Source organism: Triturus cristatus, chromosome 10 (genome assembly GCF_964204655.1).
Source record: "Triturus cristatus chromosome 10, aTriCri1.1, whole genome shotgun sequence".
Taxonomy (NCBI): domain Eukaryota; kingdom Metazoa; phylum Chordata; class Amphibia; order Caudata; family Salamandridae; genus Triturus; species Triturus cristatus.
The window spans coordinates 190,369,558-190,441,646 of NC_140593.1; positions in this window are offsets into that span (position 1 = coordinate 190,369,558).

Here is a 72,089-nt window from a genome sequence, read left to right on the forward strand (position 1 = left end):
GGGTAGAGTGGAGTAGATTGGGGTGGAGTAGATTGGGGTGGATGGGAGTGGGGTAGATTGGGGTGGGGTAAATTGGGGAGGGGTAGATTGGAGTAGGGCACTTTGGGATGTAGTGGGGAAGATTGGAGTGAGGTGGTGTGGGTTTGATTTGGGTAGAGTGGAGTGTTGTAGAGTAGATTAGACTGGGGTAACTGGGTGGATTGGACTGTGGTAGATTGGAGAGGAGGAGATTGTGGTAGATTAGAGTGGGGTAGATTGTGGTAGATTGGAGTGCAGTAGATTGTGGTAGATTGGAGCGGGTAGATTGTGGGGGAGTGTGGCAGATTGAAGTGGAGTAGGGTAGAGTTGGATATTTTTTCAGTGGAGTTTGGATTCGAGTGGGGTAATTGAGAATGGAGTGGGGTAAATTGGACTGGGGTATATTGGAGTGGAGTAGTCAGTGCAGTCAGGTATTTGGAGTGAAGTGGGTTGGATTGGGGTAGAGTTGAATGTGATGGATTGGGATAGATTGGAGTGGACTGGAGTATTGTGAGGGAGACTGAGGTAGATTGGAGCAGAATAGGGTAGATTGGAGTGGATTGTAGGGAAACCCTTCGGGGTAGCTTTGCCCCCTACAAATTCAATTTAATAGTAATTATTAATAATTGCAGTAGATTTGGGTTAAGTGGGGTAGATTGAGTGGGTTGGAGGTAATTGGGTTGAATTGAGTGGAGTGGGGTAGATTTGAGTGGAGTGTGGGTTAGGTTGTAGTGGAGTAGATTGGGGTAGATTGGAGTGGAGTGGGGTAGATTGGGCTAGAGTGAGGTAGATTTAGGTGGGGTGATACATTTTGTTTTTGGCTTAGATTGGAGTGGAGTGGGATAGAGTGGGTTGAGTGGAGTGGTGTACACTGGAGTGGAGTAGATTGTAGCAAAATGGAGTGGGGTAGGGTACAATGGGGTACATTGGAGTGGAGTGGGATAGATTAGAGCAGAGAGGAGAAGATTGGAGTGGGGTACAGCAGAGAGGGGTAAGTTGCATGAAGGGGAGTCAGGTAAAGTGGAGAGGGTAAGTGTTGTGGAGTGGAGGGGCCTAGAGTGGAGTGCCATGTTGTGGCATGGAGAGAGTGGCATAGATTGGAGTTGCGTGAAGTCGAGTAGTGTGCGTGTCATAGAGTGTTAGAAATGGGGGTCTCTAGTTGGCAGTGGAAGGTACCTTTGTCCAAATAGGGGCCCTTGTTTCTATAGTCAGGCTAAGGTGCTACACTTTTAAAATAACCCCTGCCTGCCCCCTTGGTAGCTTGGCACAAGCAGACAGTCTTATCTCAGAGGCAGTGTGTAAAGCATTTGTGAACACATACAGTAGTACAGAGAAAACACTACAAATGGACACCACACTAGTTTAGAAAAATAAGTAATCTTTATCTAAACCAAAACAAGACCAAACAACAAAATTTCACATTGGGCTCGGGGTCAAACAGACCCACAAAGAACAGTACCTTGGAAATGATGAAAATAAAGACGTCGCACGGCGTCGGGCAGGGGATGCTTTGTCGGGCGGCGTCTGTTCCTTACGACCCCAGGGGAGGTGAAGACTCTGTTCCATACGGCACTGCAGGGGACGTGAGACGTCTGTTCCTTACTGTGTCGGGGAGGTGACATCACTGCAGCAGCGAGGTGTCTGGTCCTTACGACAGTGCTGTGTCGATAGATTCGGGAGTCACCCATGTCGAGTATCGGCTCTGCGTTGATGAAGCACCGGCGTCGGAGTAGATGTGGAGTGGCGTCAGCTGGCATCGGGCCTTCCCCACAAGTCAGGGCGTCGTGCTCTTCACAAGCGGTACCCATGGCTTTAATGCAGGTTACGGCATCGCTCGCCGGCGTCGGTGTTGCAATTCCCTTCTGTGGCAGCTGAAACAACAGTTCCAGATGCAGAGAGACAGAAGAAATGAAGTTTTTGTGTCCCTGAGACTTCAGAACAGGAGGCAAGCTCAGTTTCAAGTCCTTGGAGATCTTCTTCCTCAAGTAGATGACAAAGCAGACAGCAAAGTCCTTTTTCAAGTAGCCACAGCAGGCCAACCCCAGACAGAAAACAGCACAAGGGCAGTACTCTTCGTCAGCTTCTCTTCTCTTTAGCAAAAGGATTCTCTTGATTCCCAGAAGTGATCTAAAAGTCTGGGGTCTGGACCCCACCTTTCATACACACAAATCCTTTGTTCTCTGCAGGCAGAGAGTGTCTGTACCCAGCCAAAACTAGTTCTGTCCTCACTGTTGCAGATTCCTGGCAGGAGCTGGAGACAGCATTGTTGAAGGCAGACCAGGCCCATTCAGGTGAAAAGGAAATCTCCTCCCCCTACTTTAAATGCATCCCAGGTATATTCAGCCCAGCCCTGACTCATCAGACGTCTGGAGTCAGAGACCCTCTCCAGCCCCTGTCATCCAAAAGCTAGCCATGCAATACACAAACCTAGCAGAGGCACACTGGATGGTTAGGCAAGAAAATACCTACTTTCTAAAAGTGGTATTTTCAAACACAGAATAAAAAAGTCACCCTCATTAAAAGATGCACTTTAACATTCTGAGTTCATGCATACTAAACTTTATTTTTCCACCTTGTTCCTTGGGCCAGTTATGTTTATAAGATGTGATAAACAAACTCCCCATTCTTTCCTATGGTAACAGGTAGCCTTGCAATAGTGAAAAACGAAATTGGCAGTAATGTACTATCAGGACATGCCACACACACCAGGGAATGTCCTACCTTTTACATACATTGCACCAGGCCCAGAGGGGTACCTTGTGCCTACATTAGGGGTTGCTAACATGCAGAAAAGGGAAGGTTTAGGGACTGGCAAGTGTGTGCACTTGCCAAGTCGACATGGCAGTTCCAGACTGCACACAGGGTCTGCAATGGCAAGCCAGAGTTATATTTTACAGGCTGCTTCTGTGGGTGGCACAATCAGTGCTGCAGCCCACTAGCAGCATTTGATTCACATGCCCTGGGCACACACAGTGCACTATACTAGGGTCTGACAAGTAAATCAAATATGCCAATCATGGAATCACTAATCCATAACAACAATTTCCAATGGGAGCACTTGCACTTTGGCACTGAACAGCAGTGGCAAAGTGCCCAAAGCATCTAGACCAGCAAAACGGAGTTCAACATGCAGCAAAAACATAGGAGGCAAAGGCAAAAAATGGAAGTGAGACCCATGTCAATTGTGCCATGTCTAAGACGTGTCCCCTCCAGCTGAAATGTGAGGAGAACTACCCACCCTCTTATGAGTTCTCTTCACTAAGGCAGAAAAATTTGGACAGACCATCAACATTGGCGTGTTCTGTACCAGGGTGGTATTCTACTGTGAAGTCCATCCCCTGTAGGAAAATGGACCACCTCAACAGCTTTGGATTCTCACCCCTCATCTGCATCAACCATCTGAAGGGCCTGTGGTCTGTCTGAACCCAGAAGTGAGTCCCAAACAAGTATGGTCTCAGCTTCTTCAGTGCCCAGACCACAGCAAATGCCTAACGCTCAATCGCACTCCACCTCTGGTACCGTGGGAGTGACCTCCTACTAATGAAGGCTACAGGTTGATCTAGGCCCTCCTCATTCAGCTGTGAGAGCAACGCTCCCACACCATGCTCTGAAGCATCTGTGTGCACATTGAATTCCCTTGAGAAGTTGGGCGCCTGAAGCACGGGCAGATTTCAGGGCATCAAAAGCCTTCTGGCAAGCGTCAGTCCAGTTCACCTTCCTGGGATGCTTCCTGGAAGTCAGCTCTGGGCAACAATGGAGCCGTAACCCTTGACTAATCTCCTGTCATACCTGGTGAGCCCTAAAAAGGCTCTCACTTCTGTCCGGGTCTTGGGGGTTCCCAAGCCAGGATGGTATCACTCTTGGGATGTATGGGCGCCACCTGGCCGCTACCCACCTGGTGTTCCAAGTACACCACGGAACCCTGCCCGATCTGGCACTTACTCGCCTTGATCTTGAGGCCTGCCCTCTGTAGAGCCTTCAACACTTCCCAGAGGTGGTGCAGATGTTCTCCCCAAGTGGGACTGAACACCGCGATGTCATCCAGGTAGGCGGCACTGAAATCTTCCAGTCCAGTCAACACCTGGTTGACCAACCTCTGAAAGGTGGCAGGGGATTCTTCAACCCAAAGGGCATCACCCGGAATTGGTCGTGCCCCTCTGTTGTTGAGAATGCTGACCTCTCCTTTGTCCATCAGTTAAGGCAATCTGCCAGTACCCAGATGTTAAATCAATCGTTCTGAGGTACCGGGCAGCTCCCAACCGATTGACAAACTCATCATCTCTGGGGATGGGGTGCGCGTCAGTCCTGGTGACTCAATTGAGCCCTCGTTAGTCCACACAGAACCGGAGTTCTGGTGTGGCACCGGGTGTGGCAGCCTTTGGGACCAAGACCACCGGGCTGACCCAAGGGCTGTTTGAGGGCTCAATCACCCCTAGCTCTAACATCTTGGAGAGCTCCTCCTTGATGCAAGCCTTGACTCTGTCAGTCACTCTGTAAATTTTGTGATTCACAGGAGGACTGTCCGCTGTGTCAACATCATGGACACACCACTGAGTGAAACCAGGGGTCAGGGAGAACAGAGCAGCAAACTGTCCCAACAGTTGGCGACACTCACTCTGCTGTTCAGGAGCCAGGGCGGGGGAGAGTGATGCACCATCCACTGACCCATCGTGCATCTTTGCAGACAGGAGGTCAGGAAGAGGCTCAGTCTCCTCTTCCATTCCAGCATCTGTTGCTAGGAGCATGTCCACTTTGGACCTCTCCAAGTGGGGCTTCAGGCGGTTCACATGCAAGACTCACAAAGGGTTCCTAGGAGACTGCAAGTCCACCAAGTAGATGACGTTACTCTAGGGCTCCACCACCTCAAATGGTCCGGTCCACTTATCCTGGAGCGCACAAGGCTCCACTTGGGCCATGACCCACACTTTTTGTCCAGGCTGAAACTCGATCAGAATGGCGTTCTGATCATACCACTGTTTCATCTCCTCCTGGCTGGCTTCCAGATTCACCTGAGTGAGTTGTCTGAAGCGCTTAGTTTGGTTTCTGAAGGCCAGCATGTAGCTATATACATCCTGGGGAGGTTTACTGGGAGCTTTCTCCCAGTCTTCTTTCACCTGACTCAGAGGTCCTCTTACAGGATGGCCGTACAGCAGTTCAAAGGGACTGAACCCTAAGAACGTCTGGGGTACCTCTCTGTAAGCAAACAAAAGGCAAGGTAAGAGGACGTCCCACTTATGCCTCATGGATTCACCAAGACCCATAATCATGCCCTTCAGGGTCCGGTTGAATCTCTCAACCAGCCAATTAGCTTGAGGGTGGTAAGCAGTGGTGAACTTGTATGTAACACTGCACTCCAGCTACAGGGACTTCATATACTTTGATATGAATTTAGTACCCTGGTCGGACACCACCTCTCTGGGGAACCCCACGCAGGAGAAAATCCCCATCAACGCACGATTCACCACGGGGGCTGTCACAGTCCGGAGAGGGATGGCTTCCGTGTACCGGGTGGCATGGTCCTCCAAGACCAGGAGGAACCTGTTGCTCATGGCTGTCTTGGGATCCAGAGGACCCACAATGTCAATACCCACCCTCTCAAAGGGGGTGCTGACCACAGGGAAAGGTTGGAGAGGAGCCTTGCACTTCCTCGCACTCTTGCCATTTGCCTGGCAAGTCTGACAAGTGCTACAGTGAGTGTCAGTACTCTTCCACATTTGGGGCCAGTAAAAGTGGGTGACAAGCCTTTCAAAGGTCTTGTCTTGCCCCAAAGGCACGTCATGAGCCAGACCCAGTAGGAAGGCTGTGAAGCGCTGGGGTACCACCAGCACATGGGCTGACTCAGGCTCAGCAACCTTAGGCTCTCTATACAGGAGACCATTCTCCCAGTATATCCAATGTGATCCAGACTGATCACCTACTGTCTGGTTTGCAGCTTGCTGCCTCAAGCCAACAAGAGAAGGGCACTTCTGCTGCTCCTCGCAGAATTCTTCCCTGGAGGGGCATTCTTCCTGCTGCCAATGGGTCAGCTCAGGCAGGTACCCCAGTTCCGCCACTTGTTCCTATGTAGGCTCCAGAGCATCCCCCTCAAAGTCTGCCTCCTCCTGGACTGTGGGAACTTCGGGAGGCGGTTTCCTGCGCCCCCTGCCTCTTCTCTTTCTGGCATGCACCTGGGCCACTCTTTCAGGCTTCAGGTCCTCTTGAATGCCCTTACCAGCTGCCATAGACCGAGTTGTCACACACGCCCACTCAGGCAGACCCAACATCTCTAAATGAGACGGTCACTGAGTGGAGGGTTTCGTTTAAATTGAGGAAGAGATGGCGCTCAAGCGTGTGCGACGTGGGTGTCCCTAAATAATGGGAAAGTACGGTGCTAACAGGTTAGGGGAAACAAACCCAAAGAAACAACCCCTGCAGATGTGTGGGTCGAGACCCACACCAAACTAGAAGTGAGGTCCTGTGCACATGTGTTAGGATAATAGTCTAGGTGTGCCCGATAGGCAAAGGAACAGATATCTAATATTTCTTGGTTTCAAAATTATGAAGGTCAACATCCAGTGTATTGAAAGCAAAGATTTCTTTCTATTTGTTAATTCAGACCAATACAGAGTGAAAAACAAATCAGCCGACACGTGTTTCGTCACAACGTGTCAAAGTTGTGACTCTTCAGGGCTGGTTGTAATATGAGGCAATTCGGTAGGCGTGGAGCCGGGTCGCGGCACGGGTATTTAGCAAAAGGGCGGAAGGATGGGTGGAATCCTCCCAACACACAACAAGTGGGCGGGGAACCTGAGCCGGACGGGTACGTTTTGGCTGCAAACGGACTGTGTGAACGGGATCCCCACACTATGGCCATTGATGATCACCCACTGCCTGTACTTTTTAGTGTTATCAGGCACATGAGCTCTTGGGACCATCTCACTGTCTCCTAGAGAGACATGGGACATCTCTGTGGGACCCCGCCTACCTTGAGCACCCGACTCCTCCTCCAGGGCTGCTATAGCTATCTGCCGGGGCGGTGCACTAGTGGGTGCGGTGTTAACATTCTTGGGACACTTAGGATCCCATTGGAAGTGGCACACCTGACCACAACCAAAACATGTCTTGGGACCCCTTTGAATAGGTTTATCTGTCTGGACCCAGGGTTTCTTCTCAGTGGAAGGCTGGGAACCCTTACTTTGGTTGCCTTGGGGATTACTATGGGGTCCTTTCTGGAACTCATTCTGTTTACCCTTGTCCCACTCACTCTTCTGCTGGGGACCCTGTCCACCTTTGGTGGAGTTTCCCACATAACCTCTGTGGACCAGGGTACTGACCCAGTGATCCGTCTCCACAGCAAGCTTCCTGGGATCAGTCAGCTTACTGTCAATCAAATGCTGACGTAGTTCTGAAAAACAACTACTAGAGAAGTGCTCCCATGCAATCAAATCATAGAGCCCCTGCAAGTCATTCACCTGGCCACCCTTCACCCATCCATCCAATGCTCTGCAAAAGTAGGATACATACTCAACCCAAGTGCTTGACTCCAGCTTCTTACAGTTCCTAAACCTTTGTCTGTATAGCTCTGGGGTCAACCCATACCTCATTACTAAGGCTTCCTTTATGGGGCATAAGACATCTGATCCTCCTTGGGCAATCTAGCAATCCGTCCCTCCCCTTCTGGATAAAGCAGCCCCACAATCCCGCTCCCCAATCTCTCTCAGGGATTCAGTAGGACTTCATTGCTACTTCATAAGCTTTGAACCACTGACCAATGTCTTCCTGCTTTGTGAAATCCTTAATAACATATTTGGGAATGTATACCTTTCCTTCCCCAGGCACTGATGGTGTGCTGCCACCCGAGGGACTGATCTCTGAACTCTTTGCTTTCAGATCCAATTCCCTCAACCCTCTTGAATGCTCTAAGAGCATCTTTTTCTCCTCCAGGGCTAATTTCTCTCTCCAAAATGCCAACTCCTTATCCTCCTTCTCCAGCTTGAGCTTTGTGAGCTCCAACTCATGCATCCTGTTTTTCTCCCTGTCCTCCAGCTCTCCTGGAGGCAGGGCCCTTTGAGACACACTGCTGCCTTTCCTAGGAGGCTCCCACCTCAAGTAAGGCCCAGTAGCCCACCCTGCTGTTCTTCTAAATTCTCCCCCTCCACCATAGGCTCCTTGGTCTGCCCACTGGCATTCCTTGCTTCCAACCAGGCCCTCAGTGTCTTTTGGAACTCCTCCTTTCTGGTGAGGCCTCTCACGGAGATTTTAAATTTTTTGCAGATGGTTTTAAGCTGTGGCACAGTGTAGGTATCAAACCTCTCCTCTTCAAATTCCAAATCTATAAAAACAATGGATGCTGGTTTACTCATGATAAGAATTGGCAGTTCTTCAGATCCAAGAAAGAAAAAGTCCCAGGAAAAACTCTACCAAATGTATGTGATTGGGTAATGGTCTGCACTATGCCAGTAGTGTACACCTATCACTGTATGTAAGTCACAAATGCAAGTCCAGATCCTCACCGCTGACCACCAATGTTAGAAATGGGGGTCTCTAGTTGGCAGAGGTAGGTTTGTCCAAATAGGGGCCCTTGCTTCTAGTCAAGGTAAGGGGGATACACTTCTAAAATAACCCCTGCTCACCCCCTTGGTAGCTTGGCACGAGCAGACAGGCTTATCTCAGAGGCAGCGTGTAAAGCATTTGTGAACACATTCAGTAAATGGTCGTCAAAGGAAATGGCGGCCCTAATTTATTCAACAAGAGCAGTTTTTGAAGTCTGGGGCATAACATTAACGCATCCAAAAAGCCCAAAATACCAATATCCACTACTACAAAAAACTAAAGCGCTGCAAATAACAGGAAATGAAACAGGACCAAAATCGTTCCTGAGGGGGACAAGACACGCCACCCCCAAAGCTCAACATCCAAATCAGGAAAAAAGCAGGAATACAACAAACCTAACCCCCCCACGACCAAAACAACAGATAGAAGAACACCAGGCTTGGTCATGGGTTCCCCAATTCCTAAGTCAACAACGATCCTGACGACGCTTCTCTGTCCAAGCAGCCACTGGATGGAACGCCCTACCACGCTCCCTCAGACTTGAACCCAACTATTTGGCATTTCGCAAAAAGTTGAAAACACACCTATTCCCTAATTAATCGTCCCTCCTCCGTTCCGTCCCCTCAACTGGATCATAACTTCTATAGCGCGGGGATGCCCTTGGGTCACCAGGCGCTTTATAAATCGCCATTAAATTAAATTAAAATTAAATTAAACGCAAAGGTTCCAAAAGGAAACAGTACACCGAGGCATTCCCAAGTTCACTAAAGGGAAACAACATAAGAATCTTTTCATGGAACACCCATGGTTTCAGAGAAAAGGCACAAGACCAGGAGAACTTAACCTTCTTCAAAAGATTCGATATAATTTTACTACAGGAAACATGGAATCTGACACCCAAATCCATCATTGGCTATGAAAAACATCACGTCTTAGCAGAAAATACGTCCAAATACGGGCATCCAAGGTGGGGGGGTTGTCAATATATGTTACGGTAAAATTGGACTGGCAATCGGAAGAACTAGACACGGGAGAAAACTGGCTGCAAGTCTTGAAACTGGAAGGCAAAAGCGCCATATACAAAAAGCCCTGGTAGCTTTAATTTTAAATATATACATTCACCCGGACAAAAATCACAAGAAGGACAGATTGTCTTGCTTGATAAACCTGCTAAAGGCATTGTAAATCACCCATCAAAACTGCAAGTTGATAATTTCAGGTGATTTTAACACCAACCTAATAAAGATCGACTCAAACAACAAAAAGCATCAAAACGAGCCAGTGGCCAACGATCTAATACAAAATCTGGAAACTTTGGGTTTGACCATCATGAACGGAAACCCTAAGGGGGACAAACTGGCTAGAATCACATTTCTGTGTGGGAAAAAACAATCGATCATAGACTATACCATAGTCAGCAAGGAACTTTTCCATTTAGTCAATTTATTTTCCATCCATCCCCGCCCGGAAAGTGACCACCTCCCACAAGAATTGGCAATAAATGCCGAACTGTCTCAAAAAAGGAACACAGCAGCTTTAACTGAAATGCCAGTTACACTTAATCTAAGAAAATTAAAGTGGTGCGGGACAAACATCAACTTAATCATGGAAACCGTGCAAAAATATGTTAGCAACATTTGGCCGCAAAGCACCCAATCGTTGGTACAAAATTGGGAGAATCTGGGAGAATCTAGGAAAGTTTTTATTAATAAAATTTCCAGTAAATCCCAGCACACCAAAGGATACAAAGAACAAATAATGAAACATGGTACAACATACAGTAGTGCAATCAGAAAAGGAAAATAGCTAGGGAGGTAAGAACCAAGGCACTAGTTGCAAAAACAGCAATAACTACAGATAATAGTAAAGTCATAGAAATGAGAAAGAAAAACAAAGATAATTGTAGGGAGGCAAAAAAGGTGTATATCGAAACCCTCTGGCTGAAACTACTAAGTGCTAGAAAATTGCCAAATAGCAGTGAGTTTTGGGGGATAATAAACAATTTAACAAAGGGAACACGATTGCAAAAAAATGCAGGAATAAGTGAGGCAGCATGGTCACGGCATATTCATAAATTGTATAACTACACAGAAAACGACAAGAACAAAAAGGTGGAAATTGACTCGGAATTACAGCAGGATGAAAAGCACAGTGTAAACAACATATGCCCCTCTATCCAGGGACATGTACAACCGGTAGCTGACCAACAAGAACTGAACTTCCACGGTTCAAATATTCTAACCAACACAAAACAAATAACAGTAATCATAAAAAACCTGAAAACTGAAGGAGCAGCAGGGCCAAACGGCCTCCCAAATGCCCTTTTTAAACAAGATCCCGATTTTTGGGCCAACTATCTCACTCCGCTCTTCAATCATCTATACAGCTACAACAAAATCCCAAACTCTTGGAGAGGGAACATATTCCACCCAATTTATAAAAATGGAAGCAGAACTGAGCCTGGTAACTACAGGCTCATTGTCCTGATCGATGTTGAGGCAACACTTTATGCATCCTGTATCCTTTCACAATTACAAGCATGGATGGAGGAAAGGAGTGTAATTCTGAAATTTAGGCTTGGAATGGGCACAAGTACGAACCTGGCAGCACTGAAAATCCTAACAGAAAAAGCCATAAGAAAACAATCTGGCCTTTTTGCATGCTGCATCGACTTAAAATCTGCTTTCGACAGAGTCCCACGAGATCGACTCTGGAGAAATCTGAACGCATGGGGCCTGCCGCAAAAACTAATCGACACCATAGTAGCCCTACATAGTGATACCTGGGCTAGGGTGAAGCTTGGAGATGGTAGCAGAGTGTCAACCAAGATGAGCACATATAGTGGCCTGAAACAGGGATGTGTTTTGTCTCCGAGTTTATTCAACCTGTATCTTGCAGAGTTACACATCCATTTGCCTAAAGAAAATGGGCATCCACTCAAATTGGCAAATGAGCCAATACAGTACCTGCAATACGCAGATGACATAGTGGTCATGAGCCAAACTCCGATTGGGTTGTAAAGTGTCATTAATAACCTAATACACTACTTTGATTTGCAAGGGCTGTAGACAAACAAAAAGAAAACAAATTATGCAAAGGTTGGTCGCACACTGCTCGTCACACCACAAGTTGCCCCAAAGGACTGTGATAAATGTAGTGGCGACGGCGGGTATGCCTATGCCACGATGTATAAAGAACAGTATGTGTTGCGTTAGCCATCCCTGGACACGTGTTTCGAGGTAGTTGCCTCTCGTCAGCAGGGAGCAGGTCAGTGTAAAGGGGTGCCGTGTGGACTGCCAAAATGTAATTAAAACAGGTCAAGTACCTCTCATGGCGCGCAGGTGCAGATCCAAGGCCCGTCAGCCCGTTGGCTCAAGGGAGCCGTAATAAATTATGCAAAGGTTGGTCGCACACTGCTCGTCACACCAGCAAGTTGCCCCAAAGGACTGTGGTAAATGTAGTGGTGACGGCCGGTACACCTATGCCACGATGTATAAAGAACAGTATGTGTTGCGTTAGCCATCCCTGGACATGTGTTTCGAGGTAGTTGCATCTCGTCAGCAGGGAGCAGGTCAGTGTAAAGGGGTGCCGTGTGGACTGCCAAAATGTAATTAAAACAGGTCAAGTACCTCTCATGGCGCGCAGGTGCAGATCCAAGGCTCGTCAGCCCGTTGGCTCAAGGGAGCCGTAATAAATTATGCAAAGGTTGGTCGCACACTGCTCGTCACACCAGCAAGTTGCCCCAAAGGACTGTGGTAAATAAAGTGGCGACGGCGGGTACGCCTATGCCACGATGTATAAAGAACAGTATGTGTTGCATTAGCCATCCCTGGACACGTGTTTCGAGGTAGTTGCCTCTCGTCAGCAGGGAGCAGGTCAGTGTAAAGGGGTGCCGTGTGGACTACCAAAATGTAATTAAAACAGGTCAAGTACCTCTCATGGCGCGCAGGTGCAGATCCAAGGCTCATCAGTCCATTGGCTCAAGGGAGCCGTAATAAATTATGCAAAGGTTGGTCGCACACTGCTCATCACACCAGCAAGTTGCCCCAAAGGACTGTGGTAAATGTAGTGGCGACGGCGGGTACGCCTATGCCAAAATGTATAAAGAACAGTATGTGTTGCGTTAGCCATCTCTGGACACGTGTTTCGAGGTAGTGGCCTCTCGTCAGCAGGGAGCAGGTCAGTGTAAAGGATTGCCGTGTGGACTGCCAAAATGTAATTAAAACAGGTCAAGTACCTCTCATGGCGCGCAGGTGCAGATCCAAGGCTCGTCAGCCCGTTGGCTCAAGGGAGTCATAATAAATTATGCAAAGGTTGGTCGCACATTGCTCATCACACCAGCAAGTTGCCCCAAAGGACTGTGGTAAATGTAGTGGCGACGGCGGGTACGCCTATGCCACGATGTATAAAGAACAGTATGTGTTGCGTTAGCCATCCCTGGACACGTGTTTCGAGGTAGTTGCCTCTCGTCAGCTGGGAGCAGGTCAGTGTAAAGGGGTGCCGTGTGGACTGCCAAAATGTAATTAAAACAGGTCAAGTACCTCTCATGGCGCGCAGGTGCAGATCCAAGGCTCGTCAGCCCGTTGGCTCAAGGGAGCCGTAATAAATTTTGCAAAGGTTGGTCGCACACTGCTAGTCACACCAGCAAGTTGCCCCAAAGGACTGTGGTAAATGTAGTGGCGACGGCGGGTACGCCTATGCCACGATGTATAAAGAACAGTATGTGTTGCGTTAGCCATCCCTGGACACGTGTTTCGAGGTAGTTGCCTCTCGTCAGCAGGGAGCAGGTCAGTGTAAAGGGGTGCCGTGTGGACTGCCAAAATGTAATTCAAACAGGTCAAGTACCTCTCATGGCGCGCAGGTGCAGATCCAAGGCCCGTCAGCCCGTTGGCTCAAGGGAGCCGTAATAAATTATGCAAAGGTTGGTCGCACACTGCTCGTCACACCAGCAAGTTGCCCCAAAGGACTGTGGTAAACGTAGTGGTGACAGCCGGTACACCTATGCCACGATGTATAAAGAACAGTATGTGTTGCGTTAGCCATCCCTGGACATGTGTTTCGAGGTAGTTGCCTCTCGTCAGCAGGGAGCAGGTCAGTGTAAAGGGGTGCCGTGTGGACTGCCAAAATGTAATTAAAACAGGTCAAGTACCTCTCATGGCGCGCAGGTGCAGATCCAAGGCTCGTCAGCCCGTTGGCTCAAGGGAGCCGTAATAAATTATGCAAAGGTTGGTCGCACACTGCTCGTCACACCAGCAAGTTGCCCCAAAGGACTGTGGTAAATAAAGTGGCGACGGCGGGTACGCCTATGCCACGATGTATAAAGATCAGTATGTGTTGCATTAGCCATCCCTGGACACGTGTTTCGAGGTAGTTGCCTCTCGTCAGCAGGGAGCAGGTCAGTGTAAAGGGGTGCCGTGTGGACTACCAAAATGTAATTAAAACAGGTCAAGTACCTCTCATGGCGCGCAGGTGCAGATCCAAGGCTCATCAGTCCATTGGCTCAAGGGAGCCGTAATAAATTATGCAAAGGTTGGTCGCACACTGCTCATCACACCAGCAAGTTGCCCCAAAGGACTGTGGTAAATGTAGTGGCGACGGCGGGTACGCCTATGCCAAAATGTATAAAGAACAGTATGTGTTGCGTTAGCCATCTCTGGACACGTGTTTCGAGGTAGTGGCCTCTCGTCAGCAGGGAGCAGGTCAGTGTAAAGGGTTGCCGTGTGGACTGCCAAAATGTAATTAAAACAGGTCAAGTACCTCTCATGGCGCGCAGGTGCAGATCCAAGGCTCGTCAGCCCGTTGGCTCAAGGGAGCCATAATAAATTATGCAAAGGTTGGTCGCACATTGCTCGTCACACCAGCAAGTTGCCCCAAAGGACTGTGGTAAATGTAGTGGCAACGGCGGGTACGCCTATGCCACGATGTATAAAGAACAGTATGTGTTGCGTTAGCCATCCCTGGACACGTGTTTCGAGGTAGTTGCCTCTCGTCAGCAGGGAGCAGGTCAGTGTAAAGGGGTGCCGTGTGGACTGCCAAAATGTAATTAAAACAGGTCAAGTATCTCTCATGGCGCGCAGGTGCAGATCCAAGGCTCGTCAGCCCGTTGGCTCAAGGGAGCCGTAATAAATTTTGCAAAGGTTGGTCGCACACTGCTAGTCACACCAGCAAGTTGCCCCAAAGGACTGTGGTAAATGTAGTGGCGACGGCGGGTACGCCTATGCCACGATGTATAAAGAACAGTATGTGTTGCGTTAGCCATCCCTGGACACGTGTTTCGAGGTAGTTGCCTCTCGTCAGCAGGGAGCAGGTCAGTGTAAAGGGGTGCCGTGTGGACTGCCAAAATGTAATTAAAACAGGTCAAGTACCTCTCATGGCGCGCAGGTGCAGATCCAAGGCTCGTCAGCCCGTTGGCTCAAGGGAGCCGTAACAAATTATGCAAATGTTGGTCGCACACTGCTCGTCACACCAGCAAGTTGCCCCAAAGGACTGTGGTAAATGTAGTGGCGACGGCGGGTACACCTATGCCACGATGTATAAAGAACAGTATGTGTTGCGTTAGCCATCCCTGGACACGTGTTTCGAGGTAGTTGCCTCTCGTCAGCAGGGAGCAGGTCAGTGTAAAGGGGTGCCGTGTGGACTGCCAAAATGTAATTAAAACAGGTCAAGTACCTCTCATGGCGCGCAGGTGCAGATCCAAGGCTCGTCAGCCCCTTGGCTCAAGGGAGCCGTAATAAATTATGCAAAGGTTGGTCGCACACTGCTCGTCACACCAGCAAGTAGCCCCAAAGGACTGTGGTAAATGTAGTGGCGAAGGCGGGTACGCCTAACCCACGATGTATAAAGAACAGTATGTGTTGCGTTAGCCATCCCTGGACACTTGTTTCGAGGTAGTTGCCTCTCGTCAGCAGGGAGCAGGTCAGTGTAAAGGGGTGCCGTGTGGACTGCCAAAATGTAATTAAAACAGGTCAAGTACCTCTCATGGCGCGCAGGTGCAGATCCAAGGCTCATCAGCCCGTTGGCTTAAGGGAGCCGTAATAAATTATGCAAAGGTTGGTCGCACACTGCTCGTCACACCAGCAAGTTGCCCCAAAGGACTGTGGTAAATGTAGTGGCGACGGCGGGTACGCCTATGCCACGATGTATAAAGAACAGTATGTGTTGCGTTAGCCATCCCTGGACACGTGTTTCGAGGTAGTTGCCTCTCGTCAGCAGGGAGCAGGTCAGTGTAAAGTGGTGCCGTGTGGACTGCCAAAATGTAATTAAAACAGGTCAAGTACCTCTCATGGCGCGCAGGTGCAGATCCAAGGCTCGTCAGCCCGTTGGCTCAAGGGAGCCATAATAAATTATCCAAAGGTTGGTCGCACACTGCTCGTCACACCAGCAAGTTGCCCCAAAGGACTGTGGTAAATGTAGTGGCGACGGCGGGTACACCTATGCCACGATGTATAAAGAACAGTATGTGTTGCATTAGCCATCCCTGGACACGTGTTTCGAGGTAGTTGCCTCTCGTCAGCAGGGAGCAGGTCAGTGTAAAGGGGTGCCGTGTGGACTGCCAAAATGTAATTAAAACAGGTCAAGTACCTCTCATGGCGCGCAGGTGCAGATCCAAGGCTCGTCAGCCCGTTGGCTCAAGGGAGCCGTAATAAATTTTGCAAAGGTTGGTCGCACACTGCTCGTCACACCAGCAAGTTGCCCCAAAGGACTGTGGTAAATGTAGTGGCGACGGCGGGTACGCCTATGCCACGATGTATAAAGAACAGTATGTGTTGCGTTAGCCATCCCTGGACACGTGTTTCGAGGTAGTTGCCTCTCGTCAGCAGGGAGCAGGTCAGTGTAAAGGGTTGCCGTGTGGACTGCCAAAATGTAATTAAAACAGGTCAAGTACCTCTCATGGCGCGCAGGTGCAGATCCAAGGCTCGTCAGCCCATTGGCTCAAGGGAGCCGTAATAAATTATGCAAAGGTTGGTCGCACACTGCTCGTCACACCAGCAAGTTGCCCCAAAGGACTGTGGTAAATGTAGTGGCGACGGCGGGTACGCCTATGCCACGATGTATAAAGAACAGTATGTGTTGCGTTAGCCATCCCTGGACACGTGTTTCGAGGTAGTTGCCTCTCGTCAGCAGGGAGCAGGTCAGTGTAAAGGGGTGCCGTGTGGACTGCCAAAATGTAATTAAAACAGGTCAAGTACCTCTCATGGCGCGCAGGTGCAGATCCAAGGCTCGTCAGCCCGTTGGCTCAAGGGAGCCATAATAAATTATGCAAAGGTTGGTCGCACACTGCTCGTCACACCAGCAAGTTGCCCCAAAGGACTGTGGTAAATGTAGTGGCGACGGCGGGTACGCCTATGCCACGATGTATAAAGAACAGTATGTGTTGCGTTAGCTATCCCTGGACACGTGTTTCGAGGTAGTTGCCTCTCGTCAGCAGGGAGCAGGTCAGTGTAAAGGGGTGCCGAGTGGACTGCCAAAATGTAATTAAAACAGGTCAAGTACCTCTCATGGCGCGCAGGTGCAGAGCCAAGGCTCGTCAGCCCATTGGCTCAAGGGAGCCGTAATAAATTATGCAAAGGTTGGTCGCACACTGCTCGTCACACCAGCAAGTTGCCCCAAAGGACTGTGGTAAATGTAGTGGCGACGGCGGGTACGCCTATGCCACGATGTATAAAGAACAGTATGTGTTGCGTTAGCCATCCCTGGACACGTGTTTCGAGGTAGTTGCCTCTTGTCAGCAGGGAGCAGGTCAGTGTAAAGGGGTGCCGTGTGGACTGCCAAAATGTAATTAAAACAGGTCAAGTACCTCTCATGGCGCGCAGGTGCAGATCCAAGGCTCGTCAGTTTGTTTGCTCAAGGGAGCCGTAATAAATTATGCAAAGGTTGGTCGCACACTGCTCGTCACACCAGCAAGTTGCCCCAAAGGACTGTGGTAAATGTAGTGGCGACGGCGGGTACGCCTATGCCACGATGTATAAAGAACAGTATGTGTTGTGTTAGCCATCCCTGGACACGTGTTTCGAGGTAGTTGCCTCCCGTCAGCAGGGAGCAGGTCAGTGTAAAGGGGTGCCGTGTGGACTGCCAAAATGTAATTAAAACAGGTCAAGTACCTCTCATTGCGCGCAGGTGCAGATCCAAGGCTCGTCAGCCCGTTGGTTTAAGGGAGCCGTAATAAATTATGCAAAGGTTGGTCGCACACTGTTCGTCACACCAGCAAGTTGCCCCAAAGGACTGTGGTAAATGTAGTGGCGACGGCGGGTAAGCCTATGCCACGATGTATAAAGAACAATATGTGTTGTGTTAGCCATCCCTGGACACGTGTTTCGAGGTAGTTGCCTCTCGTCAGCAGGTCAGTGTAAAGGGGTGCCGTGTGGACTGCCAAAATGTAATTAAAACAGGTCAAGTACCTCTCATGGCGCGCAGGTGCAGATCCAAGGCTTGTCAGCCCGTTGGCTCAAGGGAGCCGTAATAAATTATGCAATGGTTGGTCGCACACTGCTCGTCACACCAGCAAGTTGCCCCAAAGGACTGTGGTAAATGTAGTGGCGACGGCGGGTACGCCTATGCCACGATGTATAAGGAACAGTATGTGTTGCGTTAGCCATCCCTGGACACGTGTTTCGAGGTAGTTGCCTCTAGTCAGAAGGGAGCAGGTCAGTGTAAAGGGGTGCCGTGTGGACTGCCAAAATGTAATTAAAACAGGTCAAGTACCTCTCATGGCGCGCAGGTGCAGATCCAAGGCTCGTCAGCCCGTTGGCTCAAGGGAGCCGTAATAAATTATGCAAAGGTTGTTCGCACACTGCTCGTCACACCAGCAAGTTGCCCCAAAGGACTGTGGTAAATGTAGTGGCGACGGCGGGTACGCCTATGCCACGATGTATAAAGAACAGCATGTGTTGCGTTAGCCATCCCTGGACACGTGTTTCGAGGTAGTTGCCTCTCTTCAGCAGGGAGCAGGTCAGTGTAAAGGGGTGCCATGTGGACTGCCAAAATGTAATTAAAACAGGTCAAGTACCTCTCATGGCGTGCAGGTGCAGATCCAAGGCTCGTCAGCCCGTTGGCTCAAGGGAGCCGTAAGAAATTATGCAAAGGTTGGTCGCACACTGCTCGTCACACCAGCAAGTTGCCCCAAAGGACTGTGGTAAATGTAGTGGCGACGGCGGGTATGCCTATGCCACGATATATAAAGAACAGTATGTGTTGCGTTAGCCATCCCTGGACACGTGTTTCGAGGTAGTTGCCTCTCGTCAGCAGGGAGCAGGTCAGTGTAAAGGGGTGCCGTGTGGACTGCCAAAATGTAATTAAAACAGATCAAGTACCTCTCATGGCGCGCAGGTGCAGATCCAAGGCTCGTCAGCCCGTTGAGGGCAACTTGCTGGTGTGACGAGCAGTGTGCGACCAACCTTTGCATAATTTATTACGGCTCCCTTGAGCCAACGGGCTGACGAGCCTTGGATCTGCACCTGCGCGCCATGAGAGGTACTTGACCTGTTTTAATTACATTTTGGCAGTCCACACGGCACCCCTTTACACTGACCTGCTCCCTGCTGACGAGAGGCAACTACCTCGAAACACGTGTCTAGGGATGGCTAACGCAACACATACTGTTCTTTATACATCGTGGCATAGGCGTACCCGCCGTCGCCACTACATTTACCACAGTCCTTTGGGGCAACTTGCTGGTGTGACGAGCAGTGTGCGACCAACCTTTGCATAATTTATTACGGCTCCCTTGAGCCAACGGGCTGACGAGCCTTGGATCTGCACCTGCGTGCCATGAGAGGTACTTGACCTGTTTTAATTACATTTTGGCAGTCCACACGGCACCCCTTTACACTGACCTGCTCCCTGCTGACGAGAGGCAACTACCTCGAAACACGTGTCCAGGGATGGCTAACGCAACACATACTGTTCATTATACATCGTGGCATAGGCGTACCCGCCGTCGCCACTACATTTACCACAGTCCTTTGGGGCAACTTGCTGGTGTGACGAGCAGTGTGCGACCAACCTTTGCATAATTTATTACGTCTCCCTTGAGCCAACGGGCTGACGAGCCTTGGATCTGCACCTGCGTGCCATGAGAGGTACTTGACCTGTTTTAATTACATTTTGGCAGTCCACACGGCACCCCTTTACACTGACCTGCTCCCTGCTGACGAGAGGCAACTACCTCGAAACACGTGTCCAGGGATGGCTAACGCAACACATACTGTTCTTTATACATTGTGGCATAGGCGTACCCGCCGTCGCCACTACATTTACCACAGTCCTTTGGGGCAACTTGCTGGTGTGACGAGCAGTGTGCGACCAACCTTTGCATAATTTATTACGGCTCCCTTGAGCCAACGGGCTGACGAGCCTTGGATCTGCACCTGCGCGCCATGAGAGGTACTTGACCTGTTTTAATTACATTTTGGCAGTCCACACGGCACCCCTTTACACTGACCTGCTCCCTGCTGACGAGAGGCAACTACCTCGAAACACGTGTCCAGGGATGGCTAACGCAACACATACTGTTCTTTATACATCGTGGCATAGGCGTACCCGCCGTCGCCTCTACATTTACCACAGTCCTTTGGGGCAACTTGCTGGTGTGACGAGCAGTGTGCGACCAACCTTTGCATAATTTATTACGGCTCCCTTGAGCCAACGGGCTGACGAGCCTTGGATCTGCACCTGCGCGCCATGAGAGGTACTTGACCTATTTTAATTACATTTTGGCAGTCCACACGGCACCCCTTTACACTGACCTGCTCCCTGCTGACGAGAGGCAACTACCTCGAAACACGTGTCCAGGGATGGCTAATGCAACACATACTGTTCTTTATACATCGTGGCATAGGCGTACCCGCCGTCGCCACTACATTTACCACAGTCCTTTGGGGCAACTTGCTGGTGTGACGAGCAGTGTGCGACCAACCTTTGCATAATTTATTATGGCTCCCTTGAGCCAACGGGCTGACGAGCCTTGGATCTGCACCTGCGCGCCATGAGAGGTACTTGACCTGTTTTAATTGCATTTTGGCAGTCCACACGGCACCCCTTTACACTGACCTGCTCCCTGCTGACGAGAGGCAACTACCTCGAAACACGTGTCGAGGGATGGCTAATGCAACACATACTGTTCTTTATACATCGTGGCATAGGCGTACCCGCCGTCGCCACTACATTTACCACAGTCCTTTGGGGCAACTTGCTGGTGTGACGAGCAGTGTGCGACCAACTTTTGCATAATTTATTACGGCTCCCTTGAGCCAACGGGCTGACGAGCCTTGGATCTGCACCTGCGCTCCATGAGAGGTACTTGACCTGTTTTAATTACATTTTGGCAGTCCACACAGCACCCCTTTACACTGACCTGCTCCCTGCTGACGAGAGGCAACTACCTCGAAACACGTGTCCAGGGATGGCTAACGCAACACATACTGTTCTTTATACATCGTGGCATAGGCGTACCCGCCGTCGCCACTACATTTACCACAGTCCTTTGGGGCAACTTGCTGGTGTGACGAGCAGTGTGCGACCAACCTTTGCATAATTTATTACGGCTCCCTTGAGCCAACGGGCTGAGGAGCCTTGGATCTGCACCTGCGCGCCATGAGAGGTACTTGACCTGTTTTAATTACATTTTGGCAGTCCACACGGCACCCCTTTACACTGACCTGCTCCCTGCTGACGAGAGGCTACTACCTCGAAACACGTGTCCAGGGATGGCTAACGCAACACATACTGTTCTTTATACATCGTGGCATAGGCGTACCCGCCGTCGCCACTACATTTACCACAGTCCTTTGGGGGCAACTTGCTGGTGTGACGAGCAGTGTGCGACCAACCTTTGCATAATTTATTACGGCTCCCTTGAGCCAACGGGCTGACGAGCCTTGGATCTGCACCTGCGCGCCATGAGAGGTACTTGACCTGTTTTAATTAAATTTTGGCAGTCCACACGGCACCCCTTTACACTGACCTGCTCCCTGCTGACGAGAGGCAACTACCTCGAAACACGTGTCCAGGGATGGCTAACGCAACACATACTGTTCTTTATACATCGTGGCATAGGCGTACCCGCCGTCGTCACTACATTTATCACAGTCCTTTGGGGCAACTTGCTGGTGTGACGAGCAGTGTGCGACCAACCTTTGCATAATTTATTACGGCTCCCTTGAGCCAACGGGCTGACGAGCCTTCGGATCTGCACCTGCGCGCCATGAGAGGTACTTGACCTGTTTTAATTACATTTTGGCAGTCCACACGGCACCCCTTTACACTGACCTGCTCCCTGCTGACAAGAGGCAACTACCTCGAAACACGTGTCCAGGGATGGCTAACGCAACACATACTGTTCTTTATACATTGTGGCATAGGCGTACCCGCCGTCGCCACTACATTTACCACAGTCCTTTGGGGCAACTTGCTGGTGTGACGAGCAGTGTGCGACCAACCTTTGCATAATTTATTACGGCTCCCTTGAGCCAACGGGCTGACGAGCCTTGGATCTGCACCTGCGCGCCATGAGAGGTACTTGACCTGTTTTAATTACATTTGGCAGTCCACACGGCACCCCTTTACACTGACCTGCTCCCTGCTGACGAGAGGCAACTACCTCGAAACACGTGTCCAGGGATGGCTAACGCAACACATACTGTTCTTTATACATCGTGGCATAGGCGTACCCGCCGTCGCCTCTACATTTACCACAGTCCTTTGGGGCAACTTGCTGGTGTGACGAGCAGTGTGCGACCAACCTTTGCATAATTTATTACGGCTCCCTTGAGCCAACGGGCTGACGAGCCTTGGATCTGCACCTGCGCGCCATGAGAGGTACTTGACCTGTTTTAATTACATTTTGGCAGTCCACACGGCACCCCTTTACACTGACCTGCTCCCTGCTGACGAGAGGCAACTACCTCGAAACACGTGTCCAGGGATGGCTAATGCAACACATACTGTTCTTTATACATCGTGGCATAGGCGTACCCGCCGTCGCCACTACATTTACCACAGTCCTTTGGGGCAACTTGCTGGTGTGACGAGCAGTGTGCGACCAACCTTTGCATAATTTATTATGGCTCCCTTGAGCCAACGGGCTGACGAGCCTTGGATCTGCACCTGCGCGCCATGAGAGGTACTTGACCTGTTTTAATTGCATTTTGGCAGTCCACACGGCACCCCTTTACACTGACCTGCTCCCTGCTGACGAGAGGCAACTACCTCGAAACACGTGTCGAGGGATGGCTAATGCAACACATACTGTTCTTTATACATCGTGGCATAGGCGTACCCGCCGTCGCCACTACATTTACCACAGTCCTTTGGGGCAACTTGCTGGTGTGACGAGCAGTGTGCGACCAACTTTTGCATAATTTATTATGGCTCCCTTGAGCCAACGGGCTGACGAGCCTTGGATCTGCACCTGCGCTCCATGAGAGGTACTTGACCTGTTTTAATTACATTTTGGCAGTCCACACAGCACCCCTTTACACTGACCTGCTCCCTGCTGACGAGAGGCAACTACCTCGAAACACGTGTCCAGGGATGGCTAACGCAACACATACTGTTCTTTATACATCGTGGCATAGGCGTACCCGCCGTCGCCACTACATTTACCACAGTCCTTTGGGGCAACTTGCTGGTGTGACGAGCAGTGTGCGACCAACCTTTGCATAATTTATTACGGCTCCCTTGAGCCAACGGGCTGAGGAGCCTTGGATCTGCACCTGCGCGCCATGAGAGGTACTTGACCTGTTTTAATTACATTTTGGCAGTCCACACGGCACCCCTTTACACTGACCTGCTCCCTGCTGACGAGAGGCTACTACCTCGAAACACGTGTCCAGGGATGGCTAACGCAACACATACTGTTCTTTATACATCGTGGCATAGGCGTACCCGCCGTCGCCACTACATTTACCACAGTCCTTTGGGGGCAACTTGCTGGTGTGACGAGCAGTGTGCGACCAACCTTTGCATAATTTATTACGGCTCCCTTGAGCCAACGAGCTGACGAGCCTTGGATCTGCACCTGCGCGCCATGAGAGGTACTTGACCTGTTTTAATTAAATTTTGGCAGTCCACACGGCACCCCTTTACACTGACCTGCTCCCTGCTGACGAGAGGCAACTACCTCGAAACACGTGTCCAGGGATGGCTAACGCAACACATACTGTTCTTTATACATCGTGGCATAGGCGTACCCGCCGTCGCCACTACATTTATCACAGTCCTTTGGGGCAACTTGCTGGTGTGACGAGCAGTGTGCGACCAACCTTTGCATAATTTATTACGGCTCCCTTGAGCCAACGGGCTGACGAGCCTTCGGATCTGCACCTGCGCGCCATGAGAGGTACTTGACCTGTTTTAATTACATTTTGGCAGTCCACACGGCACCCCTTTACACTGACCTGCTCCCTGCTGACAAGAGGCAACTACCTCGAAACACGTGTCCAGTGATGGCTAACGCAACACATACTGTTCTTTATACATCGTGGCATAGGCGTACCCGCCGTCGCCACTACATTTACCACAGTCCTTTGTGGCAACTTGCTGGTGTGACGAGCAGTGTGCGACCAACATTTGCATAATTTATTACGGCTCCCTTGAGCCAACGGGCTGACGAGCCTTGGATCTGCACCTGCGCGCCATGAGAGGTACTTGACCTGTTTTAATTACATTTTGGCAGTCCACACGGCACCCCTTTACACTGACCTGCTCCCTGCTGACAAGAGGCAACTACCTCGAAACATGTGTCCAGGGATGGCTAACGCAACAAATACTGTTCTTTATACATCGTTGCATAGGCGTGCCCTCCGTCGGCACTACATTTACCACAGTCCTTTGGGGCAACTTGCTGGTGTGAAAAGCAGTGTGCGACCAACCTTTGCATAATTTATTACGGCTCCCTTGAGCCAACGGGCTGATGAGCCTTGGATCTGCACCTGCGCGCCATGAGAGTTACTTGACCTGTTTTAATTACATTTTGGCAGTCCACACGGCACCCCTTTACACTGACCTGCTCCCTGCTGACGAGAGGCAAGTACCTCGAAACACGTGTCCAGGGATGGCTAACGCAACACATACTGTTCTTTATACATCGTGGCATAGGCGTACCCGCCGTCGCCACTACATTTACCACAGTCCTTTGGGGCAACTTGCTGGTGTGACGAGCAGTGTGCGACCAACCTTTGCATAATTTATTACGGCTCCCTTGAGCCAACGGGCTGACGAGCCTTGGATCTGCACCTGCGCGCCATGAGAGGTACTTGACCTGTTTTAATTACATTTTGGCAGTCCACACGGCACCCCTTTACACTGACCTGCTCCCTGCTGACGAGAGGCAACTACCTCGAAACACGTGTCTAGGGATGGCTAACGCAACACATACTGTTCTTTATACATCGTGGCATAGGCGTACCCGCCGTCGCCACTACATTTACCACAGTCCTTTGGGGCAACTTGCTGGTGTGACGAGCAGTGTGCGACCAACCTTTGCATAATTTATTACCGCTCCCTTGAGCCAACGGGCTGACGAGCCTTGGATCTGCACCTGCGTGCCATGAGAGGTACTTGACCTGTTTTAATTACATTTTGGCAGTCCACACGGCACCCCTTTACACTGACCTGCTCCCTGCTGACGAGAGGCAACTACCTCGAAACACGTGTCCAGGGATGGCTAACGCAACACATACTGTTCTTTATACATCGTGGCATAGGCGTACCCGCCGTCGCCACTACATTTACCACAGTCCTTTGGGGCAACTTGCTGGTGTGACGAGCAGTGTACGACCAACCTTTGCATAATTTATTACGGCTCCCTTGAGCCAACGGGCTGACGAGCCTTGGATCTGCACCTGCGCGCCATGAGAGGTACTTGACCTGTTTTAATTACATTTTGGCAGTCCACACGGCACCCCTTTACACTGACCTGCTCCCTGCTGACGAGAGGCAACTACCTCGAAACACGTGTCCAGGGATGGCTAACGCAACACATACTGTTCTTTATACATTGTGGCATAGGCGTACCCGCCGTCGCCACTACATTTACCACAGTCCTTTGGGGCAACTTGCTGGTGTGACGAGCAGTGTGCGACCAACCTTTGCATAATTTATTACGGCTCCCTTGAGCCAACGGGCTGACGAGCCTTGGATCTGCACCTGCGCGCCATGAGAGGTACTTGACCTGTTTTAATTACATTTTGGCAGTCCACACGGCACCCCTTTACACTGACCTGCTCCCTGCTGACGAGAGGCTACTACCTCGAAACACGTGTCCAGGGATGGCTAACGCAACACATACTGTTCTTTATACATCGTGGCATAGGCGTACCCGCCGTCGCCTCTACATTTACCACAGTCCTTTGGGGCAACTTGCTGGTGTGACGAGCAGTGTGCGACCAACCTTTGCCTAATTTATTACGGCTCCCTTGAGCCAACGGGCTGACGAGCCTTGGATCTGCACCTGCGCGCCATGAGAGGTACTTGACCTGTTTTAATTACATTTTGGCAGTCCACACGGCACCCCTTTACACTGACCTGCTCCCTGCTGACGAGAGGCAACTACCTCGAAACACGTGTCCAGGGATGGCTAATGCAACACATACTGTTCTTTATACATCGTGGCATAGGCGTACCCGCCGTCGCCACTACATTTACCACAGTCCTTTGGGGCAACTTGCTGGTGTGACGAGCAGTGTGCGACCAACCTTTGCATAATTTATTATGGCTCCCTTGAGCCAACGGGCTGACGAGCCTTGGATCTGCACCTGCGCGCCATGAGAGGTACTTGACCTGTTTTAATTGCATTTTGGCAGTCCACACGGCACCCCTTTACACTGACCTGCTCCCTGCTGACGAGAGGCAACTACCTCGAAACACGTGTCCAGGGATGGCTAATGCAACACATACTGTTCTTTATACATCGTGGCATAGGCGTACCCGCCGTCGCCACTACATTTACCACAGTCCTTTGGGGCAACTTGCTGGTGTGACGAGCAGTGTGCGACCAACTTTTGCATAATTTATTATGGCTCCCTTGAGCCAACGGGCTGACGAGCCTTGGATCTGCACCTGCGCGCCATGAGAGGTACTTGACCTGTTTTAATTACATTTTGGCAGTCCACACAGCACCCCTTTACACTGACCTGCTCCCTGCTGACGAGAGGCAACTACCTTGAAACACGTGTCCAGGGATGGCTAACGCAACACATACTGTTCTTTATACATCGTGGCATAGGCGTACCCGCCGTCGCCAATACATTTACCACAGTCCTTTGGGGCAACTTGCTGGTGTGACGAGCAGTGTGCGACCAACCTTTGCATAATTTATTACGGCTCCCTTGAGCCAACGGGCTGAGGAGCCTTGGATCTGCACCTGCGCGCCATGAGAGGTACTTGACCTGTTTTAATTACATTTTGGCAGTCCACACGGCACCCCTTTACACTGACCTGCTCCCTGCTGACGAGAGGCTACTACCTCGAAACACGTGTCCAGGGATGGCTAATGCAACACATACTGTTCTTTATACATCGTGGCATAGGCGTACCCGCCGTCGCCACTACATTTACCACAGTCCTTTGGGGGCAACTTGCTGGTGTGATGAGCAGTGTGCGACCAACCTTTGCATAATTTATTACGGCTCCCTTGAGCCAACGGGCTGACGAGCCTTGGATCTGCACCTGCGCGCCATGAGAGGTACTTGACCTGTTTTAATTAAATTTTGGCAGTCCACACGGCACCCCTTTACACTGACCTGCTCCCTGCTGACGAGAGGCAACTACCTCGAAACACGTGTCCAGGGATGGCTAACGCAACACATACTGTTCTTTATACATCGTGGCATAGGCGTACCCGCCGTCGCCACTACATTTATCACAGTCCTTTGGGGCAACTTGCTGGTGTGACAAGCAGTGTGCGACCAACCTTTGCATAATTTATTACGGCTCCCTTGAGCCAACGGGCTGACGAGCCTTCGGATCTGCACCTGCGCGCCATGAGAGGTACTTGACCTGTTTTAATTACATTTTGGCAGTCCACACGGCACCCCTTTACACTGACCTGCTCCCTGCTGACAAGAGGCAACTACCTCGAAACACGTGTCCAGTGATGGCTTACGCAACACATACTGTTCTTTATACATCGTGGCATAGGCGTACCCGCCGTCGCCACTACATTTACCACAGTCCTTTGTGGCAACTTGCTGGTGTGACGAGCAGTGTGCGACCAACATTTGCATAATTTATTACGGCTCCCTTGAGCCAACGGGCTGACGAGCCTTGGATCTGCACCTGCGCGCCATGAGAGGTACTTGACCTGTTTTAATTACATTTTGGCAGTCCACACGGCACCCCTTTACACTGACCTGCTCCCTGCTGACAAGAGGCAACTACCTCGAAACATGTGTCCAGGGATGGCTAACGCAACACATACTGTTCTTTATACATCGTTGCATAGGCGTGCCCTCCGTCGCCACTACATTTACCACAGTCCTTTGGGGCAACTTGCTGGTGTGACAAGCAGTGTGCGACCAACCTTTGCATAATTTATTACGGCTCCCTTGAGCCAACGGGCTGATGAGCCTTGGATCTGCACCTGCGCGCCATGAGAGTTACTTGACCTGTTTTAATTACATTTTGGCAGTCCACACGGCACCCCTTTACACTGACCTGCTCCCTGCTGACGAGAGGCAACTACCTCGAAACACGTGTCCAGGGATGGCTAACGCAACACATACTGTTCTTTATACATCGTGGCATAGGCGTACCCGCCGTCGCCACTACATTTACCACAGTCCTTTGGGGCAACTTGCTGGTGTGACGAGCAGTGTGCGACCAACCTTTGCATAATTTATTACGGCTCCCTTGAGCCAACGGGCTGACGAGCCTTGGATCTGCACCTGCGCGCCATGAGAGGTACTTGACCTGTTTTAATTACATTTTGGCAGTCCACACGGCACCCCTTTACACTGACCTGCTCCCTGCTGACGAGAGGCAACTACCTCAAAACACGTGTCCAGGGATGGCTAACGCAACACATACTGTTCTTTATACATCGTGGCATAGGCGTACCCGCCGTCGCCACTACATTTACCAAAGTCCTTTGGGGCAACTTGCTGGTGTGACGAGCAGTGTGCAACCAACCTTTGCATAATTAATTACGGCTCCCTTGAGCCAACGGGCTGACGAGCCTTGAATCTGCACCTGCGCGCCATGAGAGGTACTTGACCTCTTTTAATTACATTTTGGCAGTCCACACGGCACCCCTTTACACTGACCTGCTCCCTGCTGACGAGAGGCAACTACCTCGAAACACGTGTCCAGGGATGGCTAACGCAACACATACTGTCCTTTATACATCGTGGCATAGGCGTACCCGCCGTCGCCACTACATTTACCACAGTCCTTTGGGGCAACTTGCTGGTGTGACGAGCAGTGTGCGACTAACCTTTGCATAATTTATTACGACTCCCTTGAGCCAACGGGCTGACGAGCCTTGGATCTGCACCTGCGCGCCATGAGAGGTACTTGACCTGTTTTAATTACATTTTGGCAGTCCACACGGCACCCCTTTACACTGACCTGCTCCCTGCTGACGAGAGGCAACTACCTCGAAACACGCGTCCAGGGATGGCTAACGCAACACATACTGTTCTTTATACATCGTGGCATAGGCGTACCCGCCGTCGCCACTACATTTACCACAGTCCTTTGGGGCAACTTGCTGGTGTGACGAGCAGTGTGCGACCAACCTTTGCATAATTTATTACGGCTCCCTTGAGCCAACGGGCTGACGAGCCTTGGATCTGCACCTGCGCGCCATGAGAGGTACTTGACCTGTTTTAATTACATTTTGGCAGTCCACACGGCACCCCTTTACACTGACCTGCTCCCTGCTGACGAGAGGCAACTACCTCGAAACACGTGTCCAGGGATGGCTAACGCAACACATACTGTTCTTTATACATCGTGGCATAGGCGTACCCGCCGTCGCCACTACATTTACCACAGTCCTTTGGGGCAACTTGCTGGTGTGACGAGCAGTGTGCGACCAACCTTTGCATAATTTATTACTGCTCCCTTGAGCCAACGGGCTGACGAGCCTTGGATCTGCACCTGCGCGCCATGAGAGGTACTTGACCTGTTTTAATTACATTTTGGCAGTCCACACGGCACCCCTTTACACTGACCTGCTCCCTGCTGATGAGAGGCAACTACCTCGAAACACGTGTCCAGGGATGGCTAACGCAACACATACTGTTCTTTATACATCGTGGCATAGGCGTACCCGCCGTCGCCACTACATTTACCACAGTCGTTTTGGGGCAACTTGCTGGTGTGACGAGCAGTGTGCGACCAACCTTTGCATAATTTATTACGGCTCCCTTGAGCCAATGGGCTGACGAGCCTTGGATCTGCACCTGCGCGCCATGAGAGGTACTTGACCTGTTTTAATTACATTTTGGCAGTCCACACGGCACCCCTTTACACTGACCTGCTCCCTGCTGACGAGAGGCAACTACCTCGAAACACGTGTCCAGGGATGGCTAACGCAACACATACTGTTCTTTATACATCGTGGCATAGGCGTACCCGCCGTCGCCACTACATTTACCACAGTCCTTTGGGGCAACTTGCTGGTGTGACGAGCAGTGTGCGACCAACCTTTGCATAGTTTATTACTGCTCCCTTGAGCCAACGGGCTGACGAGCCTTGGATCTGCACCTGCGCGCCATGAGAGGTACTTGACCTGTTTTAATTACATTTTGGCAGTCCACACGGCACCCCTTTACACTGACCTGCTCCCTGCTGATGAGAGGCAACTACCTCGAAACACGTGTCCAGGGATGGCTAACGCAACACATACTGTTCTTTATACATCGTGGCATAGGCGTACCCGCCGTCGCCACTACATTTACCACAGTCCTTTGGGGCAACTTGCTGGTGTGACGAGCAGTGTGCGACCAACCTTTGCATAATTTATTACGGCTCCCTTGAGCCAACGGGCTGACGAGCCTTGGATCTGCACCTGCGCGCCATGAGAGGTACTTGACCTGTTTTAATTACATTTTGGCAGTCCACACGGCACCCCTTTACACTGACCTGCTCCCTGCTGACGAGAGGCAACTACCTCGAAACACGTGTCCAGGGATGGCTAACGCAACACATACTGTTCTTTATACATCGTGGCATAGGCATACCTGCCATCGCCACTACATTTACCACAGTCCTTTGGGGCAACTTGCTGGTGTGACGAGCAGTGTGCGACCAACCTTTGCATAATTTATTATGGCTCCCTTGAGCCAACGGGCTGACGAGCCTTGGATCTGCACCTGCGCGCCATGAGAGGTACTTGACCTGTTTTCATTACATTTTGGCAGTCCACACGGCACCCCTTTACACTGACCTGCTCCCTGCTGACGAGAGGCAACTACCTCGAAACACGTGTCCAGGGATGGCTAACGCAACACATACTGTTCTTTATACATCGTGGCATAGGCGTACCCGCCGTCGCCACTACATTTACCACAGTCCTTTGGGGCAACTTGCTGGTGTGACGAGCAGTGTGCGACCAACCTTTGCATAATTTATTACGGCTCCCTTGAGCCAACGGGCTGACGAGCCTTGGATCTGCACCTGCGCGCCATGAGAGGTACTTGACCTGTTTTAATTACATTTTGGCAGTCCACACGGCACCCCTTTACACTGACCTGCTCCCTGCTGACGAGAGGCAACTACCTCAAAACACGTGTCCAGGGATGGCTAACGCAACACATACTGTTCTTTATACATCGTGGCATAGGCGTACCCGCCGTCGCCACTACATTTACCAAAGTCCTTTGGGGCAACTTGCTGGTGTGACGAGCAGTGTGCAACCAACCTTTGCATAATTAATTACGGCTCCCTTGAGCCAACGGGCTGACGAGCCTTGAATCTGCACCTGCGCGCCATGAGAGGTACTTGACCTCTTTTAATTACATTTTGGCAGTCCACACGGCACCCCTTTACACTGACCTGCTCCCTGCTGACGAGAGGCAACTACCTCGAAACACGTGTCCAGGGATGGCTAACGCAACACATACTGTTCTTTATACATCGTGGCATAGGCGTACCCGCCGTCGCCACTACATTTACCACAGTCCTTTGGGGCAACTTGCTGGTGTGACGAGCAGTGTGCGACCAACCTTTGCATAATTTATTACGACTCCCTTGAGCCAACGGGCTGACGAGCCTTGGATCTGCACCTGCGCGCCATGAGAGGTACTTGACCTGTTTTAATTACATTTTGGCAGTCCACACGGCACCCCTTTACACTGACCTGCTCCCTGCTGACGAGAGGCAACTACCTCGAAACACGCGTCCAGGGATTGCTAATGCAACACATACTGTTCTTTATACATCGTGGCATAGGCGTACCCGCCGTCGCCACTATATTTACCACAGTCCTTTGGGGCAACTTGCTGGTGTGACGAGCAGTGTGCGACCAACCTTTGCATAATTTATTACGGCTCCCTTGAGCCAACGGGCTGACGAGCCTTGGATCTGCACCTGCGCGCCATGAGAGGTACTTGACCTGTTTTAATTACATTTTGGCAGTCCACACGGCACCCCTTTACACTGACCTGCTCCCTGCTGACGAGAGGCAACTACCTCGAAACACGTGTCCAGGGATGGCTAACGCAACACATACTGTTCTTTATACATCGTGGCATAGGCGTACCCGCCGTCGCCACTACATTTACCACAGTCCTTTGGGGCAACTTGCTGGTGTGACGAGCAGTGTGCGACCAACCTTTGCATAATTTATTATGGCTCCCTTGAGCCAACGGGCTGACGAGCCTTGGATCTGCACCTGCGCGCCATGAGAGGTACTTGACCTGTTTTAATTACATTTTGGCAGTCCACACGGCACCCCTTTACACCGACCTGCTCCCTGCTGACGAGAGGCAACTACCTCGAAACACGTGTCCAGGGATGGCTAACGCAACACATACTGTTCTTTATACATCGTGGCATAGGCGTACCCGCCGTCGCCACTACATTTACCACAGTCCTTTGGGGCAACTTGCTGGTGTGACGAGCAGTGTGCGACCAACCTTTGCATAATTTATTACTGCTCCCTTGAGCCAACGGGCTGACGAGTCTTGGATCTGCACCTGCGCGCCATGAGAGGTACTTGACCTGTTTTAATTACATTTTGGCAGTCCACACGGCACCCCTTTACACTGACCTGCTCCCTGCTGATGAGAGGCAACTACCTCGAAACACGTGTCCAGGGATGGCTAACGCAACACATACTGTTCTTTATACATCGTGGCATAGGCGTACCCGCCGTCGCCACTACATTTACCACAGTCCTTTGGGGCAACTTGCTGGTGTGACGAGCAGTGTGCGACCAACCTTTGCATAATTTATTACGGCTCCCTTGAGCCAATGGGCTGACGAGCCTTGGATCTGCACCTGCGTGCCATGAGAGGTACTTGACCTGTTTTAATTACATTTTGGCAGTCCACACGGTACCCCTTTACACTGACCTGCTCCCTGCTGACGAGAAGCAACTACCTCGAAACACGTGTCCAGGGATGGCTAACGCAACACATACTGTTCTTTATACATCGTGGCATAGGCGTACCCGCCGTCGCCACTACATTTACCACAGTCCTTTGGGGCAACTTGCTGGTGTGACGAGCAGTGTGCGACCAACCTTTGCATAATTTATTACGGCTCCCTTGAGCCAACGGGCTGACGAGCCTTGGATCTGCACCTGCGCGCCATGAGAGGTACTTGACCTGTTTTAATTACATTTTGGCAGTCCACACGGCACCCCTTTACACTGACCTGCTCCCTGTTGACGAGAGGCAACTACCTCGAAGCACGTGTCCAGGGATGGCTAACGCAACACATACTGTTCTTTATACATCGTGGCATAGGCGTACCCGCCGTCGCCACTACATTTACCACAGTCCTTTGGGGCAACTTGCTGGTGTGACGAGCAGTGTGCGACCAACCTTTGCATAATTTATTACGGCTCCCTTGAGCCAACGGGCTGACGAGCCTTGGATCTGCACCTGCGCGCCATGAGAGGTACTTGACCTGTTTTAATTACATTTTGGCAGTCCACACGGCACCCCTTTACACTGACCTGCTCCCTGCTGACGAGAGGCAACTACCTCGAAACACGTGTCCAGGGATGGCTAACGCAACACATACTGTTCTTTATACATCGTGGCATAGGCGTACCCGCCGTCGCCACTACATTTACCACAGTCCTTTGGGGCAACTTGCTGGTGTGACGAGCAGTGTGCGACCAACCTTTGCATAATTTATTACGGCTCCCTTTAGCCAACGGGCTGACGAGCCTTGGATCTGCACCTGCGCGCCATGAGAGGTACTTGACCTGTTTTAATTACATTTTGGCAGTCTACACGGCACCCCTTTACACTGACCTGCTCCCTGCTGACGAGAGGCAACTACCTCGAAACACGTGTCCAGGGATGGCTAACGCAGCACATACTGTTCTTTAAACATCGTGGCATAGGCGTACCCGCCGTCGCCACTACGTTTACCACAGTCCTTTGGGGCAACTTGCTGGTGTGACGAGCAGTGTGCGACCAACCTTTGCATAATTTATTACGGCTCCCTTGAGCCAACGGGCTGACGAGCCTTGGATCTGCACCTGCGCGCCATGAGAGGTACTTGACCTGTTTTAATTACATTTTGGCAGTCCACACAGCACCCCTTTACACTGACCTGCTCCCTGCTGACGAGAGGCAACTACCTCGAAACATGTGTCCAGGGATGGCTAACGCAGCACATACTGTTCTTTATACATCGTGGCATAGGCATACCCGCCGTCACCACTACATTTACCACAGTCCTTCGGGGCAACTTGCTGGTGTGACGAGCAGTGTGCGACCAACCTTTGCATAATTTATTACGGCTCCCTTGAGCCAACGGGCTGACGAGCCTTGGATCTGCACCTGCGCGCCATGAGAGGTACTTGACCTGTTTTAATTACATTTTGGCAGTCCACACGGCACCCCTTTACACTGACCTGCTCCCTGCTGACGAGAGGCAACTACCTCGAAACACGTGTCCAGGGATGGCTAACGCAACACATACTGTTCTTTATACATCGTGGCATAGGCGTACCCGCCGTCGCCACTACATTTACCACAGTCCTTTGGGGCAACTTGCTGGTGTGACGAGCAGTGTGCGACCAACCTTTGCATAATTTATTAAGGCTCCCTTGAGCCAACGGGCTGACGAGCCTTGGATCTGCACCTGCGCGCCATGAGAGGTACTTGACCGGTTTTAATTACATTTTGGCAGTCTACACGGCATCCCTTTACACTGACCTGCTCCCTGCTGACGAGAGGCAACTACCTCGAAACACGTGTCCAGGGATGGCTAACGCAACACATACTGTTCTTTATACATCGTGGCATAGGCGTACCCTCCGTCGCCACTACATTTACCACAGTCCTTTGGGGCAACTTGCTGGTGTGACGAGCAGTGTGCGACCAACCTTTGCATAATTTATTACGGCTCCCTTGAGCCAACGGGCTGACGAGCCTTGGATCTGCACCTGCGCGCCATGAGAGGTACTTGACCTGTTTTAATTACATTTTGGCAGTCCACACGGCACCCCTTTACACTGACCTGCTCCCTGCTGACGAGAGGCAACTACCTCGAAACACGTGTCCAGGGATGGCTAACGCAACACATACTGTTCTTTATACATCGTGGCATAGGCGTACCCTCCGTCGCCACTACATTTACCACAGTCCTTTGGGGCAACTTGCTGGTGTGACGAGCAGTGTGCGACCAACCTTTGCATAAGTTATTACGGCTCCCTTGAGCCAACGGGCTGACGAGCCTTGGATCTGCACCTGCGCGCCATGAGAGGTACTTGACCTGTTTTAATTACATTTTGGCAGTCCACACGGCACCCCTTTACACTGACCTGCTCCCTGCTGACGAGAGGCAACTACCTCGAAACACGTGTCCAGGGATGGCTAACGCAACACATACTGTTCTTTATACATCGTGGCATAGGCGTACCCGCCGTTGCCACTACATTTACCACAGTCCTTTGGGGCAACTTGCTGGTGTGACGAGCAGTGTGCGACCAACCTTTGCATAATTTATTACGGCTCCCTTGAGCCAACGGGCTGACGAGCCTTGGATCTGCACCTGCGCGCCATGAGAGGTACTTGACCGGTTTTAATTACATTTTGGCAGTCTACACGGCACCCCTTTACACTGACCTGCTCCCTGCTGACGAGAGGCAACTACCTCGAAACACGTGTCCAGGGATGGCTAACGCAACACATACTGTTCTTTATACATCGTGGCATAGGCGTACCCGCCGTCGCCACTACATTTACCACAGTCCTTTGGGGCAACTTGCTGGTGTGACGAGCAGTGTGCGACCAACCTTTGCATAATTTATTACGGCTCCCTTGAGCCAACGGGCTGACGAGCCTTGGATCTGCACCTGCGCGCCATGAGAGGTACTTGACCTGTTTTAATTACATTTTGGCAGTCCACACGGCACCCCTTTACACTGACCTGCTCCCTGCTGACGAGAGGCAACTACCTCGAAACACGTGTCCAGGGATGGCTAACGCAACACATACTGTTCTTTATACATCGTGGCATAGGCGTACCCTCCGTCGCCACTACATTTACCACAGTCCTTTGGGGCAACTTGCTGGTGTGACGAGCAGTGTGCGACCAACCTTTGCATAAGTTATTACGGCTCCCTTGAGCCAACGGGCTGACGAGCCTTGGATCTGCACCTGCGCGCCATGAGAGGTACTTGACCTGTTTTAATTACATTTTGGCAGTCCACACGGCACCCCTTTACACTGACCTGCTCCCTGCTGACGAGAGGCAACTACCTCGAAACACGTGTCCAGGGATGGCTAACGCAACACATACTGTTCTTTATACATCGTGGCATAGGCGTACCCGCCGTCGCCACTACATTTACCACAGTCCTTTGGGGCAACTTGCTGGTGTGACGAGCAGTGTGCGACCAACCTTTGCATAATTTATTACGGCTCCCTTGAGCCAACGGGCTGACGAGCCTTGGATCTGCACCTGCGCGCCATGAGAGGTACTTGACCTGTTTTAATTACATTTTGGCAGTCCACACGGCACCCCTTTACACTGACCTGCTCCCTGCTGACGAGAGGCAACTACCTCGCAAACACGTGTCCAGGGATGGCTAACACAACACATACTGTTCTTTATACATCGTGGCATAGGCGTACCCGCCGTCGCCACTACATTTACCACAGTCGTTTGGGGCAACTTGCTGGTGTGACGAGCAGTGTGCGACCAACCTTTGCATAATTTATTATGGCTCCCTTGAGCCAACGGGCTGACGAGCCTTGGATCTGCACCTGCGCGCCATGAGAGGTACTTGACCTGTTTTAATTACATTTTGGCAGTCCACACGGCACCCCTTTACACTGACCTGCTCCCTGCTGACGAGAGGCAACTACCTCGAAACACGTGTCCAGGGATGGCTAACGCAACACATACTGTTCTTTATACATCGTGGCATAGGCGTACCCGTCGTCGCCACTACATTTACCACAGTCCTTTGGGGCAACTTGCTGGTGTGACGAGCAGTGTGCGACCAACCTTTGCATAATTTATTACTGCTCCCTTGAGCCAACGGGCTGACGAGTCTTGGATCTGCACCTGCGCGCCATGAGAGGTACTTGACCTGTTTTAATTACATTTTGGCAGTCCACACGGCACCCCTTTACACTGACCTGCTCCCTGCTGATGAGAGGCAACTACCTCGAAACACGTGTCCAGGGATGGCTAACGCAACACATACTGTTCTTTATACATCGTGGCATAGGCGTACCCGCCGTCGCCACTACATTTACCACAGTCCTTTGGGGCAACTTGCTGGTGTGACGAGCAGTGTGCGACCAACCTTTGCATAATTTATTACGGCTCCCTTGAGCCAATGGGCTGACGAGCCTTGGATCTGCACCTGCGCGCCATGAGAGGTACTTGACCTGTTTTAATTACATTTTGGCAGTCCACACGGTACCCCTTTACACTGACCTGCTCCCTGCTGACGAGAAGCAACTACCTCGAAACACGTGTCCAGGGATGGCTAACGCAACACATACTGTTCTTTATACATCGTGGCATAGGCGTACCCGCCATCGCCACTACATTTACCACAGTCCTTTGGGGCAACTTGCTGGTGTGACGAGCAGTGTGCGACCAACCTTTGCATAATTTATTACGGCTCCCTTGAGCCAACGGGCTGACGAGCCTTGGATCTGCACCTGCGCGCCATGAGAGGTACTTGACCTGTTTTAATTACATTTTGGCAGTCCACACGGCACCCCTTTACACTGACCTGCTCCCTGTTGACGAGAGGCAACTACCTCGAAGCACGTGTCCAGGGATGGCTAACGCAACACATACTGTTCTTTATACATCGTGGCATAGGCGTACCCGCCGTCGCCACTACATTTACCACAGTCCTTTGGGGCAACTTGCTGGTGTGACGAGCAGTGTGCGACCAACCTTTGCATAATTTATTACTGCTCCCTTGAGCCAACGGGCTGACGAGCCTTGGATCTGCACCTGCGCGCCATGAGAGGTACTTGACCTGTTTTAATTACATTTTGGCAGTCCACACGGCACCCCTTTACACTGACCTGCTCCCTGCTGATGAGAGGCAACTACCTCGAAACACGTGTCCAGGGATGGCTAACGCAACACATACTGTTCTTTATACATCGTGGCATAGGCGTACCCGCCGTCGCCACTACATTTACCACAGTCCTTTGGGGCAACTTGCTGGTGTGACGAGCAGTGTGCGACCAACCTTTGCATAATTTATTACGGCTCCCTTGAGCCAACGGGCTGACGAGCCTTGGATCTGCACCTGCGCGCCATGAGAGGTACTTGACCTGTTTTAATTACATTTTGGCAGTCCACACGGCACCCCTTTACACTGACCTGCTCCCTGCTGACGAGAGGCAACTACCTCGAAACACGTGTCCAGGGATGGCTAACGCAACACATACTGTTCTTTATACATCGTGGCATAGGCGTACCTGCCATCGCCACTACATTTACCACAGTCCTTTGGGGCAACTTGCTGGTGTGACGAGCAGTGTGCGACCAACCTTTGCATAATTTATTATGGCTCCCTTGAGCCAACGGGCTGACGAGCCTTGGATCTGCACCTGCGCGCCATGAGAGGTACTTGACCTGTTTTCATTACATTTTGGCAGTCCACACGGCACCCCTTTACACTGACCTGCTCCCTGCTGACGATAGGCAACTACCTCGAAACACGTGTCCAGGGATGGCTAACGCAACACATACTGTTCTTTATACATCGTGGCATAGGCGTACCCGCCGTCGCCACTACATTTACCACAGTCCTTTGGGGCAACTTGCTGGTGTGACGAGCAGTGTGCGACCAACCTTTGCATAATTTATTACGGCTCCCTTGAGCCAACGGGCTGACGAGCCTTGGATCTGCACCTGCGCGCCATGAGAGGTACTTGACCTGTTTTAATTACATTTTGGCAGTCCACACGGCACCCCTTTACACTGACCTGCTCCCTGCTGACGAGAGGCAACTACCTCAAAACACGTGTCCAGGGATGGCTAACGCAACACATACTGTTCTTTATACATCGTGGCATAGGCGTACCCGCCGTCGCCACTACATTTACCAAAGTCCTTTGGGGCAACTTGCTGGTGTGACGAGCAGTGTGCAACCAACCTTTGCATAATTAATTACGGCTCCCTTGAGCCAACGGGCTGACGAGCCTTGAATCTGCACCTGCGCGCCATGAGAGGTACTTGACCTCTTTTAATTACATTTTGGCAGTCCACACGGCACCCCTTTACACTGACCTGCTCCCTGCTGACGAGAGGCAACTACCTCGAAACACGTGTCCAGGGATGGCTAACGCAACACATACTGTTCTTTATACATCGTGGCATAGGCGTACCCGCCGTCGCCACTACATTTACCACAGTCCTTTGGGGCAACTTGCTGGTGTGACGAGCAGTGTGCGACCAACCTTTGCATAATTTATTACGACTCCCTTGAGCCAACGGGCTGACGAGCCTTGGATCTGCACCTGCGCGCCATGAGAGGTACTTGACCTGTTTTAATTACATTTTGGCAGTCCACACGGCACCCCTTTACACTGACCTGCTCCCTGCTGACGAGAGGCAACTACCTCGAAACACGCGTCCAGGGATTGCTAATGCAACACATACTGTTCTTTATACATCGTGGCATAGGCGTACCCGCCGTCGCCACTATATTTACCACAGTCCTTTGGGGCAACTTGCTGGTGTGACGAGCAGTGTGCGACCAACCTTTGCATAATTTATTACGGCTCCCTTGAGCCAACGGGCTGACGAGCCTTGGATCTGCACCTGCGCGCCATGAGAGGTACTTGACCTGTTTTAATTACATTTTGGCAGTCCACACGGCACCCCTTTACACTGACCTGCTCCCTGCTGACGAGAGGCAACTACCTCGAAACACGTGTCCAGGGATGTCTAACGCAACACATACTGTTCTTTATACATCGTGGCATAGGCGTACCCGCCGTCGCCACTACATTTACCACAGTCCTTTGGGGCAACTTGCTGGTGTGACGAGCAGTGTGCGACCAACCTTTGCATAATTTATTATGGCTCCCTTGAGCCAACGGGCTGACGAGCCTTGGATCTGCACCTGCGCGCCATGAGAGGTACTTGACCTGTTTTAATTACATTTTGGCAGTCCACACGGCACCCCTTTACACTGACCTGCTCCCTGCTGACGAGAGGCAACTACCTCGAAACACGTGTCCAGGGATGGCTAACGCAACACATACTGTTCTTTATACATCGTGGCATAGGCGTACCCGCCGTCGCCACTACATTTACCACAGTCCTTTGGGGCAACTTGCTGGTGTGACGAGCAGTGTGCGACCAACCTTTGCATAATTTATTACTGCTCCCTTGAGCCAACGGGCTGACGAGTCTTGGATCTGCACCTGCGCGCCATGAGAGGTACTTGACCTGTTTTAATTACATTTTGGCAGTCCACACGGCACCCCTTTACACTGACCTGCTCCCTGCTGATGAGAGGCAACTACCTCGAAACACGTGTCCAGGGATGGCTAACGCAACACATACTGTTCTTTATACATCGTGGCATAGGCGTACCCGCCGTCGCCACTACATTTACCACAGTCCTTTGGGGCAACTTGCTGGTGTGACGAGCAGTGTGCGACCAACCTTTGCATAATTTATTACGGCTCCCTTGAGCCAATGGGCTGACGAGCCTTGGATCTGCACCTGCGCGCCATGAGAGGTACTTGACCTGTTTTAATTACATTTTGGCAGTCCACACGGTACCCCTTTACACTGACCTGCTCCCTGCTGACGAGAAGCAACTACCTCGAAACACGTGTCCAGGGATGGCTAACGCAACACATACTGTTCTTTATACATCGTGGCATAGGCGTACCCGCCGTCGCCACTACATTTACCACAGTCCTTTGGGGCAACTTGCTGGTGTGACGAGCAGTGTGCGACCAACCTTTGCATAATTTATTACGGCTCCCTTGAGCCAACGGGCTGACGAGCCTTGGATCTGCACCTGCGCGCCATGAGAGGTACTTGACCTGTTTTAATTACATTTTGGCAGTCCACACGGCACCCCTTTACACTGACCTGCTCCCTGTTGACGAGAGGCAACTACCTCGAAGCACGTGTCCAGGGATGGCTAACGCAACACATACTGTTCTTTATACATCGTGGCATAGGCGTACCCGCCGTCGCCACTACATTTACCACAGTCCTTTGGGGCAACTTGCTGGTGTGACGAGCAGTGTGCGACCAACCTTTGCATAATTTATTACGGCTCCCTTGAGCCAACGGGCTGACGAGCCTTGGATCTGCACCTGCGCGCCATGAGAGGTACTTGACCTGTTTTAATTACATTTTGGCAGTCCACACGGCACCCCTTTACACTGACCTGCTCCCTGCTGACGAGAGGCAACTACCTCGAAACACGTGTCCAGGGATGGCTAACGCAACACATACTGTTCTTTATACATCGTGGCATAGGCGTACCCGCCGTCGCCACTACATTTACCACAGTCCTTTGGGGCAACTTGCTGGTGTGACGAGCAGTGTGCGACCAACCTTTGCATAATTTATTACGGCTCCCTTTAGCCAACGGGCTGACGAGCCTTGGATCTGCACCTGCGCGCCATGAGAGGTACTTGACCTGTTTTAATTACATTTTGGCAGTCTACACGGCACCCCTTTACACTGACCTGCTCCCTGCTGACGAGAGGCAACTACCTCGAAACACGTGTCCAGGGATGGCTAACGCAGCACATACTGTTCTTTATACATCGTGGCATAGGCGTACCCGCCGTCGCCACTACGTTTACCACAGTCCTTTGGGGCAACTTGCTGGTGTGACGAGCAGTGTGCGACCAACCTTTGCATAATTTATTACGGCTCCCTTGAGCCAACGGGCTGACGAGCCTTGGATCTGCACCTGCGCGCCATGAGAGGTACTTGACCTGTTTTAATTACATTTTGGCAGTCCACACGGCACCCCTTTACACTGACCTGCTCCCTGCTGACGAGAGGCAACTACCTCGAAACATGTGTCCAGGGATGGCTAACGCAGCACATACTGTTCTTTATACATCGTGGCATAGGCGTACCCGCCGTCACCACTACATTTACCACAGTCCTTCGGGGCAACTTGCTGGTGTGACGAGCAGTGTGCGACCAACCTTTGCATAATTTATTACGGCTCCCTTGAGCCAACGGGCTGACGAGCCTTGGATCTGCACCTGCGCGCCATGAGAGGTACTTGACCTGTTTTAATTACATTTTGGCAGTCCACACGGCACCCCTTTACACTGACCTGCTCCCTGCTGACGAGAGGCAACTACCTCGAAACACGTGTCCAGGGATGGCTAACGCAACACATACTGTTCTTTATACATCGTGGCATAGGCGTACCCGCCGTCGCCACTACATTTACCACAGTCCTTTGGGGCAACTTGCTGGTGTGACGAGCAGTGTGCGACCAACCTTTGCATAATTTATTACGGCTCCCTTGAGCCAACGGGCTGACGAGCCTTGGATCTGCACCTGCGCGCCATGAGAGGTACTTGACCGGTTTTAATTACATTTTGGCAGTCTACACGGCACCCCTTTACACTGACCTGCTCCCTGCTGACGAGAGGCAACTAACTCGAAACACGTGTCCAGGGATGGCTAACGCAACACATACTGTTCTTTATACATCGTGGCATAGGCGTACCCGCCGTCGCCACTACATTTACCACAGTCCTTTGGGGCAACTTGCTGGTGTGACGAGCAGTGTGCGACCAACCTTTGCATAATTTATTACGGCTCCCTTGAGCCAACGGGCTGACGAGCCTTGGATCTGCACCTGCGCGCCATGAGAGGTACTTGACCTGTTTTAATTACATTTTGGCAGTCCACACGGCACCCCTTTACACTGACCTGCTACCTGCTGACGAGAGGCAACTACCTCGAAACACGTGTCCAGGGATGGCTAACGCAACACATACTGTTCTTTATACATCGTGGCATAGGCGTACCCTCCGTCGCCACTACATTTACCACAGTCCTTTGGGGCAACTTGCTGGTGTGACGAGCAGTGTGCGACCAACCTTTGCATAAGTTATTACGGCTCCCTTGAGCCAACGGGCTGACGAGCCTTGGATCTGCACCTGCGCGCCATGAGAGGTACTTGACCTGTTTTAATTACATTTTGGCAGTCCACACGGCACCCCTTTACACTGACCTGCTCCCTGCTGACGAGAGGCAACTACCTCGAAACACGTGTCCAGGGATGGCTAACGCAACACATACTGTTCTTTATACATCGTGGCATAGGCGTACCCGCCATTGCCACTACATTTACCACAGTCCTTTGGGGCAACTTGCTGGTGTGACGAGCAGTGTGCGACCAACCTTTGCATAATTTATTACGGCTCCCTTGAGCCAACGGGCTGACGAGCCTTGGATCTGCACCTGCGCGCCATGAGAGGTACTTGACCGGTTTTAATTACATTTTGGCAGTCTACACGGCACCCCTTTACACTGACCTGCTCCCTGCTGACGAGAGGCAACTACCTCGAAACACGTGTCCAGGGATGGCTAACGCAACACATACTGTTCTTTATACATCGTGGCATAGGCGTACCCGCCGTCGCCACTACATTTACCACAGTCCTTTGGGGCAACTTGCTGGTGTGACGAGCAGTGTGCGACCAACCTTTGCATAATTTATTACGGCTCCCTTGAGCCAACGGGCTGACGAGCCTTGGATCTGCACCTGCGCGCCATGAGAGGTACTTGACCTGTTTTAATTACATTTTGGCAGTCCACACGGCACCCCTTTACACTGACCTGCTCCCTGCTGACGAGAGGCAACTACCTCGAAACACGTGTCCAGGGATGGCTAACGCAACACATACTGTTCTTTATACATCGTGGCATAGGCGTACCCTCCGTCGCCACTACATTTACCACAGTCCTTTGGGGAAACTTGCTGGTGTGACGAGCAGTGTGCGACCAACCTTTGCATAAGTTATTACGGCTCCCTTGAGCCAACGGGCTGATGAGCCTTGGATCTGCACCTGCGCGCCATGAGAGGTACTTGACCTGTTTTAATTACATTTTGGCAGTCCACACGGCACCCCTTTACACTGACCTGCTCCCTGCTGACGAGAGGCAACTACCTCGAAACACGTGTCCAGGGATGGCTAACGCAACACATACTGTTCTTTATACATCGTGGCATAGGCGTACCCGCCGTTGCCACTACATTTACCACAGTCCTTTGGGGCAACTTGCTGGTGTGACGAGCAGTGTGCGACCAACCTTTGCATAATTTATTACGGCTCCCTTGAGCCAGCGGGCTGACGAGCCTTGGATCTGCACCTGCGCGCCATGAGAGGTACTTGACCGGTTTTAATTACATTTTGGCAGTCTACACGGCACCCCTTTACACTGACCTGCTCCCTGCTGACGAGAGGCAACTACCTCGAAACACGTGTCCAGGGATGGCTAACGCAACACATACTGTTCTTTATACATCGTGGCATAGGCGTACCCGCCGTCGCCACTACATTTACCACAGTCCTTTGGGGCAACTTGCTGGTGTGACGAGCAGTGTGCGACCAACCTTTGCATAATTTATTACGGCTCCCTTGAGCCAACGGGCTGACGAGCCTTGGATCTGCACCTGCGCGCCATGAGAGGTACTTGACCTGTTTTAATTACATTTTGGCAGTCCACACGGCACCCCTTTACACTGACCTGCTCCCTGCTGACGAGAGGCAACTACCTCGAAACACGTGTCCAGGGATGGCTAACGCAACACATACTGTTCTTTATACATCGTGGCATAGGCGTACCCGCCGTCGCCACTACATTTACCACAGTCGTTTGGGGCAACTTGCTGGTGTGACGAGCAGTGTGCGACCAACCTTTGCATAATTTATTATGGCTCCCTTGAGCCAACGGGCTGACGAGCCTTGGATCTGCACCTGCGCGCCATGAGAGGTACTTGACCTGTTTTAATTACATTTTGGCAGTCCACACGGCACCCCTTTACACTGACCTGCTCCCTGCTGACGAGAGGCAACTACCTCGAAACACGTGTCCAGGGATGGCTAACGCAACACATACTGTTCTTTATACATCGTGGCATAGGCGTACCCGCCGTCGCCACTACATTTACCACAGTCCTTTGGGGCAACTTGCTGGTGTGACGAGCAGTGTGCGACCAACCTTTGCATAATTTATTACTGCTCCCTTGAGCCAACGGGCTGACGAGTCTTGGATCTGCACCTGCGCGCCATGAGAGGTACTTGACCTGTTTTAATTACATTTTGGCAGTCCACACGGCACCCCTTTACACTGACCTGCTCCCTGCTGATGAGAGGCAACTACCTCGAAACACGTGTCCAGGGATGGCTAACGCAACACATACTGTTCTTTATACATCGTGGCATAGGCGTACCCGCCGTCGCCACTACATTTACCACAGTCCTTTGGGGCAACTTGCTGGTGTGACGAGCAGTGTGCGACCAACCTTTGCATAATTTATTACGGCTCCCTTGAGCCAATGGGCTGACGAGCCTTGGATCTGCACCTGCGCGCCATGAGAGGTACTTGACCTGTTTTAATTACATTTTGGCAGTCCACACGGTACCCCTTTACACTAACCTGCTCCCTGCTGACGAGAAGCAACTACCTCGAAACACGTGTCCAGGGATGGCTAACGCAACACATACTGTTCTTTATACATCGTGGCATAGGCGTACCCGCCGTCGCCACTACATTTACCACAGTCCTTTGGGGCAACTTGCTGGTGTGACGAGCAGTGTGCGACCAACCTTTGCATAATTTATTACGGCTCCCTTGAGCCAACGGGCTGACGAGCCTTGGATCTGCACCTGCGCGCCATGAGAGGTACTTGACCTGTTTTAATTACATTTTGGCAGTCCACACGGCACCCCTTTACACTGACCTGCTCCCTGTTGACGAGAGGCAACTACCTCGAAGCACGTGTCCAGGGATGGCTAACGCAACACATACTGTTCTTTATACATCGTGGCATAGGCGTACCCGCCGTCGCCACTACATTTACCACAGTCCTTTGGGGCAACTTGCTGGTGTGACGAGCAGTGTGCGACCAACCTTTGCATAATTTATTACTGCTCCCTTGAGCCAACGGGCTGACGAGCCTTGGATCTGCACCTGCGCGCCATGAGAGGTACTTGCCCTGTTTTAATTACATTTTGGCAGTCCACACGGCACCCCTTTACACTGACCTGCTCCCTGCTGATGAGAGGCAACTACCTCGAAACACGTGTCCAGGGATGGCTAACGCAACACATACTGTTCTTTATACATCGTGGCATAGGCGTACCCGCCGTCGCCACTACATTTACCACAGTCCTTTGGGGCAACTTGCTGGTGTGACGAGCAGTGTGCGACCAACCTTTGCATAATTTATTACGGCTCCCTTGAGCCAACGGGCTGACGAGCCTTGGATCTGCACCTGCGCGCCATGAGAGGTACTTGACCTGTTTTAATTACATTTTGGCAGTCCACACGGCACCCCTTTACACTGACCTGCTCCCTGCTGACGAGAGGCAACTACCTCGAAACACGTGTCCAGGGATGGCTAACGCAACACATACTGTTCTTTATACATCGTGGCATAGGCGTACCTGCCATCGCCACTACATTTACCACAGTCCTTTGGGGCAACTTGCTGGTGTGACGAGCAGTGTGCGACCAACCTTTGCATAATTTATTATGGCTCCCTTGAGCCAACGGGCTGACGAGCCTTGGATCTGCACCTGCGCGCCATGAGAGGTACTTGACCTGTTTTCATTACATTTTGGCAGTCCACACGGCACCCCTTTACACTGACCTGCTCCCTGCTGACGATAGGCAACTACCTCGAAACACGTGTCCAGGGATGGCTAACGCAACACATACTGTTCTTTATACATCGTGGCATAGGCGTACCCGCCGTCGCCACTACATATACCACAGTCCTTTGGGGCAACTTGCTGGTGTGACGAGCAGTGTGAGACCAACCTTTGCATAATTTATTACGGCTCCCTTGAGCCAACGGGCTGACGAGCCTTGGATCTGCACCTGCGCGCCATGAGAGGTACTTGACCTGTTTAAATTACATTTTGGCAGTCCACACGGCACCCCTTTACACTGACCTGCTCCCTGCTGACGAGAGGCAACTACCTCAAAACACGTGTCCAGGGATGGCTAACGCAACACATACTGTTCTTTATACATCGTGGCATAGGCGTACCCGCCGTCGCCGCTACATTTACCACAGTCCTTTGGGGCAACTTGCTGGTGTGACGAGCAGTGTGCGACCAACCTTTGCATAATTTATTACGGCTCCCTTGAGCCAACGGGCTGACGAGCCTTGGATCTGCACCTGCGCGCCATGAGAGGTACTTGACCTGTTTTAATTACATTTTGGCAGTCCACACGTTACCCCTTTACACTGACCTGCTCCCTGCTGACGAGAGGCAACTACCTCGAAACACGTGTCCAGGGATGGCTAACGCAACACATACTGTTCTTTATACATCGTGGCATAGGCGTACCCGCCGTCGCCACTACATTTACCACAGTCCTTTGGGGCAACTTGCTGGTGTGACGAGCAGTGTGCGACCAACCTTTGCATAATTTATTACGGCTCCCTTGAGCCAACGGGCTGACGAGCCTTGGATCTGCACCTGCGCGCCATGAGAGGTACTTGACCTGTTTTAATTACATTTTGGCAGTCCACACGGCACCCCTTTACACTGATCTGCTCCCTGCTGACGAGAGGCAACTACCTCGAAACACGTGTCCAGGGATGGCTAACGCAGCACATACTGTTCTTTATACATCGTGGCATAGGCGTACCCGCCGTCGCCACTACGTTAACCACAGTCCTTTGGGGCAACTTGCTGGTGTGACGAGCAGTGTGCGACCAACCTTTGCATAATTTATTACGGCTCCCTTGAGCCAACGGGCTGACGAGCCTTGGATCTGCACCTGCGTGCCATGAGAGGTACTTGACCTGTTTTAATTACATTTTGGCAGTCCACACGCCACCCCTTTACACTGACCTGCTCCCTGCTGACGAGAGGCAACTACCTCGAAACACGTGTCCAGGGATGGCTAACGCAACACATACTGTTCTTTATACATCGTGGCATAGGCGTACCCGCCGTCGCCACTACATTTACCACAGTCCTTTGGGGCAACTTGCTGGTGTGACGAGCAGTGTGCAACCAACCTTTGCACAATTTATTACGGCTCCCTTTAGCCAACGGGCTGACGAGCCTTGGATCTGCACCTGCGCGCCATGAGAGGTACTTGACCTGTTTTAATTACATTTTGGCAGTCTACACGGCACCCCTTTACACTGACCTGCTCCCTGCTGACGAGAGGCAACTACCTCGAAACACGTGTCCAGGGATGGCTAACGCAGCACATACTGTTCTTTATACATCGTGGCATAGGCGTACCCGCCGTCGCCACTACGTTTACCACAGTCCTTTGGGGCAACTTGCTGGTGTGACGAGCAGTGTGCGACCAACCTTTGCATAATTTATTACGGCTCCCTTGAGCCAACGGGCTGACGAGCCTTGGATCTGCACCTGCGCGCCATGAGAGGTACTTGACCTGTTTTAATTACATTTTGGCAGTCCACACGGCACCCCTTTACACTGACCTGCTCCCTGCTGACGTGAGGCAACTACCTCGAAACATGTGTCCAGGGATGGCTAACGCAGCACATACTGTTCTTTATACATCGTGGCATAGGCGTACCCGCCGTCACCACTACATTTACCACAGTCCTTCGGGGCAACTTGCTGGTGTGACGAGCAGTGTGCGACCAACCTTTGCATAATTTATTACGGCTCCCTTGAGCCAACGGGCTGACGAGCCTTGGATCTGCACCTGCGCGCCATGAGAGGTACTTGACCTGTTTTAATTACATTTTGGCAGTCCACACGGCACCCCTTTACACTGACCTGCTCCCTGCTGACGAGAGGCAACTACCTCGAAACACGTGTCCAGGGATGGCTAACGCAACACATACTGTTCTTTATACATCGTGGCATAGGCGTACCCGCCGTCGCCACTACATTTACCACAGTCCTTTGGGGCAACTTGCTGGTGTGACGAGCAGTGTGCGACCAACCTTTGCATAATTTATTACGGCTCCCTTGAGCCAACGGGCTGACGAGCCTTGGATCTGCACCTGCGCGCCATGAGAGGTACTTGACCGGTTTTAATTACATTTTGGCAGTCTACACGGCACCCCTTTACACTGACCTGCTCCCTGCTGACGAGAGGCAACTACCTCGAAACACGTGTCCAGGGATGGCTAACGCAACACATACTGTTCTTTATACATCGTGGCATAGGCGTACCCGCCGTCGCCACTACATTTACCACAGTCCTTTGGGGCAACTTGCTGGTGTGACGAGCAGTGTGCGACCAACCTTTGCATAATTTATTACGGCTCCCTTGAGCCAACGGGCTGACGAGCCTTGGATCTGCACCTGCGCGCCATGAGAGGTACTTGACCTGTTTTAATTACATTTTGGCAGTCCACACAGCACCCCTTTACACTGACCTGCTCCCTGCTGACGAGAGGCAACTACCTCGAAACACGTGTCCAGGGATGGCTAACGCAACACATACTGTTCTTTATACATCGTGGCATAGGCGTACCCTCCGTCGCCACTACATTTACCACAGTCCTTTGGGGCAACTTGCTGGTGTGACGAGCAGTGTGCGACCAACCTTTGCATAAGTTATTACGGCTCCCTTGAGCCAACGGGCTGACGAGCCTTGGATCTGCACCTGCGCGCCATGAGAGGTACTTGACCTGTTTTAATTACATTTTGGCAGTCCACACGGCACCCCTTTACACTGACCTGCTCCCTGCTGACGAGAGGCAACTACCTCGAAACACGTGTCCAGGGATGGCTAACGCAACACATACTGTTCTTTATACATCGTGGCATAGGCGTACCCGCCGTTGCCACTACATTTACCACAGTCCTTTGGGGCAACTTGCTGGTGTAACGAGCAGTGTGCGACCAACCTTTGCATAATTTATTACGGCTCCCTTGAGCCAACGGGCTGACGAGCCTTGGATCTGCACCTGCGCGCCATGAGAGGTACTTGACCGGTTTTAATTACATTTTGGCAGTCTACACGGCACCCCTTTACACTGACCTGCTCCCTGCTGACGAGAGGCAACTACCTCAAAACACGTGTCCAGGGATGGCTAACGCAACACATACTGTTCTTTATACATCGTGGCATAGGCGTACCCGCCGTCGCCACTACATTTACCACAGTCCTTTGGGGCAACTTGCTGGTGTGACGAGCAGTGTGCGACCAACCTTTGCATAAGTTATTACGGCTCCCTTGAGCCAACGGGCTGACGAGCCTTGGATCTGCACCTGCGCGCCATGAGAGGTACTTGACCTGTTTTAATTACATTTTGGCAGTCCACACGGCACCCCTTTACACTGACCTGCTCCCTGCTGACGAGAGGCAACTACCTCGAAACACGTGTCCAGGGATGGCTAACGCAACACATACTGTTCTTTATACATCGTGGCATAGGCGTACCCGCCGTCGCCACTACATTTACCACAGTCCTTTGGGGCAACTTGCTGGTGTGACGAGCAGTGTGCGACCAACCTTTGCATAATTTATTACGGCTCCCTTGAGCCAACGGGCTGACGAGCCTTGGATCTGCACCTGCGCGCCATGAGAGGTAGTTGACCTGTTTTAATTACATTTTGGCAGTCCACACGGCACCCCTTTACACTGACCTGCTCCCTGCTGACGAGAGGCAACTACCTCGAAACACGTGTCCAGGGATGGCTAACGCAACACATACTGTTCTTTATACATTGTGGCATAGGCGTACCCACCGATGCCACTACATTTACCACAGTCCTTTGGGGCAACTTGCTGGTGTGACGAGCAGTGTGCGACCAACCTTTGCATAAAAAGAAAACAAAGGTAGTGCATCTAGCGGGCTCGAGGTCTGGTAAATATAAATGGTATGCAAAGAGCGAACAAATAGAGGAAACTAACACATATAAATATTTGGGAATCACGCTGGGCCGAAACATGTCCTTTACAGATCAGAAAAGGGCAATAAGAGCAAAATCCCAATCACTAATCTTTGCATGCAAAAGAATTTGAGGTGTCCCTCTTATAGTCACCTTCTGAAAGTTATGGCAGCACAACTATTACCCACACTGGCTTACGGCCTAGAAATATGGCATGGTCAGGAAATTGATATTTTAAACGAGCTCCAGACCAAGGTATACAAAGCAGTCTTTAACCTACCAAAAGCTGCATCACCAGCTCAGATCCACATGGAATTCGGCCTCCAGAACCAGAAAATACCAGAGAAAAATCACTTTTGTTAAATTATGTTGAAATTGCGTTCCTCAGAAACCGGATCCCTGAACAATTTATGTTGGACAGGAATAAAGGCCGAGTTTGATCAGAAACATATCCAACACATGGGGCGAATACTTGAGATCAGCTCTGGTGGAATTAGAAATCCAAGAGGAATGGGACTGCAAGATGGAAAGGGCAGCATTTAACAGAGTGTGCAACGGTACTGATGCAGCGGTAATTTCGCGGAAATTTCTGAATGCAAAACCTCATTTACCTCTAATTTACCGCTGTAAAGGTACTGGACCCTTGCCACTGTATATTACCTTCAGGAGACTTTATATAAACATGTGAAATAAAAAATGCATTTAATATTTGAGCCAATAAAGAGAGTTGTGAGTATTTTTAAAGGGTTTTATTTTCTTAGTTAAAAGTGAAGTTTTTCTGACCCTTTATGCATTAGTCAAATACCAAACAGTTTGCAGAATTTGGAAATTAGGAAAAATAGCATTAATACAGAACATATTACAGTCTGCATATAAGCATCACATGTAGAAAAGAAAATGTGGCGTAAAATGTCACTCAAAACTCCTAATGAGTTTCTAAAAAAAAAAAAAGAGTGAGTCTTGCAAGGCTAATCAATAATTAATAAATGGCAAAAGTCTCCCATAAAGAGAAATAAATGCATAGGACAAATACATCTTTTAAAAACCAATTAATTAGTCAAAGCATAAACTTAAAGTTTTAGCATCTAAATACCAACCTTCTATCAGCAGCATTTCTCTGCCCTGGTCTGTTCAAGTCTGCATCTCTGTGCTTCACAAAGAGGCACTGCTCCTGAAAAGGCCCCTCCTTTACAGACCACAGAAGAATGTGATCTGACTTGCCAAAAATAGGACGTGCAAGGACTCTCTGAAAAATATGAGCAAAAGTCCCACCACCTCCCTCTGTTTCTCCTCGGACGCAATCTCAACCCAGGCTGCACCTGCGACGATCACGTACCTAAGCCATATGATGTCTGGCTTCATCTGCCTCTCCTCTCTCCTAAAGCTAAGGCTTAAAGCCTAAGGCTTAAAGCTAACACACCCCCTATGGGGTCATTATTTATACTCTAATACTTGTCAGACTACACTAATAATGTTGCAGTTTTCAGTAAAGCTTGCACTGATTGGTTACCACAGATGACATGAGGGTCTCACCATCCTGTTCTGATTGCAAATCCGGTTTTAACAAAAGAAGCGTTAATGATTAATATAATCAAATATTTCAGCATCAATTAATAGGAAAAAATGTTTCATTCCAGCTTCCTCCATCCGATGACATCGCACGCAGGATAAGCACATTCCACAAACACTGATACATTGGCAGGACTACAAGAATTTACAGTTCACAGTGGCCTTGACCAGGTCTTCACTTGCGGCAAGCTGGTATAATCTGTGCATGCTCTCAAATTCAGCACAATTCTCAGCCTTGCTGGATTCACGGCCAGTCATTTTATCTTAGGCCCAAAAATAAAACAAACACAAAAATAGTATTAATTTACGAAATAGAACTCATTCTGTTTACCTCCCCCATACTAATACCTTGTATTATTTTTCCTAGCAAAAGCTATTAGTTTAAAGCAGCTTTTCTATTATTTGTGCACAACATGCAAAAATTTGCAATGTACAACATAGCATAAAACATGCACCAGTGCATATTTTCAAAGTACAAGCAGTTAATACATACTCATAGCAACAAGCTCTAATGTTTTAGATAGCTTTTCATGCAAAATGCTTTAGCCCCACGTGTAGTGATGGTGCATGGTTAATTTAATACACATTATAAGATGTGTTATGAACTGAATATGCATTGTTAAAATATGCAACAAAGCCAAAGTCTCTTAAGACAGGAATAGGGAGTGTAGATTACAAGGAAAATGAGCTGGAAACACATTTAATGATTATTTTCACAGCTAAAGAGGCCACTAAAATCATGAGTTTTCTCTACAGTGCAAAAACACATGTTAATTAAGCCTGGGCAAAGCACTATGCTACGCTAGCGTAGTTTGCGAAGATTGCACTACTTCGCACTACGCGAATTGCACGTAGCACAGTGCAAACACGTGTAGTGTAGCGTAGTGCAGCGGTCATTTTTTGCTTGCTCGCAGTCCTCAACGTCAAGTTGACGACTGCGAGCAAGCAAAATGACATCCCGGCGAGACTTTTTCCTCGTTCACGATCAGCAACATCAAGTTGCCGATCGCGAGCGTGGAAAATAAACCTCCCGGCAAGCTTCTCAATGCGGGGAGGTCAGGTTTCTCATTGCTAGTGGTCGCGTATGCTCGCGACCGCTCGCGATGAGAAACTACCAGTCCACGTTGTGATGCTGAAACACAGTCTTTTGCAAAATGTAACTCTTTACTGTCTTTGTGTTGCTTTATTATGCTTGAAACTTCAGGCAGATAACTACAATCGAATCCTTGTTCAATCTGTGGTTCTGCACACATCATCCTTGAGACCTCATTGTGATCTGATTTCAGAGAAACTGGCCATCTATACTTGGGCATCAGTTATTGCAATAACACATTTGCCACTATGCAGTGGTCATTTTTCTCTAAAACAATTCTGATACAACCCTGTTGTTCTGCTTCTAAAATATTTTCTTGAGCCTCTTTTAATTCACCTGTGAAGATTCCATTGAATGTATATGCTAACAGAACACAATTTTGTGCAACTGAATTAGCATTTCTCTCGCCCATGACAATAATGACTCCCATTTGAGCAGATATACTGCATGTTATGGTAAGGGCAATCAATTTCGAATTTTGGGCTGAGGTAACTACTGAAAGCCATGAAGACTTGACAACATAATGTTTAGGAAGCACAGCATGTGCTGCTCTTAATTTGTCATTGTTACCTTTCAAATATGGGACATCTACAAAATGGTTGGGCTGAATCAGACGTTCATACTTAAAGTCTGATATTGGCTTTATGCATGTTTTCATGACATCTAGACACTCCTATTCAGCTTCATTGATGTTGGGGTCAAAGGTCATTGGGAAATACATCACAGACCTTTGAACACATTCATGTTTTTGAACAGACACTGAGAGGGCGCAGCCCTCCCTCTCACTGCAAATTGGTGTATTTTCTTTTAAATAAACTTTCATTCCTTGTGCTGGGGCGTAACACTTTTTCTCTTGCAACTTTAGGAATGCTGTTGTGCATTTGTTGTCCAATGGAAGCGGATCAGACACATCCTTGTGTGTCAGCCTCAGTAAAGGCTTAGCCACTAGGGAAAGGTTTGGTAACCACTCACTATAGCAACCGACCATTCCCAAAAACATCCTGACTTCTTTCTGAATTTGAGGTGGATTCATCTGGTGAATTATTTTCACTCTCTCTGGTGACACCTTTCTAGCTCCCTTTCCATTTATGTGTCCCAGATATTCATTTTCTTTTTGACAGCATTCCTGACTATTCTCATGCAATGACACTGTGACATGAACTTTTAACAAAGATCAATAACAGTAAGCCATTCTTCAGCACAACGAATGTGATAAAATATATTGGCTGGATTCAGTACCACAGAACAACATGGAAAGGTTATGCTATTAATCTCCTGCACTAATCTCTTCTTTTCATTTAGTTTCTGTGAACCTGTGATCAGAAAGTTACATAAACTCCCAATCAATTCCATCAACAATACTTTACTCAGTTTATCTCCAATTATGAGTAAAATTTCTTCAACTGATGCTGTTCTTGAATACATGTCATCTGTTTATAATTTGAATAAGACATGCTCTGCACATTTTATTAATCTGACATCTTTCTCTGTGAACTCCCTTATTTCTGTGTTATTATTTCTTTCAAATCAGAAGGTTATTTTTCAACTGTCCTTTCTGAAAACAATACTACAGCTGTCTCTTGTTGGACCATTTTAAAATGTACATCCTCATCAGGAATCTGAAAATTAACATTATCTGGTGTACAGTAATCTGTGGTGTTTCATTTGCAAAACAATTGTTTTCCTGTCAGGCCTGAGTCACAAACAATACATTGGTAACTTTCCTCAAATGGGCCTATTTGTGGTGCAAATTCTTCTAAAACTGGGTTTGTAATTTCTTTGTTTAAAATTCCAACTAAGTCTCGACCTTCCACTTCTTTCACAATGGACTTGGTAAATTCAGAATTGTTAGGGTTAAAACTCTCCTTTTCAAATACAGTAACTTGAACTGGGTTCTGATTTTGTTTCTGGAAATAATTCCCATTTGCTCTGGACAACGTATTTAAATTAATTTTAGCATTTTCCATATTTTGTGGAACCATTTGGACTTGAACAACTCCTACCATTGATACCTGATTATGAACTGACATTTGCATTTGTTAGGCTGATACATCTTGCACCTGCATTTCTCTCTATTTTTGCACATTTCCAACTGCTGCATCATGTTTAAATTTAAATTTCTTCTTCCAATGCTCAAATCTGTTATAAAGATGGCAAAAGAATACTTTTTCCAGCAGTGCAACATCCAAACCCGAATTTGCACAAAGCAAAACACCTTTACTTCTATCCTGTGTTCTTTTAATCTGTACCCAATCAACATCCTTTGCTGGCACTCTGCCCTTCAGGAAAGTAATCACTGCTACGTTTTTCTCCATAACAACAGAAAATGATGGTGCATTCATGCGAACCCTTTTCATTGTCTCCTCACCTGGCCTTTGCACAACAACTTTAGATTCAAACCACAATTCCGTCTGCATGGCAATGTCAAAGAACATTTCCAAATTAATGCATAACTTCTTTAAAATTTCAACAAATCCATCAACTTTTGGGTACCACAGCATACGTTTGTCTCGCAATTGTGGGAATGTGTTTAGAAATGCTGCAAGTTCACCTTTGTTCGGTGGCACATGAACATGCACTTTTTTCCTCTCAATGAGTAAGCAAAAGCTTCTCCCTCCTTCTGCTTATTATTTTCCTCAACTAGATCTGGTGGTTACTTTTTCTTATCCAGTTTCCTTGTTAGGTCTGGTGGTTTCTTTTTCTTCTCATGTTTTCTTGCCCACTTGTCTCCTAATTTCTCAAACCCATTGCATTAAAAAATATATTTTATTTCTGCAATGTGCAATTGCATTCCTGAAGAACACATTGTCCCATTTGCCTCATCATTCATATGTACCCTAAAACTTTTCTGAAATTGCAAGCTTCCTGAAACATCAATTTCATATTTTTGAGCCACATCAGTCAGTATATCAAGTGTAGTTACTGCACATGTAGCTGTTTTCTTACTCAAGGAAATTAATTCTTTCTCCTGACACTGGTTCACATTTTCATGTTTTAAACAGCAGGGACTGTTAATTTGTTCATGTTCAAATGTTGAATTTAAAACACTAAGCTGTTTCTCTTTTTCAGGCTCTGGGTTAATTTGTTCCCCCATGCTCTCTATCTTTTCAAGCACTGCTGCTTCCTCACAGCAGGTTTTAAAAATCCCATCTTCAAATATATTTATTTTATCCTGGGCTATTGGTGTTGTAAAGACCATTTTTCCCCCACCTTTCAGTGCTTGGACTGTCTGGGTAATTTTTAATAATCTGTGAATTCTGAGTTTCTGAAATAAACCCTGCCATAATCACTCCTTCTGCAGTTGTTTGAACCTTTTGAGTAGGGGCCATATTAATTGGGACAGTCACAGTTTTTCTAGGCACGGCCTGTGCATCTGCACTTTGTGATATTTGGACTGAATCAGTCATATTTGAAGCAGTAACACCTGGAGGTATCACTGTCAGTGCTGAATCAACAGGTAGTGTGTCAATCTGAAATGTCTGCACAGTACTCTCAATCTGTGTTTCTCTCTGTTTAACAGAAGCAGTAGCCACTGTAGTACTTACTGGTACACTATTTTCAGTATTTTCAATGGGAACCACAATGCATCCATTATTTCATCCCCTGAATCATTATTTATTTGAAGCTTTTTATCATCATTAATTCCCTTCTCCTGCATCTGGTGCTTTACCTTTTTATCCGCACTTGCTTTGTCTCTTGCTGTTTTTTTGGACATGCTTAAAGCCTCAAATTGTGCAGCTCTAGATGGTGTCTTTATTTCACATAACACTTTCCTTAATTTGTCAATAACTTGCAATTCAAAAGTACCATCTTTTGGAAACCTCAAAGGACCTTCTTTTTCAGTAATCTTGCACCATTGGTGAATCCATATACATGAATTCTGTCCCAAATTGGTAGACATAAAATGCACAGGTGTTCCTTCAGGAGCATCACCAATTAAAAATACATTTTTCACTTTACCTCCCAACAGTTTCTTTAAACCTTCAAATATTTTCATTTCTGCAGTAGTTCAACGCAATTTCTTTTCTTCAATGCTGTCAGTTTCAATTTCAGTCAGTTTAACTCCTACTACTGACCTTCTCAACTGCAATATTTTTCTGAGTTTTTTAATCAAAATTCTATTATTAACAACATAAAAACATTCGCTACTCTGTCGGTTCCACTAAACAAAGGATAGATTTCTTTTCACTGCGAGTAACACATTCTGCTTACTCTTCACAAAGTAAGAACTTCTGTTTACTCTTCAAACACTGCGAGTAAATCCCTTCCGCTTACCCTTCACTCAAGCTCCAGATAAGACCTGTTACTTGGATACCCCTTTTGGGAAGTGGAGCCAGTGACTTTACAGGTAAAATTCTTATGCTACCATTCACAATCACTTTTATACGATATATGGTCCCTGTTGCAACACTACCAGCCCTATGTAACTTCTCAGTATTACTTCCAACAGACGAGTAACCTCCTGCAGTGTGGCTTCCAGTTACCACCCGCTATTCCTTCCCGGGATTCTACAGGTGTACACACCTGTTTTTCCAGACAACATAGAACAAGACACTGAGGGGCATATGTTCAAGGCGGCGCTATAAAATTATCACCGCTTTTGCATCTGTTTTCGGCCGAAAAGCGGCGATAATCTTATCGCTTTATCAGCAAGGTCACGCTATTGCGTGAATCCTTGCCTTAGCGCCCTTTCCATTAACGCCCAGCTTTGCATCTCTAATGAGATGCAAAGTGGGCATTCCTTCCCAAAAGACCGTGAGAAATGTCGCTAACTGCCATTTCTCCTATTATCTAGCCTCACGCTAACCTGCTTTTCATCTGACTTAGCCATGGTATCCAATGGAAGGTGGATATCATGGCTGAGTCTGTCCTGCCCTATCCCAACAAGCTAGCGCCAAACATTGTGTGATAATTGTACATTTGTCAGCTTGCGCCTGGAATTTTAAGGCTGTTGAGATAAGCGTTGCTGATAGCACGCTATCTCAGTGATAAAATTCAGCATTGGCCGGCGATAATTATCCTCACGCTAAGCGCGCTGAGCGATAATTATCGCCGGCCCTTGATGATATGCCCCTAACTTACTTAACATGAAGAGTTAAAACATGTAACCAATTACCAATACATTCTGTCCTATGAAATTACCGATATAATCAATAAAACCAATTAAAAAATGAGCAAAATTTTCACCAACAGTCAAAACCCTTACTATCTTCAACACTTCAAAAATACATCTTAGCACATTAACAACATTTTACAACCCTATTGATACTCACACCACTCCAGCAATCGCCTTCTTGCATCACCTCCAGTACTTCTTTGCCAGTGTTCAACTTCTGAGCATTGGAATCAGGAATCAGGACTTGGACATTTATCTAAGTTGGGCAATTATTTTACTTCCCTCCTAAGGTCAATGATCCATTAGTTGAATAGTTGATGGTTATATTAATAATCCTTAATCACCAAACTAATCAATAATAACCATCCTCTGCTGCCAGAAACTGATGCAGCGGTAATTTCACAGTAATTTCTGAATGCAAAACCTCATTTACCTCTAATTGACCGCTGTAGAGGTACTGGACCCGTGCCACTGTATATTGCCTTCAGGAGACTTTACATAAACATGAAAAATCGAAAATATATTTAAGCCAATAAAGAGAGTTGTGAGTATTTTTAAAGGGTTTTATTTTCTTAGTTAAAAGTGAAGTTTTTCTGACCCTTTATTCATTAGTCAAATATCAATCAGGTTACAGAATTTGGAAATTAGGAAAAATAGCATTAATACAGAACATATTACGGTCTGCATATAAGCATCACATGTAAAAAAGAAAATGTGGCAGAAAATGTCACTCAAAACTCCTAAAGAGTTTTTAAAAAAAAGAGTGAGTCTTGCAAGGCTAATCAATAATCAATAAATGGCAAAAATCTCCAATGAAGAGCAATAAATGCATAGGACAAATAAATCTTTTCAAAACTAATTAATTAGTCAAAGCATAAACTTAAAGTTTTAGCATCTAAATCCCAAACTTCTATCAGCTGCATTTCTCTGCCCTGGTCTGTTCAGGTCTTCATCTGTGTGCTTCACAAAGAGGCGCTGCTCCTGAAAAGGCCCCTCCTTTACAGACCAGAGAGGAATGTGATCCGACTTGCCAAAAATATGACGTGCAAGGACTATGAGCAAAAGGCCCCCCACCTCCCTCTGTTTCTCCTCTTCAATCTCTACCCAGGCTGCACCCGCGACAATCATGTACCTAACCCATATGATGTCTGGCCTCATCTGCTGGCTCTCATCTCTCTTAAAGCTAAGGCTTAAGGCCTAAGGCTTAAAGCTAACACGCCCCCTATGAGGTCATTATTTATACTCTAATTCTTGGCAGAATACACTAATAATGTTGCAGTTTTCAGTAAAGATTGCACTGATTGGTTACCACAGATGACACGAGGGTCTCACCATCCTGTTCTCATTGCAAATCCGGTTTTAACAAAAGAAGCGTTAATGATAAATATAATCATATATTTCAGCAACAATTAATAGGAAAAAATGTTTCAGTCCAGCTTCTTCCATCCGATGACATCGCACGCAGGATAAGCACATTCCACAAACATTGGTACATTGGCAGGACTACAAGAATTTACAGTTCACAGTGGCTTTGACCAGGTCTTCACTTGAGGCAAGCTGGTATAATCTGCGCATGCTCTCAAATTCAACACAATTCTCAGCTTTGCTGGATTCACAGGCAGCCATTTTATCTTAGGCCCAAAAATAAAACAAACACAAAAATAGTATTAATTTATGAAATAGAACCCATTCTGTTTAACTTCCCCATACTAATACCTTGTATTATTTTTCCTAGCAAAAGCTATTAGTTTAAAGCAGCTTTTCTATTATTTGTGCACAGCATGCAAAAATGTGCAACGTACAACATAGCATAAAACATGCACCAGTGCAAATTTTCAAAGCACAAGCAGTTAATACATACTTATAGCAACATGCTCTAATGTTTCTAATACTTCTGTGGGTGGCAAAATCAGTGCTGCAGCCCACTAGCAGCATTTGATTTACAGGCCCTGGGCACACACAGTAACTATACTAGGGTCTGACAAGTAAATCAGACATGGCAATCATGGAATCACTAATCCATAACAACAATTTCCAAAGAGAGCACATGCACTTTGGCGCTGAACAGTACTGGCAAAGTGCCCAAAGCATCTAGACCAACAAAACGGAGTCCAACACGCAGCAAAACATAGGAGGCAAAGGCAAAAAATGGAAGGGAGACGCACGCCGCCAATGGTGCCAGGTCTAACATAGAGTATCATAGAGTGTAGTTGCATAGAGTGGTGTGGCATGTCGCAGAGTGAAGTGGAGTGTTGTAGAATGGAGTAGACTGGAGTAGAGTGGAAGGGCAAAGAGTGGAATGGAGAGGCGTAGTTTAGAGCATCCATGGTGTGATGGCGCACTGCCATTACAGACAACACATTTTTTATTCATTACATTTGATCTGAAATATCGTTTTACTGCACACAAACGATGATGTGTGCAAATGGCATCAGCTAGTGAATTGATGTGTTTTGATCTTATTCAAATATTTGTTTCCGCCGCACTTCAGGATTACAAACAGAAATGTGTTTCATTTGTGCTAATTCTGATCTATTCTGAAACATCAGCCCACTTAATTATTTTGTTTTGTACTAGAAAACAAAATCCTACACCCTCTTCTCTTACATGGATACTCATCAAGATTGCCTCCTAAATTCTCTCACTTTGAAGTCACCAAGCTCCTCGGAAGAGAGAGCTTGACATTTGACCTCTGTCATTGAATGCACAGCAAATGTGACAAGATAAGATCAAGTTTTAAAGGCCTGTTTAGAGAAAGTGAGTGACTTCAAGAATACAGGAAACAAGGTTTGGGCACTGTTAGGAACAAACTCAAGCTGGACAGTCTAAATAAATCAAATAAAGTCAGCAAAAAGAAAGCCAGAAAATGTGAATTACAAAGCAAATGGTAAGCAGCGGGTGGAATGCACTCCTAGGTCAGCTTTCTGAATGTCCCCTAGATGTCTTTGGCAAACCAGACAGCTGCAGTGTCTGGTAGGCTTCGACCTAAAAATCAGTGGACAAAGGGGACTGACACAAAGTCCACTCACTCTCTGTACTTCTTATTGTGCATTTTCTTAAGGAATGAATAAATGAGGTTTCCAAACTTATAGCTGTCCGTAGCCAGACTTGAAAAGAGAACTGTTTCAGAGACTGTAAGACTTGGAAGCCATTATGATGATATCCTTTTGTTAAAATCTATGTGAATATTAGTGTAGGTATATAACATTCCAATAATAATGAGGCAATGAAGTAGATCGTAGTTAACTTTGCACAGTCAATTATTTTTTTGTTATTTTAATGGATTTAAAAAAAACAATAATAATAAAGGGAAGTGAAATCCTTTATGTTAATGCAAAGCCTTACAAAGCCAATTGTGTTGATAACTCTATGCTTGTCACATGGCAAAGTCTTCAATGACTTCTGGCTAACCATACATCTTTATCTGCACTTTGAAATACATTAGAAGATGTTTGATATGAGAATAATTGATGTTACATATTTTGCATGCCATGTCTGTAAGGACACTCCCCTGTCTCAAAGAAACCCACTGTGGTGGTGTGTCACTGAAACCTTTCGTAATATGAGACCATCAAACACGTGTTACAGAATTATGTGAGTTGTTCTACTGTGCTGCGGAATCTTCAGCCATTTGTTTCTCTTTGCATTCCTCTTAATTAAAAATGCTGTTATGGTCCAGCAGCTTTCTTCCATGTGCTTCTCCAGTTTAGAAACATTCAACGCAAAAAAAACACTTTTCTGCTTCAAGCTCCAAGTGACTGCAGGGCCAGGCCAAGATTAAAGACCCTAAAATCTAGGAAGATTTGAGAGTTTATTTGTAACCCCCAGCTACTCTGCGGGAACTACTGAGTTCAAAGAAATAACTTTTTTCAAAGGAAATTACAAATATTCACATGCTAGAAGCACGAAAGAGAAATGTTGCAAGTGAATAAGCAAGAGGCGTGCCATGCCAGGTTGCCAAAACATGCCGTAAACAATACTTCAAGACGTGTTACATAAATTGGAACGACTGTCTATCTAGCTCCACTGCAACAAAATCCAACTTTTTTTATAAGGCGCTTCAAACTGCACTTAACGCGTATCGAAGAGCATTAAATAACTGGTATAACTGACCTGGGCAGGAGGAAAAAGGGAGGCAGTCTTGCCGTGGTTTAAACGCCTGATCTGCAAATCACTATGTTTCAGCACCGAGTGTGCAACTCACCCAGCCTTTCTGCCAGAATAAAGTGTTTATCTTTTAGGTTATTTGTAACCATATTCTATTCACTTTGGAATATTATACAGGAAGCGTATCTTGCCAGCCATGAAGGGTTTATATTGCGGGAAGCAATAATACTATAATGCTCTTTTAGGGACTGGGTGATGATTGGCCAATCCCTTACACTGGCCGATTACGGCCTATCCAATTGCTATGTGTGTGTGCTGAATTGTGGGAGAGTCGCCCCTGCAGCTCTGATTTTGCGGCCCCTTATACCTTTGAGGCAGTGTGCCTTTGACTTGTGTGCTTTTCGGGTGCTGAGGTGTGGCCGACTTGGGACATTTGTGCTCTTGGACGGATTTTGAACTCTTGTGCATTGTTTCTCTGCAGATGTGTTGTTGACATCAGGGGTTGTATGTGCACGTGGATGTGTCAGAGTGTGACCTGCTACTTTGAGGATGTTGTCCACAGTGGTCCACCTCAGTGTCGTGTCGTGCACCATGTCCTGTACTTTTGGCTGCAGCCATGCTATCGGTCATGCAGTGTCACTTGCATTGTCAGTGTGGCTCACAGAGCCTTGGCTTTGATGGATTCAGCACATGTGCATGGGTAGGTTGTGGCTTGGGGAGGGGGCCCCTTTGTGCAAATAGTGGACAAGGGCCTACTTGGTGTTTCTATGTGTGGTGCAGTGTGCCAAGGGTATCAGGGACATGCTCCACAATCATTGTGGGTGTGCAGTGTGCTACACTTGATTGTGCATGTGTGCCATTGTGCCCATCTCCCTCCATCCCCCCAGTCCCTGGTCATTACTCACCCTGTTGCTGTTAGGTCAGGTCATGTCGAGCTGTGTCTGGGCTCCCGACTCCTTGCACCGTCTCCACACTGATGACTGTGGCCACCATTTCCTCCAGCTCATCCAGCTCCTCCTGTGGCGCAGGACTCCACCTGCTGTCGCCTTTGCTGCCTTCCTATTGGCAGCGAGTTTCAGTTTGGTTTGGCTTTGCACATCATGCCAGCGCCCCTTGACTTCCTCCATTGACCTCCTCATTGCTCCGACTGCATTCACGTTGTGGACGATAGACTGCCATATTTCCGTTTGTGTTGCCAATGACACAGTGGAGGTGACGAACAGTTTTTGGTAGTGTTCTATCACCTCCTTGACGATGATCTGGACTTCCTGCGGACTGAACCCCGTCTTCCCCTTCTCCTTGCCCTTCCCCGAACACAGGGTTCCTGGCTGGACCTCCGTGGGGCCTGTGGGGTACGGGTTGTCCTCTGCACCCGGTCCGGATGCATCCATGGTGCTACACAGTTTGATGTGGTTTTGGTGTGTTTTTTTCGGTGCTTTTATAGTGCATTTTCCCACATGACGCATGGGAATTGCAGGCATGTCGCTGGTTGTCGCTGATTTTTGTATCGCGATTTAGGGCATCGCAACTTTTTGGGCGTTCGTGTTTTACATTTTTTTGGCATCGCGTTGATTTTTATGCGGTCATTTGCCGCGTTATCCTGCTACTATCGCATGGTGCCGCCGGGTTGGGAATACGACGTTAAAACTGTGTTATTTTCTCGTGATAGACTGCGATATGCAAAGTTGTGTTGTTTATCACACGTTCTTGTGAATATCCCCCCAAGAGGAGTATGCTATGAAGCCTCACCATCCATAAGAGAAACTTCCACAACTTCATGACCAGTGTCGCCGACTGGATGAAGACTAACTGCCTTAAGCTCAACATGTCAAGATGTAAGTGCTGATTTTTGGGAACAACACCTCCCCATGGAATGACACCTAGTGGCCCTCTGAACTCGGACCCACACCGACCAACCATGCCCGCAGCCTTGGCATCATCCTCCGAAAGTTCTTCAAATGGCTCTCCATCAACTCTGTGGAAACAGTCACTCAAGCTCTGGTCACTGCACTACTGGACAACAGCAACACACTCTACACAGGAATCACCACCCAACTCCTGAAGGGACTCCAGATAATAGAGAATACTGCTGCCTGACTCATCCTCAACCTCCCCAAATGTAACCACATCACCCTCCACCTCAGTAACCTCCAATGGCTCCCCATTCAGAAAATATGCCAATTCATGGTGCTGATCCATGCCTAAAAGGCCCTCCAAAACCAAGGACCAGCAGACATCAAACACCTCCTGAACTTCCACTAACCTTCCAGAAACCTGTGCTCCACCTCCTGCACCCTCGTACGCACTCCCTGCATCCACCGCAGCTACAGTTGAGGACACCTCTTCTCCTACCTTGCCACCAAGTCCTGGAACGATCTTCCCCATCACCTCCAAACATCGTCCTCTCTCCTGGCATACAGAAAGGGACTCAAGACCTATCTTTTTAACTGAGCCCAGTAAGAACCTAGTGCCTGGATACCCTCATGGGCGATCAGCAAAGCTTTACAAATCCCGATTGATTGACTGATTGAGTAAAAGGAGCTATATAAGAAAGAAGTGGGTGGATGGAAAATGTGTGGCCTTTTGACTTATATCATGTTAAATCCTACATATAAATTAGGCCTTCTATGAATCCTGTAAATTTTGTAATTTTATTTAACTGAAGGCAGTTGGCTGGCATCCAGGCCGCAATTGCTTTCATGCCTGTCTATAACTTTGGCAAATGTGATGCACAATTGTGTAATATCAGAATAGGACAGAATTTCAAAGCTGAGAGGTTGGACATTTTTGGCAAAGGGGGCGACATAGATGTTAAAGAGTGTGGGGCTTAAACAAGAGCCCTAAGGCATGCCCTTGTCAATTGACATAGAGCAGGATTTGAAAGAGCCCAAAGAGGTGTTTTGGTACTATTTTTTAGAAAGTCTGAAAACCATCGTTGCGCTGTCCCATAGATGTCAGTTTCGTGCAGTCTTTGGAGTAACCTGGAGTGGGACACAGTGTCAAACTCTGTGGATAAGTCCAGCAGCACAACCATAGATAGTATGTCAGCATCAGGGGCTAAGCGCATGTGTTCAGTGACTGCTACTAAGGCAGTCTTAGTGCTGGGTGAAGATCAGAAACCAGCAAACTTTTAAAATAAGTTCTGGAGACAACAAGTGAAATTTTTCCCAAGCTGAAAAAGCAGTTGGTTTGCTGGGCATTGAAATTCTGCTCAATGAGAGTTACACCAGGGGCACTAGAAAAATTGTAATGGATGATATTAATTTTGTCCTCAAAAAAGTCAGCTAGCGAGTCGCACAACTCTTGCAAAGGCTGAATTGTTTGAGTGCGTGCTCTGGGATTAATTACATTGTTCAGTACTTTAATTAAGACTTTGGAAGAATTGCCGGTTTTGCCAATTTGACTAGTAATATGAATACTTCGAGCAGTTTTGATATTTCTGTGATACACTGAGAGGGCAGTTCTTTATACACTCTTATCATTAAAATTGTTAGTCAGGTGCCAGCGTCTTTCTAACTTTTTTCAGGATGTTTTCTCTGTGCTTAGTTTTATGGTACATCACAATGCATGAGTACTATTTGTGGCTCTCACTAACGGTAGGCGGAGAACTCCGCTCCGCCAGTGAAGTGTGCAGAGATTGCCCTACTCCGCGCTCTGCTGAGAACGCGGAGTAAAGAGAAAAATCTGACTCCGCAGCGGAGCGGAGTTAGCCAGCCCTCTAAATTAGCTCCCCGACTCCACCCACCCTAATAAATATTACTTACATGATTATTTAAAAGAAATAATTTACCTGTATTGCGGCGTCCCCGGGCTGCCTTCCTCCTCCTCGACGTACATCTTGCGCAGTTCTAACAAGATGTACGCCGAGGAGGAGGGCAGCCTGGGGATGCAGCAAAACAGTTAAGTGAATTTATTTCTTTTAAATAACCTTGTAACTATTTTTTATTAGGGTGGTTAGAGGCGGGTGGCGGAGTGGAGTTCCACAGAGTTTTTCTCCAACTCTGTGGACCTCCGCATAGTTGCACTCAACCAGCTCTGCCCAGAGTTAGTTCTCACACAGATTTTGGGGGAAATGTCTCTGTAAAGAGCCAAGTTTACAGCATTGTGGTAGTCTACTAAGGCTAGATCAACTTTAGAAGGCTCAGGAGCTAATACAAATTCAAATTCCTTGGAGAAACAGTCAGGAGTGGCTCTCTGTCAATGTCTGGCAGCAGTGGTGCTCACTGTAGTGGACTTATTTGTCTTGTCTAATATATAGCTTAAAAGAATGTAATTATTGCACGATTAATATAATTAAATAACTATCAACACATTAATAATTAATTGTTAATTAGGTATACTTAATTATCTTCCCACCCTATACCGTTACAAGCCCAACAACCAGCAGTAAATAAATAACTACATTTTTTTTTATTACTACACAATTCAAATAATGAATAATCAATTAAATAATTAATAACATAATAATTATTTGTTAATTAGTTATATTTAATTACCTTCTCACCCTATGCTCCTACAAGCCTAGCAACCCACACCAACTGTATGCATTACAAATATAATTATTACCTAATTTACATTATTAATAGTCAACTCAATGATTAATAATAAATTATGAATTCCTTGTTTATTAGTTATTATTAATTAACTTCCCACACTAGACCCTTACAAACCCAGCAGCAGGCACCTAATATATAACTTAAAAAATATAATTAATACACAATTAACATAATTAAGGATCAAATAAATAATTAATAATATATTTACAAATAATGGCTAATTAATCATAATTAATTAACTTCCCACTCCGTACCCCGAGACACCTAGCAACCCACACCTAATATATAACTTAAAATATTATTATTACATGATTAATCCTTATTTTTAATCAATTAAATAATTATTAATACACTACTGATTAATTGTCAATTATACCTAATTATCTTCTCATCTTGTACCCCTTCAAACCTAGCAACCCACTGACACTATACATTATTCTTATTCTTATTATTAATTAAACAAAAAATTATAAATCACTTACAATTTCAAACTATTTTTAAAAATATTATTAACAATTATACAAACAATAATAACACATACAATTAATATATAAACAGATACACATGAAGATAGTTTTAAAAGAATGTTTTTTATAAAAATATTATGGAAACCAATATTAGCAACAATGATATTCTTGACAATGATATTATGTATCTGAAAGATCGATATTCTTGACAACAATATTTCTGCATCACACTATTTTTGTATCGCAATTTGTTTTTCTGATATTTCTGTAACTCAACATTTAAAACTCAATATTTTGTCCAAATACTATACAGAACACCTGGACCTCTCAGAAATTTTGCCAGCAACATCACATAATTTGTGGAACCCCTCATCATGAAAGCAGCACTTTCATCCTCCTCGGAGACCTTAAGTTTCACCTAAAAGACCAAACAAAACTCTACGGCCCTTCTAGAAAACTCGCAAACCTTTGCCTCTCCCAGCACATTACAGAAACCACCCACACCACCGAACACATATTGGACCCAATTTTCTCCTAGATCAACAACATCACGGTCAACAAGCCAACAACCTTGACCTGGACAGAACTCACCCATATTAGTTTCAGTATCACATCCCATACCATCACAGACCTACTACCACAGGAACTGCCAGCCAGAGCTGGAAAAGCATCTTAGAAGAGGAGTGGGCTTCCACCCTCTCCAAGCATCAGACCAAGCACATCAGCGACCATCTGAAAGCCATCAAAAGCCTCAACAGCTGGATCACCTCATGGGCCAAAACTTTTGCTTCCCTCAAACACAACCTAAAGGCAAGAACTCGACCACAGGCCAGCTGGTACACCGAGTAACTCGGCCTGAAGAAACTCCACTGCAAGCAACTGGGGATCAAATGGAGAGCATGTCAAGACACAGGAGAAAACATAAATCTTCAAATCAGCCCTAAGATACTGCCACCAACAGATACAATCACCAAGAACACAGGTCTTGCATATGGCTTAGATGACATTCCTAATAGCAGCAAGGAAATCTTTGCCATCAACAAACATTTCCCCTTGCCTCCTGCAGCCTCCAGCAACATCTCCCCCTCACAAGACCTTTGCAAAAAGCTCTAGGAATTCTTCTGTAATAAGATCACCTCCATATAGAACAAGTTCAAACCTCAACCAAGCCCCATTACTGTTGAAACTCAACTTCCCAAGACCTTGTAGCCTGGCATTACCACTGTCGAAATCACTGCTACCATGAAGATCATCCACTCTGGGGCGCCTTCTGACTCTTGCACCAACCACACCTTCGCCAATGGACTCCTACCAATTGGTGAAGCACTAATGGCCATCCTCAAGGCCTCCATCAACTCAGCCACATTCTCAAACACCTGGAAACATAGCACCATCATGCCCATGCTCAAGGAACCCTCTGCCGACCCAACTACAGACCCCTGTCTCTCTTATCATACCCAGAAAAGGTCTTAGAGAAACTAATCAACTGATGCCTCATCGACCACCTCAGCAACCACCAGTTCCTCAATGCCCCATAGTCTGGATTCAACCCAAACACCAGTACAGAAACAACTCTTGTTGCTGCAATGGATGACATCCGCTTGACCCTTGACAGGGAAAACATGGCAGCCCTCATCGTGTTGGACCCTCTCTCTGCAGAATGTTCTTCTTCTTAATGGCTAGAGCACATGCTGTCACCCTTGCACCTTACCCCTTGGAAGCCCATAAACTCTTCTTCAGAGTCCCTCAAGGTTCATTGCTCAGCCCCACCCTCTTCAATGCATTTGTGAACCCTCTGGCCAATTTCACCCGGGCACACAACATCAACATCGTCTCCTATATGGAGCACACACAACTCATACTCTCCCTCTTGGACAAGACCCCCAACAAAAGAACCAAGTTCACTGCTTGCATGACCAAAGACGTTAACTGGATGAAAGCTAACTGTCTGAAGCTCAACATAGATAAGACAGAAGTAGTGACCATGGGACTCCAACTGGTGGCTGGCTGAACTCGGACCTACACCCACACCCATATCTCACGCCAGGAATCTTGAAATAATCATCAACAGAAAACTGGACATGATCACACAAGTTAACACCATTGCTGCATCCTGCTTCCACACCCTGAAAATGCTTAGGAAGATCGTCAATGGCTCCCAAGCATCACATGAAAAACTGTCACTCATGTCTTAGTCATCAACAAATTGGATTATGGGAACACCCTCTATGCCAGGATCACCAACGAACTTGTTAGAGGACTACCGACTATCCAGAGCTCGACAGCCAGACTCATCTTCACCCTCCAACACAGAACTCACAGTACACTACACCTCACCTCGCTTCCAATACATAACCATGCTCAATTTGAACTCCCCCCACACACACATTCAAAAACCTCCAGAGCTCATGTCCCACCTACCCAAACAGTTGCATCACCTTCCACAAACCATCCAGACACCTCCAGTTTGCAAGACTCCTACTCACCAACATTCCACCCATACACAGAATCAGATCAGGAGGACAATTGTTCTCTTACATCGCTCATAAATCTCCCTCTCCACATCAGAGCCTCCTCCTCTCTTATTAAATTCCACAATTAGCTGGAGACCTGGTTTTTCAATGAACCAAGCTACCATACGTAGGGCTAGGCACACACCTACTCAGTGCCAGGATACCCTTGCGGGTGGTGGCGCACTTTACAAATGCACTTAACATAACATAACACAATATGACATTAATGACCTACCCGATAGATTCTATTCTGTCATCTCTTTGCATGTAATCATATGTCCCAGATGTATGTAAAAATATTGAGCTAAATAATATTGGTCTGCAATATCCACTACCTATAGGCAGTTAAAGAAAAACATTGATCGGGCAGTATGGATTTACTTTTCTTAAATCCATGTCTACTTACCTTGACAATATGTGGGCAATCAATATTGGCCAGTCGATATTAAATCCAGGTCAATATTAAAAACTTGATATTTTGTTCATAGCTACACGTGTTCACGTTTAACTTAAGTTCTAAACGTTTCCCTTCTCCAGCATTTTCGTGTCTTTTGACAACTTTCTTATCTCACTGCCATCACCATTCTCAATCAATCAAACAGGATTTGCATACCACTGCTTATCAGACGCTGGGTGCTGCTGTCGTGCTGAATTATTTGAAAAGCTCGGTTTTTAGGCCCTTCCTGAAATTCTGTAGGGTGGAGGCAGTTCAGAGGTGGGGGCAATCCAGGAAAAGGCAGCTAGTCTCAAGAAGGTGCGGCCGCTGCTCTAACTTCTGCTCTAACTTCTGTAAATGCGGGCGTGTGGGCCATGCAGAGAGAGGCAGACCATAGTTTTTGTGTTTTGTCCTTTGAGCTAACTTCAGATGTTTACTAAGATTAAAACCGTTTTTGAGGAAATTGATTAAAGTTAAGGTCACCATACTCTTTTACTTCAGTATTAGGCCTGGTTGAAATATATACTGTGCCATCATAATATGTGTAATTTCACAAATTTTGCGTTATGCTATTTATGTGAAATTCCTAAAAATGATGCCATTATGCCACATTGCATAATCATGCCACCATTCGCTGCAAAATTATACTGTGGCAGCGGGGGACTAACTGAAACAACCAGAACGCGAGTGGTTGCTGTTTGTGGTAATTGTCTTTTGTGCTCTTTTTTTGTTGCGAACTAAGGGGTCTAGTAACATGGTGGTCGGAAAATCACTCCGACCGCCATGGTAGGGGGAAAACACCACCCGCCAGGACCGCGGGAAAACCGCCGGTCCAATTATTATGCTCCGCAGTGGAAATCCAACCGTGGCGGTCGGATAGCGGCGGTTAACATTGTGGCGGGCGGTGCTGCCAGCAGCACCGCCACAATGTCCAAACAAGCATGTCCTGCATGTCCCTGCACTGTGTTGCAGGCACTGCAC